The 72089-nt window shown below is 44.5% G+C and overlaps 1 protein-coding gene across 1 annotated transcript; it reads right to left on the reverse strand.

The window, feature by feature from the left end:
- Positions 1–4397: 4397 nt before the first annotated feature.
- On the reverse strand, positions 4398–21195 carry LOC143948724 (BTB/POZ domain-containing protein KCTD12-like). Its single transcript, XM_077465176.1, has 2 exons — positions 21012–21195; positions 4398–5694 (listed from the first exon to the last, which is right to left on the reverse strand). The coding sequence occupies exon 2, from the start codon at positions 5649–5651 to the stop codon at positions 4827–4829; it is 825 nt and encodes a 274-aa protein (XP_077321302.1). The 5' UTR covers positions 5652–5694; positions 21012–21195; the 3' UTR covers positions 4398–4826.
- Between the last annotated feature and the right edge of the window lie 50894 nt (positions 21196–72089).

Genomic DNA, 72089 nt, shown 5'->3' on the forward strand with positions numbered 1-72089 from the left:
ATGGTGTCAGTCGGTCCCCCTGATTGCCCTCTGGCCAATCGGCGTGCCCCCCCCCCCCCCACTATCTACTGCACAAAATGACGTACAGGTACGTTGTTTCGCACAATAGAGCCACCCTGCCGCCGTATATCTGCAGTAGTTAACCAAGCTGCATGAGCATTTAAGGCACCATAAAGTGTTCTTTAGGCACGCTACAGCGACCTTTCCGTCTATATAGTATCTGTGTAGCACCCCTCTGACAGCCCAAAGGCAGGATAACACCTCCAGAGGCCAGGGGCCGATTAGAAATGTCCATGGTTAAAATAGGAGGACCGAAAAAAACGATATTGGGCGGCAGTCACATTTGTCTTTTTAAAGTTCTATTGCGGAACGTTTAAGGAGGTGAGGGTTAGAGAGTTCCAGATAGAGCTTTACAGGGGTAAAACCTTTACGGCAACCTGGTGTGTTGCTTCCCTATCAGAGCGGCAATCTGCCTTGTTTACATAGGCAGAAGCAATCCTGCGCCTCTGAGGAATGGCCGGCGGCCATCTTGTCAGCCGGACCTGCTGATTGCCTCCCCCTCTGGACAATCGGCGCACGCCCCCACTATCTATTGCACAAAATGTGCACTAAGCACGTTCCCAAATTTCAGTGCGTGCTCCAAGTGAGTCACCAGGCCCTTCTGAGAGACCAGCCTTCTTCCTGGCTTTCTCCAGCAAGGGGACTTGCTCTTTGGCACAGCTTCCTCCAAACAGGGCAGGACAGCTTCAGCACACATTAGGCCCCAAAACACTTGGGCCTAAAAGCAGAACACTATCTAGTAACACCTTCCAAGGGCTCAGCCCAGGCAACGAGAGCAAGCACATTGCCTGTCCCACGTATTTATATTCTCCCCCCAGCATGCACCAGTGGTCTAAGCCTCCTACTGGATTGGCTAAAGAAAATATATAAATATTCATATCTTTGTGAAATCTCATACTGTGACCAGTGATACCAGTTTTATCTACTGGCCACAGTGAGAAATCACAAGCCAACAGGTGAAAAATTATACAGTCAGTTTGAGCTAACTACAGCCCAGCCAAAAACTACATTGACATAGTAGGACAAGGGGGCTACATGTGTGTGTGACCGCGGCCACTTGTGCCCATAAAGCTGCAGCCACTGTGCCCCCCGACCCCCCCCACTCATGGGGCTCGTGGCTCTGGCAGCACCCCCCCCCCCTTGCGCATGTCTCTGACATTGTGCCACTTACCACCAGACAGCAGCTCCTCAGTGCACCAGTGTGTGTCTCTGAGTCCTCTGCTCCTCTTCCTAAGCACCAGGCATCCAATAGGGTAGCCTGGCGCTTTAGCCAGTCAGGAAAAGGGTCTTACGCCCTGCCTCCTGATTTGCAGGGAGGAAGGTTAGTGTGAAAATAGCGAAAATGAATTTGCTATCGTCACACAATTGGGTAGAATCAGGGCACTCTGGCTCTAATCAGGTGCTTCAAAAAGTACCACCCCCTCCCGCCCCTGCCATAGGAATCCATGCATCCGGCATCCTGAAAGGGGCCAGGCGCATGGATGGGGGGCCACGCCCATGCGCCCACAGTGCAAGGGCCACCACCGATACACACAGTTTGATTGTTGGACGACCGAGCGTCTGATTTTTGTCAAGTGTGTGTGTGCAGGATTTTGTCTAGCATACTAACAATCTGCAAATTTTCGTTTGACAAACACGAACGTAGTGACATACTACGAGACTATAAAGAGGAAGTTAATTTCTCAAGCGCTACACTTTTGGGCCCCTTATGCTAATTTCATGTTAGTAGAAGTTTTTCGAATTTTGGCAAGCTTTGATTCGTGATTTTTAGATCGTACAAAACCAATTGCCTTTTAAAATATGTTTGGCATAACTCCATCAGTATCGCCAGCAAAGCAGCTTCATTATTATCCCATTAAAGAAGATGAGAGTGTGCGCTGCATTCCGACATTTCATCAATTTCCACGTCAGGAATGTTAATTCTAGATTACGAGCGTTAGTTTACAAGACCAAACTCTTCTGGCTCGTTCCTTGATTCCGATCATGCGTGTTTGTACTTTTGACTTTTGTGTGACGATTTCTGTACTGACTGTCCAAAAATCAGATGTTGAGTTCACATCCAACAAAAATGTTATAGCCTGCACATCCAGCTTTTGTCGGATGTAAAAGTCAAATCGATAAAATATAATCACAAACGTAGGTTGGACTTGATGGACTTGATGGACTTGTGTCTTTTATTTTTTTTTAACCTCACCTACTATGTCTGTCTGTGGAATGCACCATACTAACGATCTGAAAATCCGCAAACAGCTTGTCTTAAGATTTTTCTCTTCTGATTTTCGTACCATGTGTACGAGGCCTTAGACCAGTAATGGTGAACCGTGGCACCCCAGATGCTTTGGAACTACGTGTCCCATGATGCTTGTGCACTCTGCATTGTAGTTGAGCATCATGGGAAATGTAGTTCCAAAACATCTGGGGTGCCAAGGTTCACCATCACTGCCTTACATGATTTCAAATTGCGATAAAATAGTGGCAAAACGTGTGTAAAAATGTCTGTCTCAGGGCCAAAATTTGGTCCTTGAGCTTCTTTGCTGCAACAAAGGTGCATGTGTGCGTACCACGCGGGATCGTGTGAAAATTGCCCACACAAAATCACAAGTGGAAAGCCAAGTTGCCATTAAAAAAAGTGTGAATGGGGCCTAATATATCTCCAAAATGGCCAATCTTTGTGGAACCTGACTATCACGCCATCAAATGATTGAGTTTAGGCATTTCCAGGGAAGGGTACTGGTAATACAGCATACAAAGACGAGTTACACAATTGTGCTTTTCCAACCTTGTGGTAACCATTTGGGGAGGGCCCCCTTCTGTTCGGTGTCCCTATTAACAAAATCAGTTCCATAAACACATGATTTGGCGAGGTTGGGGTTGAGGAGCTTTGATATCCTACTGGGAACCCTGACCTCAACCCTATTGCACACCTTTTGAATAAGTTGCAATAATGATTGACAGTCAGGTCTTCTTATTTAACATCAATACCTGACCTCAACCCTACTGAACACCTTTGGGGTCAGATCTTCTCATTCAACATCAATGCCTGACCTCATCCTTACCGATCACTTTTTGGGATCAGGTCTTCTCACCCAACATGACCACCCTGACCTCAAACCTATTGAACCCCTTTGGGATGAGTTGGAATGGTGATAACCAGCCAGGTCTTCTCATCCAGCACCAGCACCTGACAAAGCAAATACTGTTTGGTTGAATGGACACATATTCTGGACACATATTCTCACAGACACCTTCCAAAATCTTGTAAAAGACTTCAAGAGGAGTGGAGGCTGTTACATCTGCAAGGGGTAGGGGGAAATACATATTATTGAGCATAGTTATGAAGTTGGATGTCCAAGTACTCATATAGGTGTGATGGCCCTTTACTTGGCTGTCAATAAGGAGAACCTTCCTGTATTTTTTTCCCTAAATAACCTTTGAAACCCATAAAACCTCCCTTTCGTAACCCTAATTCACACAAATTGGCAGTGGAACAGCTAGTGTGCTTATATCACTAGAGACCTAATTATAACATAAATGATAAATGGAGATAATAGAATGGAATGCACAGTCGCTAAAACATAGATATAGTAGTCAAATTTTAGAAATTGTTGATAAAGTAGTCAAAAGGCTACATGGAAAAGATGATCAACAGAAACCTAATAATGTTAATAAATAATGGGGTAAATGGCCAAAAGCTTTAAGGGTTACTTGGATAATAATGTCTATCAACCCATTTATGTCCCTACTAGAGTTTACAGACCAGAGTTACAATTCTTTGGTTGAACATTCATCTGAGGTTGTTCACACATTAGTTTCTTACCACTGGCTGATGAAGACTTTGAGGTTAGATTTTCCTCAGTTGTACACCTTGCCTTGCCAAACTGTGGCCCAGGGGCTAGATGTAGCCCTTTGCTTGGCTTTATCTGCCCCTTAGGACACTATTCCACCAACTTATACCAATGATGGGGCACCATCCCCTCTAATGACACTATCAATGAGGCACATCAATATCAACAAAGGGGCACTATCCCTCCCATTAAAACCAATGATGGGGCACTATACCTCCTACTGACACCAGCAATGGGGCATAATTCCTTTACTGACACCAATAATTAGACACTATTTCTCCCCCTAATACCAAAAGATAGGGCATTTTCTACTCCCACTGGCCACAACCCGGCCCCCCTAACGCCTGAAGTACAGTAAACTGGCCCTTTGCTTAGAACATTTGGAGACCCTTGATCTATTATTTATATAAAACATTTTTCTATTCCAATTAAGTGTCTGCTACTTTGTGGATACTAGCTCATCCTGTTTTATATACATTCTTGATTCCGGTGTATTGTATTAGTGTTTTATTTATCTATATTATATCGCTGTAGTGGAAGAACACAGTGAGGCTGGCTTTAGGTTTTCTCTGACAGTAAATTGCAAAGTCTCAAATAAATAACAGATATTCACAATACGACAAAAAGAAAAGACTTTGGAGAATGGCATGTTGAAGGGTTCAGGGTCTTCTTTTCATCAAAGCTTAGGAGAAAATCCATCGGCAAAATCAAAGGCTTTGGATCTAAAGGGTAACCGAGTAGGTGGAAAAATGACATCAGGATGGGAACATCGGGTGGAACTATTTGGCTGTGGCAAAGAGTTGGGAAATTAAGAAAAGGCTGGTGTAGAATCTAGACATGGTTCACTGCAGGAAAAAGGGGCAAGGGAGAGATGAGCAAGGACACAATTCTACTTTCGTTTCTTAAACTAATTGGTTTTCATCACTCACGGTAAAAAACGTATTCAGTGTAAGATGTCCAGATCTTGTCATCTGTTAGATCGTGCGTAAAGGAGCATGTTCCAGTAGAGTTACACGCCACCATATGAAATCCAGCATCTGCCAACCTATCAAATGCTTGTTCTAGGAAAGTAAATTTCAGGTAGTACCTAGAGGTATATCTTTCAGGGGGTCGATCTGGATCCCGACTCTCGTTTAGGGTATCTCCAAAGACTTCCTTAGCGAGTGATGTCTTGCCACATACCATTATTCTTGCTACCCTTCTGAATTTGGCATCTGTTTGACTGTCTCTTCCTAAGGTGTAGGTGCCACGGTAACCCAGCGTTATGAAACCCGACCTATGAAGGTCTGAAACGGATTGGTTTCCTGTTGCAAGGAGAGTATCAAAGGATGTTAGATTCCTGCCAATCTCAATACTCGGTGATTGGTCTTCTGAGTCACTCGGAAAGGCATCATCTCCGGCAGAGTTTTGCTTACTGATTTTTGGTGCCAAGATTTTGACTAATTCTGGGAGCTTGAAATACTCGGCCTCCCTCTGCAATCTACTTCGTTCAGGAAAATGTTCTGGAAGCACTAGTTGTTGGTCTCTCAAATAATCCAAGACATATCGGAAAAGAAATCCATCGCGATCTAAAAAATAACGACCTTTGCTATCCCTGGCCAGAAGGCGAACATTGTTTTGAGAAAACATTTCCCATAAGAGGGAACCAGGGATGCTGATCAAAGTGGGATAACGGGTTATGTAGACTTGACCACCAACATTTAATTCTATGATGTCTGGAAACGAGGTGTTATCTGGAAGAGCCATTTTGTTTTAATGTTAACCCTTTTGAAATCCAAAAAAAGGCAGACTGAAAAAGACAAAGAACAAATTAGATTATAAACATGAAACCTTAAGGTAGGTTTAAAGTCTAAATGTGTACTTTAAACATTCACCCCCCCCCCTTTTTTTTATATATTATTATTTTATTTTTTTACAATGTTTTTGCATCACAGTGCTGCTGATCTCTTGCAGCCTTTTTCTGCCACCTTCTGTATACATGTTCTTGCTCCATCATTGGTTGCACATCATTGCTCTGGACCGGCTTCCTGATAGTGACAACTATGGACCATGCTTATACAATGGGTGTTGGCACAACCTCCTGAAGTCTCCACCAAGGGAGCATGTGACAACATAACAGAGCAACTGAGGGACAGTTTTCACTTGATAACAGAAAGTACCTGAAAACTGCAGACTTAAAAATATTTTATACATGACATTCCCGACCTCCTGTGTTCTGTGCCTTCTGCAATCCTGACCTCTTTTGCTCTGTGCCTTCTGCACTCCCGACCTCTGTGCCTTCTGCACTTCCAACCCCTGTGCCTTCTGCACTCCCAAGCCCTGTGCCTTCTGCACTCCCAAGCCCTGTGCCTTCTGCACTCCCAACCCCTGTGCCTTTTGCACTCCAAACCCCCTGTGCTCTGTGCCTTCTGTACTCCCAACTTCCTGTGCTCTGTGCCTTCTGCACTCCTGAGCACTGTGCTCTGGGCCTTCTGCACTACCGATCTCTGTGCCTTCTGCACTCTCAACCCATGGGCCTTCTGCACTCCCAACCCCTGGGCCTTCTGCACTCCTGACCCCTGGGCCTTTTGCACTCCCAATCCCTGGGCCTTCTGCACTCCCGACCCCCGGGCCTTCTGCACTCCCAACCCCTGGGCCTTCTGCACTCCCGACCCCTGGACCTTCTGCACTCCCGATCTCTGTGCTCTGTGCCTTCTGCACTCCCGACCCATGGGCCTTCTGCACTCCCAACCCCTGGGCCTTCTGCCCTCCGGGCCCCTGGGCCTTCTGCACTCCGGGCCCCTGGGCCTTCTGCACTCCCGGCCCCTGGGCCTTCTGCACTCCCGGCCCCTGGGCCTTCTGCACTTCCGGCCCCTGGGCCTTCTGTACTCCCTACCCCTGGGCCTTCGGCACTCCCCACCTCTGTGCTCTTTAAGTAAATTTCCTATTTCCCTCTGGCTGGAGGGGGTTTGGGTAAGGTAACCCCCCCCCCCCCCCCCCATTACAGATTACAATAAACAAAGCTGTTTATTGAAGCTATATAAACAAAGCTGTTTTGGTACAGTAGAGAGAAGTATGCAAGCAGCAAGGCCATACTGCTGCTTATTTATATGGATACACAAATCTCGATCCCTCCAACTAGTGTATCATCACAGCACTCAAATTACCCACACTCTAAACCTCAGCTGCTACTTAAACAAAAATATTAAACAAAATATAGGTGCATCAACATTTGTTTCTAATGATAAACAAATAAATAATACCCCGTAGCGCTATTTCTGTGTAAATGTCCCCTTCGTCCAGCACCACCATCCACCACCGTGTATGCAAGCTTAATATCTCAGTGTTATTCGCCAGATAGCCACACCCCCGACATGTTTCGTCATACCAGACTTAATCATGCCTGAATCCCATGACGAAGGGGATGGTACAAGTAAGCTAAGGCGCCCTATTCAAATTAGAGACCTGCTGTGTGGGACCAGGCAGGAGATGTGAGGAAGGGTGAGAGAGAGCGATCCAGTTCCCTGTTAAAGAGGTCCGCTGTGACCACCAATGCCCCGGCGTATTTGAAGTACTTATTGGAGTTGGAGTGTGAAGTGATTTGATCTTTTTGAAGTGGCTTATTCTTTTATTGTTCATGTGAGTGCATAAAGAGTGAATTTTTAAGATTAAAGTGTGTTTACGGTATTACACTATTGGAGGCTTCCTCTGTGATTTCTTTTGAGGCACACACATAGAAATTCCTGAGCGGAGAATATTCAGTGCTATGGGATACTATATTGAAATCATCTCCTGAGAGGATTTAAAGCTCTACTAGCCTACCACGCGAGTGTAAGGCTTAACAGCTGGTGAGTGCACTCACGAAGGGGGATTCACAATCACGGATGGTGTGGTGAAGGAGCTAAGAAAACTATTTTGGACACTGAAGATTTGTTTTGCATTTATAGAAGGACTATTGCTAGAGTGTTTAATTATAATCACTTTTGGGTGATGGACTAATTTACTCTCTTTTGGAGGGTGCTTTATTACACTATTCACGGCTTTTATTATAGAAGTGAATACATATTGCCATATTCACTTAAAGTGGGTGATATTATATGTGATTCATACTGCTGCTTAACCACTTGCCGCCCGCCCTATAGGCAAAGGACGGCTGCAAAGTGGTTTCAAAATCCTGACCAGACGTCATAGGACGTCCTCAGGATTTTGAGCTGCTGCGTGCCCCCGCAACTATGATCTTGGTAAAGAGTCTCCGACTGAGACTCTTTACCACGTGATCAGCCGTGTCCAATCATGGCTGATCACAGTGTAAATAGGAAGAGCCGGTGATCGGCTTTTCCTCACTCGCGTCTGTCAGATAGAGAACCGATCGGCTGCTCCTCTGACAGGGGGGGGGAATCTGTGCTGATCGATTATCAGCACAGCCCCCCCCCCCCCCCCGAGGATGCCCACACTGGACCACCAGGGATGCCACCAGACCACCAGGGATGCTCAGCACCAGGTATGCCACCAGGGATGCCAGTCAGTGCCCACAATGGATGCCAATCAGTGCCCACAATGGATGTCAATCAGTGCCCACAATGGGCATCACTGATTGCCATGCATTATTGTTTGGCACTGATTGGCATCCATCAATACAAAACAATACAATACAATGTCGCTTATCAGTGCCCATCCGTGCCACGTATCAGTGCCCATCTGTGCCACCTATTAGTGCCCATCCATGCCCATCTGTGCCATCTATCTATGCCCATCTGTGCTGCCTATCCATGCCCATTCATGTCGCCTATCCATGCCAATCCATGCCAGTTATCAGTGCCAATTTGTGCCACCTATCAGTGCTGCCTATCAGTGCCACATATCAGTGCCCATCAATGCCACCTCATCGGTGCCACTTCATTGGTGCCACCTCATCAGTGCCCATCAGTGCCACCTTAGTGCCCGTCAGTGCAGCCCTATCAGTGCCCATCAGTGAAGGAGAAAACTTACTTATTTACAAAGTTTTGCAACTGAAACAAAAAATAAAAATATTTTTTCTAAATTTTCGGTCTTTTTTTATTTGTTTAGCAAAAAATAAAAACCGTAGAGGTGCTGAAATGCCACCAAAATAAAGCTCTATTTGTGGGGAAAAAAATGATAAATTTTCATTTGGGTACAGTGTAGCATGACCTCGCAATTGTCATTCAAAGTGCAACAGTGCTGAAAGCTCAAAATTGGTCTGGGCAGGACGGTGTTTAAGTGCCTGGTATTGAGGTGGTTAATAACTGGACCCCTTCATTTTGTAGATTGCTGTAAACAAAATGGGATCATGTTGTGTGTTTTTTCTTTTGTGTGTTTTTTTTTGTTTTATATTTAGAAAAAAAAATGTTTTCCCTTTTTTTTTTCTTGTATTCTCTTCTTGCACTGTGCACACCCCGTAGACCCATTTTATGACCATCCTGTGGATGGGTGCATGCTCCAGAAGCAGTATAAGCAAGGCTGCTGTTAGAAGCCATGGGGCTCCATACAGCCAACCTAACATGCCCCCTCTCCACCCATTTATACACAGTTTACTATGCTTCAGTTATGACCCCTGGGCCTTCTGCACTGCCATCCCCAGGTCATTCTGCACTCCCGACCCCAGGCCATTCTGCACTCCAGACCCCTGGGCCTTCTGCAGTCCCGACCCATGGGCCTTCTGCACTCCCGACCCCTGGGCCTTCTGCACTCCCGACCCCTGAGCCTTCTGCACTCCCAACCCCCTGTGCTCTGTGCCTTCTGTACTCCCAACTTCCTGTGCTCTGTGTCTTCTGTACTCCCGACCATTGTGCTCTGGGCCTTCTGCACTCCCGATTTCTGTGCTCTGTGCCTTCTGCAGTCTCAACCCGTGGGCCTTCTGCACTCCAGACCCCCTGGGCCTTCTGCACTCCCGACCCCTGGGCCTTCTGCACTCCCGGCCCCCGGGCCTTCTGCACTCCCGACCCCTGGGCCTTCTGCACTCCCGACCCCAGGTCATTCCGCACTCCCGACCCCAGGTCATTCCGCACTCCCGACCCCAGGTCATTCCGCACTCCCGACCCCAGGTCATTCCACCCTTTTATACACAGTTTACTATGCTTCAGTTATGACCCCTGGGCCTTCTGCACTGCCGACCCCAGGTCATTCTGCACTCCCGACCCCAGGTCATTCTGCACTCCCGACCCCAGGTCATTCTGCACTCCCGACCCCTGGGCCTTCTGCACTCCCGACCCCTGGGCTTTCTGCACTCCCGACCCCTGGGCCTTCTGCCCTCCCAACCCCCTGTGCTCTGGGCCTTCTGCACTCCTGATCTCTGTGCTCTGTGCCTTCTGCACTCTCAACCCGTGGGCCTTCTGCACTCCCGGCCCCCGGGCCTTCTGCACTCCCGACCCCTGGGCCTTCTGCACTCCCGACCCCAGGTCATTCCGCACTCCCGACCCCAGGTCATTCCGCACTCCCGACCCCAGGTCATTCCGCACTCCCGACCCCAGGTCATTCCACCCTTTTATACACAGTTTACTATGCTTCAGTTATGAACCCTGGGCCTTCTGCACTGCCGACCCCAGGTCATTCTGCACTCCCGACCCCAGGTCATTCTGCACTCCCGACCCCAGGTCATTCTGCACTCCCGACCCCTGGGCCTTCTGCACTCCCGACCCCTGGGCCTTCTGCATTCCCGGCCCCTGGGCCTTCTGCACTCCCGAACCCTGGGCCTTCTGCGTTTCTGACCCCTGGGTCTTCTGCGCTCCCGACCCCAGGTCATTCCACACTCCCGACCCCTGGACCTTCTGCACTCCTGACCCTTGGGCCTTCTGCACTCCCGACCCCAGGCCATTCTGCACTCCCGGCCCCTGGGCCTTCTGCACTCCCGGGCCCTGGGCCTTCTGCACTCTCAACCCTTGGGCCTTCTGCACTCCCGACCCCAGGTCATTCCGCACTCCCGACCCCTGGGCCTTCTGCACTCCTGACCCCAGGTCATTCTGCACTCCCGACCCCAGGTCATTCTCCACTCTCGGCCCCTGGGCCTTCTGCACTCCCGGCCCCTGTGCCTTCTGCACTCTCAACCCATGGGCCTTCTGCACTCCCGACCCCTGGGCCTTCTGCACTCCCGACCCCCGGGCCTTCTGCATTCCTGGCCCCTGGGCCTTCCGCATTCCCGGCCCCTGGGCCTTCTGCACTCCCGGCCCCTGGGCCTTCTGCACTCCCGACCCCTGGGTCTTCTGCGCTCCCGACCCCAGGTCATTCCGCACTCCCGACCCCTGGGCCTTCTGCACTCCTGACCCCTGGGCCTTCTGCACTCCTGACCCCAGGTCATTCTGTACTCCCGACCCCAGGTCATTCTGCACTACCGGCCCCTGGGCCTTCTGCACTCCCGGCCCCTGGGCCTCATGCACTTCCGACCCCTTGGGCCTTCTGCACTCACGACACCTGGGCCTTCTGCACTCCCCACCCCTGGGCCTTCTGCATTCCCGGCCCCTGGGCCTTCTCCACTCCCGGCCCCTGGGCCTTCTGCACTCCTGACCCCTGGGTCTTCAGCGCTCCCGACCCCAGGTCATTCCGCACTCCCGACCCCTGGGCCTTCTGCACTCCTGACCCCTGGGCCTTCTGCACTCCTGACCCCAGGTCATTCTGTACTCCCGACCCCAGGTCATTCTACACTACCGGCCCCTGGGCCTTCTGCACTCCCGGCCCCTGGGCCTCATGCACTCCCGACCCCTTGGGCCTTCTGCACTCACGACACCTGGGCCTTCTGCACTCCCCACCCCTGGGCCTTCTGCACTCCCCACCCCTGGGCCTTCTGCACTCCCCACCCCTGTGCTCTCTAAGTAAATTTCCTATTTCCCTCTGGCTGCTCAGGGGCTTTGGGTGAGGTAATCCCCCCTCCCCCAATTACAGATTACAAAAATGGTTTTGGGATTGGCTAAGGCAATAGACAAGGACATAAACAAAGCTGTTTTGGTACAGTAGAGAGAAGTATGCGAGCAGCAAGGCCATACTGCTGCTTAATAACTAGACTCCTTCATTTTGTAGATTGCTGTAAACAAAATGGGATCATGTTGTGTGTTGTTTGTTTTTGGTGTGTTTTTTTGTTTGTTTTGTATTTAAATGTAAATCCCTTTTTTTTCTTTCTTGTTTTCTCTTCTTGCAATGTGCACACCTCTTTAGACCCATTATATGACCATCCTGTGGATGGGTGCATACTCCAGAGGCAGTATAAGCAGGGCTTCTGTTAGAAGCCATGGGGCTCCATACAGCCAACCTAACATGCCCCCTCTCCACCCATTTATACACAGTTTACTATGCTTCAGTTATGAATGAACACAGTGAGTGACCTGTACTGATCACTCATTGTGTTCAATCAGGAATGGAAGGGGCTGGTAAATATGACATATATATGACAGGCTCAACTACTTATCCCTGCTTTCTAGTGGGTTGGAAGAGGCAGACCCTTAAATATTTGTGTTCTCAGCCAATCCCTGGGGATCCCTGCCCAGTAGGTGGCTGAGGAGGGTTCTTGGTCAGGAGAGATCCCAGTCTGAGGGGTTGCTGCCCTTCTGGGCAGTGTAGCTGAAGTTTGCTGGAGTTCACCGAGGTCCCAGCTCATTGAGGGGGAGCCAAATCAAGGAGATTTACTCAGCATCTGTCCTGGAGATTCACAGAAGTGTCTGACTGATATTAGATGGAGGTATCAAGTATATGGGGACATTGTGAGTGTAGTATCCTACAACTGTTTGTTGCTTTAACCCAGGGGTCTTCAAACTATGGCCCTCCAGTTGTTCAGAAACTACAATTCCCATCATGCCTAATCATGTCTGTGAATGTCAGTTTTACAATGCCTCATGGGATTCCTAGTTCTGCAGCAGCTGGAGGGCCATAGCTTGAGGATCCCTGCTTTAACCCTTTAAGCATCTGCTCCAGTGCTGGTGATTTGGGACCTTTCCTTTCCTTAAGAGAGGCTGGTGGGCCTTATGTTTGACATATGTCCTATTTTATGCCCAGAGGGGAATTATCTTCAAGAGTGTAGACAAGGCAAAGTGTGTCCTTTCTTGTGCACTCAATTCCAGAAGTTCACCCTGCACCCCAGCCAAAATGACATTCCTTGCCTGGTCATTGAGTTGTGAAACTGTCCAAGTTATTGAGTGCCTGGCTGCTTGTACACCCATTTGGGAAGAGAATCTGGGGAAAATCAGCGGGGCCCATCAGGGGTCTGTGCTACACAAGAAAAGGGGGATAACGGCTCAACTGAATGAAGTAAGGAATTCCTTCTTAAAAAAGCAGCGCGCTTGCTGTTATGAAAGTGTGCCTACCCACTCCAGTTCTGTAGCTTTATATCTGCAGTGTGAGATCTAAGGCAATGCTGCCCCTGGCTGGTAGTCTCAGGTGATTTGGTGATTTCACCACTGTAGTTCACTTTTTTTCTTTCTGAAAGCTCTAACTTCAACAAATCCCTTCCTCTACCAAGATGGCCACCTCTACACAAAGACACCGTGCAGAACAAGGCAAGGTAAGCCAGTAACTGGGAAAATATCAACTTTAGAGCCCCCAGGCAATACTGATGCCTTGTCCTTTTTAACTCTGGGTGCTATCCTCCCCCCCCCCCAAAAAAAACAATGCAGAGGACAAACTCTTTTTTATTCTGATTTGGTTCTATGGATTACCAAACCTTTGTTGCTCTTGGAGTGTGGTATTGTTCAGTGGGTGTTGGCACCATTGTGAATTACTGTATAAAACAGGTACTTATTCAACATTATCATTACAAATGTACCCCTACCATTTCACAAAAAAAGTGTCAAAATGGTACAAAAGACAAGACACAGCTTGTGACAAGTCCTTCATTAAAAAATAAAAAATAAAAATGTCCCATGAAGTCCATTCATCTTCTCTCGATCCACCGCCGGACCGAAAAAGAAAAAAAAAACGTTTACATAACCGGGTGGCCCTGCCTCCTCTAATGCCCCGGGAAAGCGATGGGGAAGTCCCCATGCATCAGAGGGGACGGGTTCACCCGGGAACGTCACCGTGTGGCCCCGCCCTCAGTTATATAAGAACTGTCAAAGCGAAGATGCATCATACGGTGGGTGCCTCCCATGGTGGTGGGTCGGTTGCGGCTTTTTTTTTTTCTTTTTCAGTCCGTCGGCGGAGCGAGAGAAGATGAATGAACTCCGTGGGACATTTTTATTTTTTAATAAAGGACTTGTCCCAAGCTGTGTCTTGGCTTTTGTACCATTTTGACACTTTTGTGAAATGGTACGGGTACATTTGGGGGGGAGGCCGGGATCTGGGGGTCCTCTTGTTAAAGGGGTCTTCCAGATTCCGATAAGCCCCCTGACCACAGACCCCCACAACCCTTGCCCAGTGGTTGTGGGGGTCTGTGGTCGGGGGGCTTATCGGAATCAACATAGGGACAAGGTGCTTTGGGGGCTACCTCAAAGCACCATCCCCATGTTGAGGGCATGTGGCCTGGTACAGTTCAGGGAGGGCGCTCTCTCGTCCCCTTCTCTTTCCCTGCAGCCTGCCAGGTTGCGTGCTCGGATAAGGGTCTTGTATGGATTTTTTGGGGGACCCCATGCAATTTTTTTTTTTTGAATTTTGGTGCGGGGTTCCCCTTAATATCCATACTAGACCTGAATGGCCTGGTGTGGAATTTGGAGGGACCACCGCGCAATTTATTTTTATTTATTTAATTTTGGTTCGGGGATCCCATGCCGTATTTTTCAATCACTTTTTTTTATCTGTATTGCCAGGATCGACAATTCTTTATAGCCGCGAGTACTTTTAAATTACTTTTTTCCTTTTAGAAAAGTCATTTTGTGCAGGGACTGTTCTAAACATGGGAAACATGCGCCACTTTACAGGCATACTATAGACAACCCCCAGGTACGAAATCTAAAGGAATATTTCACTTTTATTGTTTCACTTTAAGCATTATTAAAATCACTGCTCCCGAAAAAACTGCCATTTTAAAAACTTTTTTCGGATTGATACATGTCCCCTGGGGTAGGACCCGGGTCCCCAAACACTTTTTATAACAATAACTTGCATATAAGCCTTTAAAATTAGAACTTTTGATTATTCATGTTCGTGTCCCATAGACTTTAATGGTGTTCATGTATTCTGCCAAATTTTTTGCCTGTTCGGTATGTTCTGGTGCGAACCGAACCGGGGAGGGGGGGTGTTTAGCCCATCCCTAGCTCTGATAGCTTATTCAACTTCTTTATTGGATGAGCAGTGATGTCCATGAAGGTCTTCTTTCCATTTGGGATGGAAGACCCAAAACACCCAACCTGGCCTGCATGGTGGAGGCAATAGTGTGACAAGGAAGGATGAGCTTCAGATTCGGGTCCACGAGGAGTTCGACCTGAACCCAGCTTGTTCACAGTTCAGTGAACAGGTTAGCATTGCCAGATTTGTCCAGTTCACCGGCTCAGCTAACCCTCCAGCAGGTGCAGCCGAAAGTCGTCATTTAGTGGTGGTACCACCATTTAATGACCGCTTCCACCTGCAAGCATATTTTACATTGGAAACAAGCCAGGGGAATCCCGGGAATGTCCTTGACCATGTATGATCAATGATGTCAGCTAGCATCCCAGGTCAGCATCTGGCTGGGAAGCTGTCATTTGCATGGGGAGTGGGGTCAGAAAAGATCGCCATGGGTCGTCATCGATTTTTGGATTTACATCACTGGATGATGTGATTGGTTTTACTACGGTGTATGTTTTACTATTTACATTTTTTTTGTGAATGAGCAACAAGGGTTAATATGTATCTGGTTCTCATTCACATGGAGTGAGGGGCAGATATCTGGTGGCCCCTTATTCTAAAGGGGGCTTCCAGATTCCAATAATTCTACCGCTCTGCAGTCCCCCACATCTACCGGCACAGGGATATAAGGATGAGGCCTATGTCCCCATCAACGTGGAGACAGCGTGCCTTTCCAGGGGGAAGGTTTTCCACAACTCCCCAGAAAGATACCCCACCAATGTTGAGGGCATTTGGCCTGGCTTGGTTCAGGAGAAATGAAGGGGAGTATGCTCGCTGCCCCTCCTTACCTAGCTAGCCAGACTGCCTGGATAAGGGTCTGAAATAGATTTTCAGGGTTTTTTGTTTATGCTTGGGGTGCCCCTCAAAATTCATACCAGACCCTTATTAAAGGATAAGCTTTAAGCATAACAATGTAATGTTGCATTGCTGCAGGTTGCATCCAATGAACAGCACTGTCAGTGCATAGTGGCAAAACAGAGTGTGGTAATGCAGAAAAATACAATATATGACCTAAAGACCTAAAGATAAAGAACCAATTGTTTCAGAATTTATTACAATAGTTCTCATCCAGTCATAAGAAACAGACATGGAGGCATTATTTTTGTATACTACATGACCAATAGTATGTGGACACCCTTGTTTTCAGGCTTTGGGCTGAGCCCCTTGGTTCCTTGTGAAGGATACTAGTAACATCACACAAAGATATTTTAGGAGATTGTGGTGCTCTTCCAACCTTGTAGTATGTTTGGTGAAGGCCATTTTCTGTTCAAGCGTGACTATGCCCCTATGTACAAAACCAACTCTATAAACACATGGCTTTATGAGTTTAATGAGAAGGAACTTGAGTATCTGCACAGAGCCCTGACCTCAACCCTAGTTTGGGAAGACCACTGGGATCAGGTCTTTCTATCCAACATCAGGACCTGACCTCAACCTTACTAAACACCTTTTGGGATCAGGTTTTCTCATCCAACATCAATACCTTTGTCCGGGAAGTACCAGATATAGGTGCAAGTGATTCTCCGAGGTGCACTCAAATGCGCTGGCATGGTCCGGCAGGTGCCCGTCTTGCGGTGCACAGGCGCACGCATATGTCCATTAGCTAATTCTGGCGCCAAGTGGCCTAGATAAGCGCAGCAGCTGCACTAGTGAATCGCTGACTGATCTACAGCTATTACCCGTGACCCTGCATGTGTTCTTGTGTTTAACTGCTGTTATCGACCCAGCTTTCCCTGACCTTGCTTAAACGCTACCTGCCCTGACCTTGGCCTGTCACTGGATTTGCTCTGTCACCTGCTCATCTGCCTGATTCTACCTTGCCGACCTCTGCTTGTATGCCTGCCGTCCATGCCTGTATCAAACTGTTCCTGACCTGGATCATCTGACCTTGCATCCAGTTATCCACCTGTCCTGCATGCTACCTGGTCCCTACTGGTCCTTCACCAGTTTTTCCGCACCTGACAGTTGTCTGTCAAGCACCTGCCGCCTGTTGTTTGCCCTATCGTAGGTCTGCTGTCTCTGCTGCCATCTGCTGTTCCAGTGATCTGACCCGTCTCTGGCGAAGCATCTGCTACCCCCTACCATAGCTGATGGAACATCTTACAAGCACTCATACCTCACTGCACTGTCCCAACATCAGTGATCCCAGAGTCGGGGCTGTACAAGAAGCCTCCCTCTACATGTCAGGCTCTGTATGTGACAACCTGACCTCAACCCTACTGATCACTGTTGGGATTGGGTTGTCTCATTTGACATCAGTACCTGACCTCAACCTTACTCCCCACCTTTGGATTAGGTCTTCTTAGCTAACATAAGTACCTGACCTTATCCGTACTAAACACCTTTGGATTAGGTCTTCTCATTCAACTTCAGTGCCTAACCTCAACCCTACTGAACATCTTTGGGATCAGATCTTCTCATCCAACATTATTGCCTAACCTCAACCCCAATAAACACCTTTTGGGAATCAGATCTTCTCATCTATCATTATTACCTGACCTCAACCCCACTAAACACCTTTTGGGATCAGATCTTCTCATCCAACTTTAGTAATTGATCTCAAAAATACTCTTTTGGGCTGAATAGACACAAATTCCAACAGACAGCCTCCAAAAATTTGTGGAAAATCTTCCCAAGAGAACGGAGGATGTTCTAGACTCAAAAGTAGCCAACTCCATCATAATAATGTCCATGTTTTTTGAAATGGGATGTCCTTCAAACTCTTATAGTTGTGAAAGTTGTACATATATTTTTCCTGTTGAACTATAAACTTAGAAAAATAGTGATTTTTGGACTCTCATCTGCGTAATGTACAACCTAAACGGTTTTACCAGTCTGGTTTTCTTACCCCCTCATAGTAATGTCGAGGGAATTAGTAGCTGTGGCTTACACCGTGAGCACTGGCGATTAGCAGAATTGCTTTCCCTGTAATCCGTTTTGAGAGCCTCTAACGAGGTCTATAAATAGTTAAACAGGCAGAAGGGGATCAGGAAAACAGTGGGATAAGAAGAGGGGACGCAATGTACAGGAAGGAATAAAGGAGTCATTAAAGGGACAAAGGCTGCAAGCATAGTATGGAGCAGGCCATGATGGGTATGTGTCCTAGCAAGAGGACAACAGAACACATTACAATAAAGGAGTATCTGTCACGAAGCATCACATTCACAAAGTACCAGGAGGACATCATTTTACAAGGCCAGTTGTTTGAAGCAGGAAGAGTTGTGGCTTCAATGGAATAAAGCACATTTTTAGAGAATTTTGTCTTTATGCTCTTTAGGGTCACCTCTTGCCCAAGAAAGACTTCAGAAGGTGATCTCCCGACGTCATTCAACTTTACTGTATTTAAAAAGGTGTTAAATTAAATTTTTTTAACATTTATTTAGATAATCCTTATTTTAGGTCAATTTAAAATTGCCTCTTTGAGAAGATTGCAGTACAAACGACTCTGTCTCTATATATTAATAAAATATTATATTACAGAATAAAATTATTTTAATTTCACTTCTTATCAAAATATAAAGCAAGAATTCAGAAAGTGATCTGATAGTTTCATTTGACTTTTATTAATTTTTTTAAAACAGTCTAAAAATCTAATTAGGATTTTTTTTTTTTTTTTTATTTGTCTTATTTTTTAACAGTCAGCAACTTATTATGTATTATAATTTATAATTTATTATGTAGTATAATTATTATTAGCAGTAGTAGTAGTAATTATTTTATTGTCTTTTTTTATTTTTGGAAGACTACTTTAAATATTTTAAACCTTCAAATATAAAACATTTATTATGCAATATGGAATGTGTTAATAATAGTTGCAGTAGAAGTAGTAGTAATAGCAATAACAATGGCAATAATAATAGTAATATCAATAATAATACTGTTATTAATATTGTTAGATGATCTAATCTAATTTTATATAAAAATGACTTCTGTATATGTATGCAATATGTCATGTATTGATAGAAGTAATAATAGCAATAATAATAATAGTAATATTAATAGCAAGATTATAGTAATTATAGAAATAATAATAATAGTAATATTAATAGTAATATTAATAGCAATAATACTGTTAATATTGTTAATCTAAATACATAGTCCTAAAATATATATATATATATATTATTAAAAAAAAATATTATTGCTATCATATATTGATAGTAGTAATTATAATAGCATTAATAATAATAGTAATATTAATAGTAATATTAATGACAATAATACTGTTAATACTGTTAATATTATTAATAGCATTATTTAATTGCATTATTATTGCTAATAATATTACTATTATTATTATTGCTATCATATATTGATAGTAGTAATTATAATAGCAATAATAATAATAGTGATATTAATAACATTAATAATACTGCTAATTGTTAATCTAAATACATAATCCTAAAAAAATAAAAATAAATTTAAATATACTAACAGTATTATTATTGCTATCAATATTACTATTATTGCTATTGATATTACTATTAATATTACTATTATTATTGCTATTATAATTACTACTACTATCAATACATGACATATTGCATAAATATACTGAAGTAATTTTTGTATAAAATTAGATTAGATAATATAAATACAAATATATATATATATATATATATAGTAATAATAATGATAGTAATATTAATAGCAATAATAATACTGTTAATATTGTTACTCTAAAAAAATAACAATATTAACAGTATTATTATTGCTATTAATATTACTATTATTGATATTAATATTACTATTATTATTATTGCTATTATAATTACTACTACTATCAATACATGACATATTGCATAAATATACAGAAGTAATTTTTATATAAAACTAGATTAGATAATCTAAATACATAGTCCTAAAAAAAAAATGATCTAATCTAATTTTATATAAAAATTACTTCTGTATATTTATGCAATATGTTATGTATTGATAGTAGTAGTAGTAGTTATAATAGCAATAGTATTAGTAATATTAAAAGTACTAATAATACTGTTATTAATATTGTTAATAATTTTTACGAGTATGTATTTAGATTATCTAATTTTATATAAAAAGTACTTCTATATATTTATGCAATATGTTATGTATTAATAGTAGTAGTAGTAGTAGTTATAATAGCAATAATAATAGTAATATTAATAGTAATAATAATAATAATAATGTTATTAATATTGTTAATAAAAAACAAAAAACAAATTCAGTATATTATGCAACATGTAATGTATTAAAAAGTATAATAGTAGTAGTAATTATAATAGCAATATTATTAATAGCATTATAATACGGTTATTAATATTGTTAACCATTTTTAGCAGTATGTATTTAAAGTATCTAATTTTATTTCATTTAAAATTTATTTCCATATATTAAATTTATTATAAATTATTTTATTATTAATAATAATGAGGAATAATCTTAAAATTATATATTTTTATAACCGTCTAACAATTTAAATTATGATTATTATTTATTTTTTAAATGCATTTAGATAATTTAATCGTGCATCATCTAAAAACCTCCTTTATGTATTTTCCAGAAGATAAAAAAAAAAAAAAAACACCAATCCCTCTGGCCTACAACGTCTCACGCTTGGCCAGATTTTACGTGGTCCACTGTTGTTATTATTTACAAAACTTATCTTGCAAAGTACGACAAAAAAAAGGGATTCGCTATACGTTCTAGAAATTAATAATTCTGCAGTGGCTGCTGTTTGTTATTTTCTCCTTCAGTAAAACAAATGATTTCCACTAACCGCTGAGCACATCCCTCTGAAGGTTCTCCCCATCACACAACAACATATCCCCAGGAGGCAGCAAACCCTCGTTACATGGAGGATGAAAATATCCCCATAACAAGATCTACCTGTCTTATCCGCGTTGTGTGGTCAGAAATCCCAAGGATTGTGCGTTTTTTTGTTTTTTTTTATTAGTCCAACATTCTCCGTCTCCTTCCCTTTTCTTTGGCAGCAATAAAGGAGCTTTAATTTTGTCGAGCACAGAGCAGGGAGACCCTCCCCTTCTAGTGAACGTGTGTGTGTGTGTGTGTGTGTGTGTGTGTGTGTGCGCGCGCTTGTGTGGTGAATGTCATTGGAATTGCGTGTTTGCTTTAAGGAAGTAAGTCTGCAGCAAATGCTTTTGATTGAACGTTCTATTCTGGAGATGTATGACAAACTCTGCAATGCAGGATTAGTGCCATAGATGGGGAAAAATTGACAATTTAGATTTATGTTGTTGCTGATGTCAGGACCCGAGAGTTCCTCAACCATTGTGAGTCTATGTATTTCCACCAAATTTGCAAGAGTACCCAGACATCTTCTCTCTACTGTGTGATTGAACCTTTACATGGCCTTTATATATCTATATATTGGCAGTTTATGTCAACACTAAGAGAGCTTATTCAGCTAGTAGGAGGTTGGACATCTGTAAGGTAGAGTAAGGATGGGACAGAGAGAGATCACTTCTACGCAGTTGGCTAGAGAGGGATCACCTTGACACAGTTGGCCAGAGCAAGATCACTTTGATCCCTCTGGAACACTTTGAGACAGTTGGCCAGAGAGGAATCACTTTGACTCAGTTGGCCAGAAAGGAATCACTTTGACTCAGTTGGCCAGAGAGGAATCACTTTGACTCAGTTGGCCAGAGAGGAATCACTTTGATTCAGTTGGCCAGAGAGGAATCACTTCTACACAGTTGGCCAGAGAGGTATTACCTTGACTAATGCCGTCAAAGTTATCCCTCTCTGGTCAACTGCATCAAAGTGATCCCTCTCTGGCCAACTGCGTCAAAGTGAAACCTCTCTGGACAACGGCATCAAACTGATCCTTCTCTGGCCAACTGCGTCAAACTGCCCCCTCTCTGGCCAACTGTGTCAAAGTGTGCTCTCTCTGGCCAACTGCATTAAAGTTATCCTTCTCTGGCCAACTGCATCAAAGTGATCCCTCTCTGGCCAACTGCATCAAAGTGATCCCTCTGTGGCCAACTGCATCAAAGTGATACCTCTCTGGCCTACTGCGTCAAAGTGACCCCTCTCCGGACAACTGTGTCAAAGTCGCGCCTCTCTCCAACTGCATCAAAGTACCGTCTCTCTGGCAAACTGTGTCAAAGTGCCGTCTCTCTGGCCAACTGCGTCAAAGTGCCGTCTCTCTGGCCAACTGCGTCAAAGTGCCGTCTCTCTGGCCAACTGCGTCAAAGTGCCGAATCTCTGGCCAACTGCGTCAAAGTGACGCCTCTCTGGCCAACTGCATTAAAAGTGATCCCTCTCTGGCCAACTGCGTCAAAAGTGATCCCTCTCTTGACAATTGCTCCAAAGCGATCCCTCTCTGGCCAATTGTGTCAAAGTAATCCCTCCCTGGCCAACTGCATCAGAGCATGATCACAGTTGGCCAGAGATGGATTCACTTGCAGTTGGCCAGTTTGAACAAATATTGCAAGATAAATTTGCAAACTAAGAATCTGTTCTTTTTTTTTGTGATCACAATTTTATTCTTGTACGCAGATTTTTAGAAATAAATTACCATTTTTGAACTACACTATGTGGAAGCATTTTCTTTTTCCACATATCCCGATGAGAGTGGCTCCAGTGTCCTGTTGATTGGAGGTCCTTTTGGTGGTTTTCCATCTTTTCCCTGGATTCCATCTCGGAAGTCCTGGACCCTTTGGAGTTGCATACATCGGCCATTTGTGGCATTATTTCTGTATGACTCCATGTCACTGACATTGGAGTCCATCTGTTCCAGTAAGGGCACACGCACTTCTTTTCAATGTTGATGATGTACCATCTCTGATGCTTTCTACACCGGACAGTGTTCAGCATTTGCCTTTCCTGATCCTCCATTATCCTGTGTTGGATGCTTAGACTCTTGTTTCCATATAGTTACATAGTTAGCCAGGTTGAAAAAAGACACAAGTCCATCCAGTTCAACCTTAAAAACAAATAAATAAAATAAAAAATAATCGTACAATCCAGATACCCAATTTTATGCCCACAATTGATCCAGAGGAAGGCGAAAAAAAAACCCCAGCAGAGCATGCTCCAATTTACTACAGCAGGGGAAAAAAATTCCTTCCTGATCCCCCAATAGGCGATCGGATTTTCCCTGGATCAACTTTACCTATGTTAGTACCTAGTTATATTATGTACCATCAGGAAAGTATCCAAGCCTTTCTTAAAGCAATCTACTGAACTGGCCAGAACCACCTCTGGTGGGAGTCTATTCCACATTTTCACTGCTCTAACTGTGAAGAAACCTTTCCGTACTTGAAGCTGAAATCTCTTTTCCTCTAGACGTAAAGAGTGCCCCCGTGTCCTCTGGGTTGACCGTACAGAGAACAACTCAACACCAAGTTCACTATATGGACCCCTAATATATTTGAACATGTTAATCATATCCCCCCTTAATCTCCTCTTCTCAAGAGTGAATAAATTTAGTTCCTCTAATCTCTCCTCATAGCTGAGTTCCTCCATGCCTCTTATCAGTTTGGTTGCCCTTCTCTGCACTTTCTCCAGTTCCCCGATATCCTTTTTGAGAACTGGTGCCCAAAACTGAACGGCATATTCCAGGTGAGGTCTTACTAATGATTTGAACAGGGGCAAAATTATATCTCTTTCTCTGGAGTCCATACCTCTCTTAATACAAGAAAGGACTTTGCTCGCTTTGCAAACAGCAGCTTGGCATTGCATGTTGTTATTGAGCTTATGGTCTACCAAAACCCCCAGATCCTTCTCCACTATGGATTCCCCCAGTTGTACTCCCCCTAGCATGTATGATGCATGCATATTCTTAGGCCCCAAGTGCATAACTTTACATTTATCAACATTAAACCTCATCTGCCACATAGTCGCCCAATTAGACAGTGTATTGAGGTCGGCTTGTAAATTGGAGACATCCTGTAAAGACGTTATTCCACTGCATATCTTGGTGTCATCTGCAAAGACAGAAATATTACTTTTGATGCCAGACCCAATATCATTTATAAAGATGTTAAAAAGTAAGGGTCCCAACACTGAACCTTGGGGTACACCACTGATAACCTTAGACCATTCAGAGTAAGAGTCATTAACCACGACTCTTTGAATTCTGTCTTCTAGCCAATTTTCTATCCATTTACAAACTGATATTTCCAAACCTGTAGACTTTACCTTACACATGAGCCGTGTGTGCGGAACTGTATCGAATGCTTTTGCAAAATCCAAGTATACCACGTCCACCGCCACCCCTCTGTCCAAGGTTTTACTTACCTCCTCATAAAAAGAAATCAGATTTGTCTGACAACTTCTGTCTTTCATGAATCCATGCTGTCTGTTGCTTAAAGTGTTATTGTTCAGCAAGAACTCGTCGATGTGGTCTTTTATTAAACGCTCCAGTATCTTCCCAGCTATAGAAGTTAAGCTAACAGGTCTATAGTTACTTGGTAAAGACTTTGATCCCTTTTTAAATATAGGCACCACGTTCGCCCTGCGCCAATCCAGTGGGACTATTCCCGTCATTAATGAGTCCCTAAAAATTAGATACAATGGCTCTGAAATTACAGAGCTCAATTCTTTTAGGATCCGTGGGTGGATGCCATCAGGTCCAGGTGCTTTATCCACCTTTATTCTGTCTAAGTATTTCTGGACCATATCCCTTTTGAGCCATTGTGGATCATTTGGGGCTGTGTCACTACCACCCCCATTATGGACATGAGCTCCCCCATGCTCTTTTGTGTACACAGAGCTGAAGAAAGTGTTTAATAAATTAGCCTTCTCTTTGTCCCCAGTCACCAACTCTAGATTGTTTTGTAAAGGGCCTACATGCTCAGACTTGACCTTTTTACTATTAATATATTTGAAGAATTTTTTGGGGTTTGTCCTACTATCTTTTGCAATCTGTCGTTCGTTTTGAATTTTTGCATCCTTGATTTCCTTTTTACATATACTGTTAATTTCTTTGTAACATTTAAATGACACTAGTGATCCTTCATTTTTATATTTTTTAAAAGCTCTTCTCTTACAGTTTATAGCTTTTTTAACTTTGGCCGTGAGCCACATAGGTTTTGTTTTTAGCCTTTTAAACTTATTGCCCATGGGAATATACTTTGCAGTGAGGTTCATCATTGTTTATGTTGGACAACACTATATATATCAGGCTTTCTCAACCTTTTAACCCTAGAGGAACCCCCAGAAAGAATTTTCAGGTTTTGAGGAACCCTTACTAAAACCAATTCATTAGGGGTCAATAGGAACAATGCTTCTTATACTGGTGGTCCATAGGAAGAATGTTCCCCTTAAAGTGGTGCTTCAGAATAGCACCCTTAAAGACAGATAAAAATATATTTGTGTTTATCTTTCCTCCTGGCTTTGTTAAGTTATGTTGAACCTTGAACTCTGTAGGCACCATCAAAAAAGGTGGTTCACCAGCCACAGCTCAAGGAACCCCTAGAAACCTCTGGAGGAACCACAGACCCCTGGTTGAGAGTGACTGCTATATATATTCTTGCACTGGTTTGATTTACATTATCCAGCAGTTTGGGTTTATCCCACTTTATTATATATCATCTTTCACAGATCGGACATTTCACATGCTATATATATATATATATTTGGGGTTAGCGCAGTAATACCCACTCTCCATTTGCAAAACTAAGAATCTCTTTTTTTCTTTTTTTTCTTTTTTTTTAAAGGCTAAGTCAAATAAATCAATGCAAATATGATTGTCCATCAGTGCCACCTATCAGTGTCCATCAGTGCCACCTATCAGTGTCCATCAGTGCTGCATATGAGTGGCTATCAGTGAAGGAGAAGACTTATTTACAAAATTTTATAACAGAAACAAAGAAACTTATATTTATTTATTTTTTCAAAACTTTCAAAAATTTTGCAAAAAAAAAAGTGGTTATCAAATACAACCAAAAGAAAGATCTATTTGTGGTGAAAAGATAAAAATTTTGTTTGGGTACAATGTTGTACGACCGCGCAATTGTCATTCAAAATGCAACAGCGCTAAAGGCTGAAAATTCACCTGGGCAGGAAGGGGTGAAAATGCCATGTATTGCCCTGTATTGAAGTGGGCACTCCAGTCTTAGTCCGTAGGGTTCAATATTTAGTTGGTCCACCCAACGCTGTATCCTGGCCTAGGCCGATAAGGCCCAGGCCTAGGGCAGCACTTTGCAGGGGGGGGGGGGGGGGGCAGCACGGAAAGATTCCCCACCGGCTTGCTCTACACTGTTAGTGTCAGCTTTATGGGGTGGACTCTGTTAAGAGGCAAATTAGTCTAGCACTCCCATAAAGCGTCTGCACTGCTTCCGGTATGCGGGCGACTGGCATTACGCTACTGTGGAGGGGGGGGCGCCTTTTCTAATTTTGACTGTCCTTTCATCCTGGACCACAAACCTTCCTCACTGTGCTCCATGTTTTCTGCTGCACCATTGGCATGGTTATATATTCTTAGTCCTCTCCATAAAATTATCAGAAATTTGTGCTTAAAGTAGAATTATAGGTAACACTTTTTTTTTGTTTTCAGGGTTATAGCCCCTGTCAGTTTATTTTTTACCATCCCTGTCCCATTGCAGAGATTTCCCTTCACTTCCTGCCCCATAACCATACAGAAAGTGAGAGGAATTCTATGCGAATTAAGGGAATCCATCCCCCCCCCCCCCCCCACCAGGCCCTCAGAACTAGTGTCCCCACTCAAGCTAGTGAACTAGTGAACTAGTGTCCCCACAAAAAAAAAAACTTGAAAACGGCAAGGGGTGTCGCCTTGACAAGAAGGGGTTGGCCATATTTAAATTAGGGGGTCACGTGTTTAGTCAGGCCTAGGGCAGCACTAAACCTAAATACACCCTTTTGAAGCTATAACAGCCCTGGTGTGTCTATGTTGGGTATGTTTGACCATTCTTACAGAAGCGCATTTGTGAGGTCGGGCACTGATGTTGGACAAGAAGGCCTGGCTTGCAGTCTCCGCTCTCATTCATCGCAAAAGTGTCGTGTGAGGTCAGGGCTTTGTACAGGCCAGTCAAGTTCCTCCACCGACCCCCCCAAACTCCCTCATCTATGTCTTTATGGATCTTGCTTTGTGCACTGGTGCGCACTCATGTTGGAACAGGAAGGGGCCATCCCCAAACTGTTCCCACAAAGTTAGGAGCGTGAACTTGTCCAAAATGTCTTGGTATGCTGATGCCTTAAGAGTTCCCTTCACTGTAACGAAGGGGCCAAGCCCAACCCCTGAAAAACAACTCCTCACCATAATCCCCCCCCCCCCCCACCGAATAATTTGGACCAGTGCACAAAGCAAGGTCCATAAAGACATGGATAAGCGAGTTTGGGGTGGAGGAACTTGACTGAACATGCACAGAGTCCTGACTTCAACCCGACAGAACACCTGTGAGTTGAATTAGAGCGGAAACTGCGAGCCAGGCCTCGACCAACATCAGAGCCTGACCCCACAAATGCGCTTCTGGAAGAATGGTCAATGGAATGGATAGATGGATGGATACGTGGATATTATTTGTTTTACTTTTTATTTCACTTTTTTTCCCGACAGCCTGATCCAGATAGCTGCTGAATGGCATATATTACACACACCGACACTGCATGCTGATAAGGATTCCTGTAGAATGACTAGTGAGGAGGGGGTATGCTGCACATTGATCGGGAGTCATTAGGATGGATTATGCTGACTCAGGGTAAAGGAGGGGCTCTTGCCATCATGAAGGCCATTTGGACTATTTAGTTAAAAAGGACATCCACCTGCATACTGACACCTCTGCAGGTAGTTTTGTGGCACACTCACAGCTGGTAACTCCAACACTTGCTACACAAATCCTCACTTAAATTCCATATAAGCTTAATAGTTCTAACCTCTGGAGATATATCCCCAAACCCTGGGCCTCCATCATTTAACTGTACCCCATGCACCCATCACCCTTCACCCTCTGGCAGCAGTCGCAATCAACACAATTTAGTTCCCATTTCTATTCTTCCCAAGACCAGACTCCCTTTCTCTTGTGCCCTTTGGAACTCCTGCTCTGTCTGCAACAAACTCACCTCTCTCCATGACCTCTTTATCGCCAACTCATTTAACCTACTTGGCATTACCAAAACCTGGCTCTACTAACCCGACACTGCATCTTCTGCTGCCCTATCCCATGGTGGTCTTCTCTGGACTCACTCCATCAGATCCAGTGGATGTAAGGGAGGAGGTATCGGAATCCTTCTAGCCCCACATTGGGCCTTTCAAGTACTTCACCCACCTTCCTCTCTGTCACTCTCCTCTTTCGAAGCACATTGCATTTGTCTTTTCACTCCAGTTTCTCTAAGGATAGCTGTGATCTACAGGCCCCCTGGACCAGTATCAACCTTTCTTGATGACTTCTCTGCCTGGCTACCCTACTTTCTTTCTTCTGCAATCCCCACAATCAGTGGCGTAACTAGAACCTTCAGGACCCCGATGCAAGAAACCATGAAGGGCCCCCCTGAACCCCAGCCAGGGCCCTTCCCTCCGAGTCCGGTGGTGGAACTCCAGGGTGTGGTCAAAGGTATGACCTTTGTGAGCCCTGTAGTTCCACCACTGGCATCAGTAGTTTTTTTTTATTATTTTCTTTTTAATTTTTAAGTGCCCCATTGGGGGCGGTCCCTAGGCAGGATGGGGTCCCCGTCCCCAGAAGAGATGAGGTCCTTTTCTCCAGGGCAGATGAAGTTACTGCCCCCAGGTGAGAAGGGGTCCCTGTCCCCACAAGAGAAGGGGTCCCTGTCCCCAGGGGGAGATGGAGGGGGTATGTAATGGTGTGTGGGGGATGGGGTCCTCTCACTCACCATGACCAAGCTGTAGGCCGCGCACTCATCCATGTTGGCCTGGGCTCTATCCAGTGTGCTAGACGGGCGATCAGCATATTTCCCAGAAAGACCTTTCATCATCTGTGTATGACGGGGGAGGAGGAGGGCTGGCAGACAAGCCTGCAGTGTCCTCCGGCGAGCCGGTTCTCATAGGTTCTCATAGGGCTGCACTGCATCTGTGTGCTTAAAGTTTGTTTACCCGGGAGAAGTATGCAGTGCAGAGTGGGCCGGACTCGGGGGGGGCGGGACTCTGACTGGGGAGAACAGACATCGGACTGAGCGGCAATGCATGGAGCAGGAGAGGGGTACTCTGAGGAGCCAGCCGAGGACACAGGTCATGCGGGGGAATGAACAACTAAAGAGCAGCCAGTGCGATAGTCGAGCATGGAGCTCTGCTAGTCACCCTCCAGCCACCCATGTGCATGGTGCACTGGTACCCCTAGCTGCCTATGCTGCTGCCGGCCATATGTAGGGGGGGCTGCATGGGCCCCCTGCATCACAGGGCCCGGTTGCGGTCGCGACTGCTGCACCCCCTATAGTTACGCCCCTGCCCACAATCATTCTCTGGGACGTCAACATCCCTTTTAATACTAACACTCCTGCGACTTCCAAACTTAGCCTAACCCTCTCCTTTGACCTGAAGTGGTGATACACGCTCTTACTCACTCCGAAGGCAATACCCTTGACCTTGTTTTCTCTCACCTTTACATTCCATGCAACCTCTCTAATTATCCATTCCCTTTCTCTGATCACCACCTTATTAGTTTCACTCTCTCACTTTCCTCCACCTCCTCTTCCTCCAACCGCCTAAAAGTCACCCGCAGAAACCTACGTCATCTTAATCCTTCTCTTCTCTACTCTATCGACAACCTCCACGACAAAATCTCACCCCTATCCTGCACCAACCTAGCCACTTCTGTCTACAATGCTTCACTTCTAGCCTCACTGGACTCACTGGCCCCCCTCACTACACACAGAATCAGGCCCCGACCCCTTCAACCATGGCAAACAGATAATACTAGAAGTCTGAGAGAGATTTCAAACAATATAAATCTGCTCTCCAAAAATACAATCTCAGCCTCCTTACTGCCAAGCAGACCTATTTCATCACTCTCATTAGCAACTTATCCCATCCTCGTCAACTCTTCTCTAACTTCAACTCTCTACTTCGTCCTCCACCCGCCAACTCGCTCACTGCCCATCGACAATCACTTTGATTCACGAAGATTGATACAATGCGTGAGGAGATCTCTATTGTTCAGATACCCTCCACACTTTACACTTTATACCCACAGGTGCAATCATTACTTACCTCTTTCAACCCCACCACTATAGACAAGGTTGCTAAACTACTTGCTAATGTCCACCTTACCACCGGCCCTCTGGATCCTGTTCCCTCGTAAATGCTATGTTCAACCTCTGGCTCTATGCTACACTCTCTAACCCACATCTTCAATCTCTCCCTCTCTTCTAGCATCTTCCCCAACTCTCTAAAACATGCACTTGTCAGACCCATTCTTTAAAAGCCCTTACTGGAACCATCCAATCTTAACAACCTATGCCCCATCTTCTTGCTCCCCTTCTTATCCAAACTCCTTGAACATCTGATCTACAACCTACTGAGCATCCACCTCGCTGATAATAGCCTTCTTGATCCCCTTCAGTCTGGATTTCGTCCTCAACACTCCACAGAAACTGCTCTCTTAAAACTAACAAACGATCTACTAATGGCCAAAACCAATCAACACTATTCTGTACTCCTACTCCTGGACCTCTCTGCTGCCTTTTATACGGTTGACCACCCCCTCCTCCTCAAAAAGCTCCACGCCTTTGGTCTCTGTGACTGTACTCTTCGTTGGTTCCCCTCCTACTTATCCAACCGAACCTTTAGTGTTTCTTACAACTCTACTTCCTCCTCTCCTCTTCCTTTCTCGGTTGGGGTCCCCCAAGGTTCTGTTCTTGAACCTCTCCTATTTTCAATCTACACCTCCTCCCTGGGTCAACTGATGGCCTCCCATGGCTTCCAATAGCATCTCTAGGCTGACGTCTCCTCATGTATCACTAATTTACTATCAGATATATCAGTCTGGATGTCGCACCACTTCCTCAAACTCAAACTATCCAAAACCAAACTTATAATTTTTCCTCCCCCATATGCCCCTTCCCCTGATCTCTCTGTCAAAATTGATGGCACAACTATAAGCCCATCCCCATATGCCAAGGTTCTAGATGTAGTCCTGGACTCTGAACTCTCCTTTAAGCACCACATCCAATCACTGTCGAAATCTTGCCACCTCAACCTCCACAACATCTCCAAAATATGCCCCTTTATAACCAATGACACAACAAAGCTCTTAATTCACTCGCAGGTCATCTCCCTCCTCATTGGCTTACCTCTATATAGTCTATCACCTCTATAATCTATCATGAACTACTTACAAAGTCATCCACAATTTAGCCCCCAACTACATCACTAGCCTAGTCTCTAAATACCAACCTAATCATTCTCTTCATTCCTCTCAAGACCTCCTGCTCTCTAGCTCCCTCCTCACCTCCTCCCATGCTCGCCTCCAGCACTTTTTCAGAGCCTCTCCAATCCTATGGAATGCCCTACACCAATCTGGCGGCTTATCTCCTACTTTATTAGCTTTTAGACGATCCCTGAAAACCCTTCTCTTCAGAGAAGCCTACCCTACCCACACCTAACAACTGTATTTTAATATTCTCCATCAGCTCACCCCCCACAGTTATTTCCCTTTGTTTCCACTTGCCCCTCGCTTCTAAATTGTAAGCTCCAACGAGCAGGGCCATCCGATCCCTCCTGTATTGATTTGTATTGTAAGTGTACTGTCTGCCCTCGTGTTGTAAAGCGATGCAAAACTGTTGCCGCTATATAAATCCTGTTTAATAATAATAATAGTTAAACTCTAGGCAGATATAACAGACACAAACTGCAGCTCTGTAATCCATAAAACATCATGATGTATTTTTTAAATACAGCTTGTTGCAGTCCCTGTACAGCAGGGCTGGAGTATGAAAAGAAGAAGCAGCGCAAGGATCCATTTAGTTCATGTGCTGACTACAAGTATGCTAATAGGAGGAGAGAGCCGAGTGACAGTGAAATTAGCTCAACACTGCGCTGCTGCTTTTTTCACTGGCCAGTCACAGGCAGCGGGCGGGTTCAGGACGACCTGGGCTTAGAGGAAGTGGGTTGAATGAAGATGGCCATCAGACTGAGGACATCTTGTGGCAGAAAAGACATGCTGCAGGAGAAGGCTCAGAATTAAAAGTGAATTTAGCTTAGTTTAGTTTCAGATTTAATAACCTAAAAAATGATAAAATTGAAATTAGATTTTAGTGATTGGGATCACATCAATATATTGTAGGTCATGTCTTCAAAGCTTGTAGTCTGTTGGCTCATCGGTTTGCCAGTTGTAGAACCTTCAGTGGATTTATGGCCCAGGGGCCACAGTTTGGCAATTACTATGTGGCCCTCGGGACCCCCAAAGATAGTGGCCTGTTTTGGTGCTTAATTAAACCAGTGAAGGGAAATCTACTAGATTCTAGTAGTTGATGGTTTGCTTTATTTTATTTTATTTTTTCACCCCAGATGATATTTTCGGTGCTCTCCTTTCCTTTTTCTTGTTTTATGTCTGTTTTTCCTCTGATCCTTCATATTGGATATTGCTAAGAAAGATAGCAAATGTGGCACAAATAAATTTCAAGGGGGGCGTAGGGAGGACTGTAGTGGAAATATTGACTTGTAAATGGGCTGTATTAGTAACGATCTCTAGTAGTCCCATATAACGTGTCTCCACTCTATGGCGTTCTCCAGTTTATGGCTTTCTCCTGAAACATGTCCCTAGTCTCGAACATCTCTTATAGCATGTCCCCAGTCTAAAACATCTCTTATTATTATTATTATACAGGATTTATATAGAGCCGACAGTTTACGCAGCACTTTACAACATTGGGGTAGACATTACAATACAATACAATTCAAGGCAAGGGGAATCAGAGGGCCCTGCTTGTTAGAGCTTACAATCTAGGAGGGAGGGTCAAGTTATACAAAAGGGTAATAGCTGTGGGGGATGAGCTAATGGAGACAATAGTGAAGTTGTTAGATGGAGGCAGGATAGGCTTCTCTGAAGAGGAAAGTTTTCAGTGATCGCCTAAAAGTGGATACATTTGGAGACAGTCTGACAGATTGGGGTAGTGAGTTCCAGAGGATGGGCGAGGCTCAGGAGAAGTCCTGTAGGCGGATATGGGAGGAGATGATGAGGGAGCTAGAGAGCAGGAGGTCTTGGGAGGAAGGAAGTGGGCGATTAGGTTGGTATTTTGAGACTAGGCTAGTGATGTACCTGGGGCAGAGTTGTGGATGGCTTTGTAAGTAAGTGTTAGTATTTTGAATTTAATTCATTGGGCAAGTGGCAGCCAATGGAGGGATTGGCAGAGAGGGGTAGCAGACACTGTGCAGTTTGTAAGGTGTATGAGTCTGGCAGCAGTATTCATGATGGACTGAAGGGGGGATAGTCTATTTAAAGGTGAACCAATGAGGAGGGAGTTGCAGTAGTCAAGGCGAGAGATAACCAGAGAGTGAATCAGGAGCTTTGTGGTTTCATTGGTTAGAAAGGGACGTAGTTTAGAGATGTTGCGGAGGTTGAGGCGGCAAGCTTTGGAAAGTGATTGAATGTGGGACTGAAAGGAGAGTTCAGAGTCCAGGATAACACCTAGCACCCTGACATGTGGGGATGGGTGGATGGTTGTGCCATTACTCTTGACAGAGAAGTCAGGAGAAGAGGCGCGTGGGGGAGGAAATATTATAAGTTTGGTTTTGGACAAGTTGAGTTTAAGGAAGTGTTGTGACATCCATACAGATATGTCTGTTAGTAAGTTGGTGATGCGTGAGGAGACTGATTGAGTGAATTGAGGGGTGGAGAGATAGATTTGTGTGTTGTCAGTGTACAAATGATATTGAAAGCCGAGAGAGGCTATCAGCTGACCCAGGGAAGAGGTGTAGATTGAAAATAAAAGAGGTCCAAGAACAGAACCTTGGGGGACTCCGACAGAGAAGGGAAGAGGAGTGGAGGAAGTAGAATTGTAAGTGACACTGAAGGTGGTGCGTTAGGATAGATAGGATGAGAGCCACTGAAGAGCATAGTCACGGAGACCAAGGGAGTAAAGTTTTTTGAGGAGGAGAGGGTGGTCAACCGTGTCAAAGGCAGCTGAAAGGTCCAGAAGTAGGAGTACAGAATAGTGTCCGTTGGTTTTTGCAGTTAGTAGGTCATTTGTGAGTTTTAAAAGAGCAGTTTCTGTTGAGTGTTGAGGGTGAAATCCAGATTGAAGGGGATCAAGAAAGTTGTTTTTAATGAGGTAGTCACTCAGTCGGTTGTAAACCAGGCGCTCAAGGAGTTTAGAGGAAAATGGGAGCAAGGAGATAGGGTGTAGGTTGTTAGGATTGGTAGGGTCCAAGGATGGCTTTTTAAGTATGGGGGTGACCAGTGCATGTTTTAGAGCATTGGGGAAAATGCCAGAGGTGAGGGAGAGATTGAAGATGTGGGTTAGAGAGTGTAGTATAGAGTCAGATGGCGACCGTAGTGTTTGAGAGGGAATAGGATCCAGGGGGCAGGTGGTTAGGTGGGCGTTAGAAAGGAGTTTAGCAACTTCGTCTGTAGTAGCAGTTTTGAATAGGGGGAGTGTTGAGAGTACCCTTTGTAGTGGGTTCTTAACTGGGGGAGATACCTGTAGAGTGGAGATTTCATCACGGATTGTATCAATCTTGTTTTTGAAGTGATTAGCAATCTCCTGGGCAGTGAGTGAGTCAGTGGGTGGAGGCGGCGGAGGACGGAGTAGAGAATTGAACGTAGAGAAAAGTTTACAGGGACTGGACGAGAAGGTGTTAATAAGAGTTGTAAAGTAGGTCTGCTTGGCAGTGTGGAGGAAAGAGTAGTATTTTTGGAGGGAGGATTTGTATTGGTTGAAGTCTTTGAGAGACTTGGTCTTGTGCCACAGACGCTCAAGAGCACGAGTACGTTTTTTGAGAATTCTAGTGTCATCTGTTTGCCAGGGTTGTAGGGGTCGAGGTCTGATTCTGCGTGTAGTGATAAGAGCGAGCTTGTCCAGGGTGGAGGACAGGGTTTTATTGTAGATGGAAGTGGCTTGGTTGGGGCAGGACAGGGGAGAGATTTTGTCATAGAGGTGGTCAGCAGTCAGCAGCAGAATAGAGGAGAGAAGAGTTGAAGTTGCGAAAGTTTCTACGGGTGATGGTTAGGCGATTGGAGGGAAAGGTGTTGGAAGACAGGGAGAGAGAGAAATTAATTAGGTGATGGTCGCAAAGAGGAGAAGGAATATTTGAGAAGTTGCATGGAGTGCAAAGGTAGGAGAATACAAGGTCAAGGGTGTTGCCATCAGAATGAGTAGAAGCCTGTACCCATTGCTTCAGGTCAAATGAAGAGGTTAGACTAAGAAGTTTAGAAGTAGCAGGAGTGTTTGTATTAGCAGGGATGTTGAAATCACCAAGAAAGAGTGTGGGAATTTCTGAAGACAGAAAGTAGGGTAGCCAGGCAGAGAACTCATCAAGGAAAGTTGATAATGGTCCAGGGGGCCGGTAGATCACAGCAATTCTTAGGGAAGTAGGAGAGAATAGACGAATACAGTGAGCTTCAAATGATGAGAGGGAAAGAAAGGGAGGGGAGTGAATAACCTGGAAGGTGCATTGGGGGGATAGGAGGAGTCCCACTCCACCTCCCTTGCGTCCATTAGCCTAGGGGAGTGAGTCCAGTGAAGGCCAACCTGGGAGAGGGAAGCAGGAGAAGGGTTATCAGATTCGTGGTGCCAGGTTTCTGTGAGAGCAAGTAGATTAAAGGAATTAGTGACAAAGAGGTCATGAACAGCCGTGAGTTTGTTGCAGACAGAGCGAGCATTCCAGAGGGCGCAGGAGAGGGGGAAGCTGGTTTTGGGAAGAAGAGGAATCGAGACTAAATTGCATAGATTGCGACTGCCAGAGGGTGTAGGGTGATGGGTGTGTTGGGTACAGTTAAATAAGGGAGGCCCAGGGTTAGGGGAAATATCTCCAGCGTATAATATCTTATAGCGTGTCCCCGGTCTAGAACATCTCTTATAGCATACCCCAGTCTCCAACATCTCATACAGCGGATCCCCAGTCTCCATCATCTCATACAGCATGTCCCCAGTCTCCAACATCTCATACACTGTGTCCGCAGTCTCCAACATCTCTTATAGCATGTCCCCAGTCCTCAACATCTCTTACAGCGTGTGCCCAGTCTCCAAAATCTTACAGCGTGTCCCCAGTCTCCAAAATCTCTTATAGCATGTCCCCAGTCTCCAACATCTCTTATAGCGTGCCCCCAGTCTCCAACATCTCTAATAGCAAGTCCTCAGTCTCCAACATCTCTTACAGCATGTCCCCAGTCTCCATCATCTCTTACAGCGTGTCTCCAGTCTCCAACATCTGTTATAGCATGATTCCAGTCTTCAATAACCTCTACAGCATATCCTCCAACAACTCCTTTAGCATGTCTCAGTCTCCAACTACTACTATAGCATGTCATCGGTCTCCAGCATCTCCTATAGCATGTCCCTAGACTTCAAAAATCTCCATGAGTAGGCAACCTTTGTAAGGCGGAGATCTATTTGGACAACATGGAAGAGCTCAAAGATCCCCACGCCCCCAATAAAACAATGGCCCAAAAAAACTGTGTGTCCTATAGCATGTCCCCAGTCTCCAACAATTCCTATAGCATGTCCCCAGTCTCCAACAATTCCTATAGCATGTCCCCAGTCTCCAGCAACTCCTATAGCATGTCTCCAGTCTCCAACACCCCTTATGGTATGCCTCCAGTCTTCAACAAACGCTACAGCATGTCCGCAGTCTTTAACAACGTCCATAGCATGCCTGCATTTTCTGACCATCTCCTGTTGCAGGAGGCCTCCTATATCCAATACCTTGACTACCACTGATTCATAGTGTCACCTCCCACTTCTCCTTCATTTGTCTATATGATGATACAAGATATTATGGATGCCGAGAATGTTCCTCATGTAGACCTGAGAGATGAGGCAGATCTGACATTGATGTCTACAGGTCAGATTAGCCCATTTGTACAGTGCATTTTGTAAGTAATCCTCCTTTTCCTTTTCAAGCCTCCAGGCCACAATCAATTACTATATTATTCTGCTTTTCATCTGCCTGGAATTTTCAGATTCATTCCTTGCAGCCAACTCTCTGGAGTTAATCGTATTGTTAGTAATCCCTGGTTTAGGGGCACTAGATTGGATGACATAGAAGATAAATTGCTGGCTAGCGGTTATCTGAGAAATGTTGTTACGTAAAGGAATGCAAAGAACGATCTTTGACTTGCCAGATTGTTTACAACACATCGTACAGATGTATTCATATGCATTCCAACTCCACCCATATTTACTAAGGTTTTCTATTAAGGAAAATAAAATATGTTAAATATTTCTATCAAGGAAATGTATTATATGATGACAGTGCCACCTTAACATCATCATGGGCCACTGGGCAAAGTAATGCACTGGGCCCCCTACCGTGCTACGCATACCATGGCAAACTGTGTGGCCAAATTATGGTACATTTTGGGCGTGACTTTACAGTCTGATTAGAAAATGTTTTAGTTTTTTTTTTTCTTTTTTTCTTTTTACCATTTTTAATTTTAATAGTGTTTTTAAATTTTTTTTTTTACAATGTCATTGGGTTGTCTGTGGTCAGGGGTCTAAATTATTACTTTTAAGGCAGAGAAAGGGACTGAGGAATGCATTCCTCAATTACTTTCTGTATCCTCAGCTGCACTGCAGAAGAATGAACAGGAAACGGAGGCGCCTTTTCATTCATAAAGCGAAGCATAGAAAATACAGTTTACTATGCTTCAAATATGAATGTATGCATTGAGAATTTGGTACTGATCACTCGCTGTTTTCACTTAGAAAAGGAAGGGGCCAGGAAATTACATATTTACCAGCCCTTCCCCACTCTCCATCCTGAAGATTCCCCTGGTTACCTGCAGCTGCTGCCTGTGGAAGAGGAGAGAAGGGATGCTGGCGGCAAGGATGGGGGGGGGGTTATATAGGGGGGGCCCAGGCAGTGAGGAAAATCTGATGATCCGGTGTTAAGTGGTGTGGAAAATTACTGGAACTGATCTTTTTGTGGCTCACCCTGCAGCAGCTTAAAGCTGGCATGAAGAAATGCTGGCTTTCAGCTGCTGACTTTCCAGTTATTTCCCCCACCTGCCGCACTGATCGCTCACTCTATCCACATTTGATATCCCCTGCTGGGGGGGATGACTGCAGGGGCCCCCCCTGTGCATCTGGGGCCTCTGGGAAGTGCCCATGCAAAAAGATTGCCCTCCATGGTGACGGTTTCCATACAGTTTTTTAGGCATGATGGCACAACAGAAGACAAGTCATCCAAGCCAATTTTTTTTTTTGTTAGTGTGTACTCAAACCATGACATGTGAAGGACCTAATCCACAGTCGGTTAAGCCACCCGTTACACATAATATCCAAACCTTCCAAACCCCCGCACAAATGACATGACAAGATTTTTGGAGTAAATGGCCTTGACGGCCTTTTATTAACAATTACTTTAGACTTAAACAAATAACATTTTAAATAAATCTTAACCCAACTTATGTCCTCTTGGGGTACACACATCACTGGTCACTGCGACAAACTTCTTTTAACTTTAGGCCTCCAGTCGCAAGCCCCCCAGTCCCAGAGACGGTACTCAACTTTCGCAGTGACCTACCTTTTACCCCTTCCAGGTTAACCCCTCATTAACCGGAAGGTACCTGATAACCCCATCCACAGATGGGTACCACCATGTTAATCCCATACCACAAATGGGTACCAACCATGTTAACCCCATACTACAAGATGGGTACCAACCATGTTAACCCCATACCACATATGGGTACCAACCATGTTAACCCCATCCACAGATGGGTACCAACCATGTTAACCCCATACCACAGATGGGTACCAACCATGTTAACCCCATACCACAGATGGGTACCAACCATGTTATATATGCATATAACATCCATATTCTCCTCCTCCAAAGACCCAACCACTGCCACAGGCTTTCCTTACCGCCCCTACTATAATGAACCATACTCGGGAGGGTGGATGGGAATCTTCTCCACCGTCGCTCACTGCTGATGTCACTCCACCTTCTTCCTCCTAGCTTCCTAACCCAAGTGACTCCCCTGCTCCGGCCACTCCCCTTCTCTTAAAGGGGACACATTTTCTTTCCCAATAGCATGACTGTGCTGTCCACACCTGTCATGCCGTCCCTGCGCTAATTCTTTTCTCTCCTTCTGCTCCGGGACTCTCTTGACATGTGAAGGACCTAATCCACAGTCGGTTAAGCCACCCGTTACACATAATATCCAAACCTTCCAAACCCCCTCACAAATGACATGACAAGATTTTTGGAGTAAATGGTCTTGACAGCCTTTTATTAACAATTACTTTAGACTTAAACAAATAACATTTTAAATAAATCCTAACCCAACTTATGTCCTCTTGGGGTATTCGAGGGTAACACACATCACTGGTCACTGCGACAAACTTCTTTTAACTTTAGGCCTCCAGTCGCAAGCCCCCCGGACCCGGAGACAGTACTCAACTTTCGCAGTGACCTACCTTTTACCCCTTCCAGGTTAACCCCTCATTAACCGGAAGGTACCTGATAACCCCATCCACAAATGGGTACCAACCATGTTAACCCCCTACCACAGATGGGTACCAACCATGTTAGCCCCATACTACAAGATGGGTACCAACCATGTTAACCCCATACCACATATGGGTACCAACCATGTTAACCCCATCCACAGATGGGTACCAACCATGTTAACCCCATACCACAGATGGGTACCAACCATGTTAACCCCATACCACAGATGGGTACCAACCTTGTTATATATGCATAGAACATCCATATTCTCCTCCTCCAAAGACCCAACCACTGCCACAGCACGAAAGGGGTAAAACCTTACCCTTGCGTGCGCCTCCACACCCTCCTTGCTCGCTGTACGCTTTCCTGCAAACCTAGAGTCCAAAGATTGTTTCCCACTTCATTAAAGTGCACCCCATCGCTCCTAAGATACCTCCCTCTAACCACCTATAGCTCTCCATGACGTATAATCCCACCCCTGTTCCTAATCACAAACTTACTCACTTCCGTGTTTTCATCCACTCGGGTTCCATCAACCTTTTTAGCTGGACAAGACGTACTGCCCGCCATATCTGACCAACCAATAACCATCCCGGCTGAGCTTCCTGACTGGGGATGCCCCACTGCCTACTGTTCGGCTGAACATAAGCTCTTCTGGCCCACCCCAGGAAACATATGAGTGACCCAGGATCCACTGGGCCAACTTCTGCACCCAAAAACAATAAAATGACAGACCATCCAGCAATTTCCCCCATACTCAACACCAAAATAAAGCCGGAAAAACACATCTTTAAACCAATTCTGCCACAAATGTGGGAGACCATACAACTCAAATCTGTCCAAGTCCCACATACCAAGTCGCTCCGTGTCCGCCCCAGTCCTGAAAGACTGGGAGGCATACATTTTTAGGATCATAGCCGCCGCTGTCAACCATTTTCAAAACCTGGCTATGAACTGTAGCCTTGGCAAGGACGACCCATCGCTATATATCCGCACAGAGCCTGTGAACCCATGCCGCATGTCCCCCAAAGATCATGCTCCTCTTACTGGACAAATGTGGGACTCCGTAGTCGGGAACCTTCCAGTCGCATGTACTTACCGGTCCCACCGATTATCTGTTCTTTGACCGCCTTACCCACCTACTGACCGAATCTTGCAAATACCCACAGCCCTCCGTCAGCTGTCCCCCTGGAGACCGTTTTAAAGGGGGTTGACTAACTGGCTTATCCACAACATCCCAAAGAAAATCAGTGTGAAGGCCGAGCGGAATACGGCACATTTTTGCTCTGAGCTACCAATGTTGAACAGCCCAGAAATTAGGATGCATAGCATGGCAATGGAAACTGGTTGCCTCATACTTTGAAAAGAAAGGCCAATTCTGCCCATTTCCGATCAAAGGCAGCTGCCGCTATACCTCTCTCAAATCCTATTTGAAGAAAAATTTGAGACCTGCGTGGCCTGCCTATCAACCCTCAGAGGCGGTGCCGCGCCTGTATCAGCCTACTCCACATAACTGCCCTGCCATGGAATAGCCCCCCCCCCAAGTTGTCGCAACCACAGGGAATCTAATCCCCTGTGATGCGATCCCCAAGGCAATGCTCCACCTAAGTCAGAACAGCTGACCCGTGTTGTTCCACGGCTGGTGCCAACTCCCAGCACCTGACCTGCTGAAAACAAAACAAAGCTGCCGCCAAGATGTTATCAATACCTGGCAGGTATACCACGTAATCGAAAGCCTTCCGTTTGCAAGCAGCACAATGCCCAATGTCCCAACCACCGGACCACTGGCCTGGACGCTGCCGACAAGCCCTTACGACCCGGCCCCCCCAGGTCGCCACAAATGAAATACACCTTTAAGTTCCAGCAGGATTCCCCCCACGTTTCCATCACTATCATAATTGGAAACAGTTCCAGGAATACAAAGTTCCTCAAGAACAAGGCCTACCCCCCCCCCCCCCCACGCCGGGGGGCAAACGGTAGCGCTACGTTTTTTACGACAGAAGGCCCGATAGCTCGTGGAGCATGAAGCGTAAGTGAACAATCTAACTTGTCATAGCTAGTGGGACCAGGCCTCCGTAAAGCGTGCCCATTAACGACTCCAGGAATTCCCGCACCCCCGCAAGAGCCCTCTGTGCTTACAGTTGAGCTCACAAAGTACATCGGGGGCATTGACTACAGCAGACGCTGCCGACAGTTGGCGGTCAAAACCTACCTATGGGAATTATATGGCAAGCAAAAGTTTGCTTCCCCACAGCAATTGTAACTGACGCTGCTGTACTCACGCCTAGTAAAGGTCCCACGACTCCTGCCTTGAGATTTTCTGCTCGTCCGTCGACAATCGGCATTCCATTCCACGAATCCCCTGCAATCCCCAGGAAAACAATGGTAGACGTGGGGATTTGCTAGCGGGACCCCAAATGTACCACTATATGTTGCAATGTCCCCCCACCGATGCCTATGTTGTAACCTGGTTGAAAAACGCATATGAAGTCACCCATATAAGGAATGACTGAGTTGATCCCGGGGACGTCCCGTACTACCCAATTTATGAAGAAAGCGCCTGATGTGGAGCCTCTCCTTGGGAGACAACGATTCACGTAGTACGCCACCTTCCAAGTACAGCCTGGCAGATGGCAATTGTCTGGACGAACTGGCAAAGGCCGTAAAGCTGAGTCAATATCCGCTTTCAAACCGTGACCCCTACCCATAACGACGAACCCAAGATATTGCTGCACCAAACAAGTCTATGATACCACCCAACCCTCTGGAGCAATCTAATAATCAACCAACCCCCTAAGGAAGGTAAGGTGGTGAATCAAGCAGAGCTTATTTGACTTCGGTCAGATGTAGTTGGGCCAAAACGTAAAACCCGACGCTAATGAGCATTTTATTTTTGAAACCGCTCGAGAAACCCGATTCCAACACCTGAGCCGCTTTTTGGCCGGGGCACTTACTGAGAAAAAGAAAGTGTCCGATCCCTCCACCGGCGTTGTCCCTCCTCATCTGAATCACCTACCAGTGCATCGGAACCCCGCGACCAGAAGGCGTGCGATTGGAGCGACAGCTAACCCCAAACTTACCTTTTCCAGTCGATTGTCCAGAGGCTGTGGTACCTCCGACCCCTCCTGAAATTGATCAGGAGCCCGCTCCGCTGTCCTAAGCTTCATACACAGGCGAATATCCACGTAATCTCCATCGGCGTAGCTATAGGACGGCCCCATCGTTGTCAAAATTGTTCGCTGCACCGCAGCCATGCCCTAACACCCTTCATCAGACGTGTCTCGCCAATGGCCTCCAGGTACACTAACAACCCCAAGAAGGCGAACGCCTGTAACCAAGTTGAAAAAAGGTATGAGGAATAGCAGATCACTGCGTTTCACTCACCAGAGCGAACTGCTCTATCGGCACTAATGTCAAGCCCTCCACCTATTCCCCCCTTTAGACTTCCATTCCCTGACGAACTACCCTCAATCGGGGACCCTGCTGTCCACCCTGATCCAAATTTTTATTTATTTTTTGTTAATAAAGAAGAAACAGGTAAGGAAGAATTGCACTCACCGGGCTGTCCAGGACAGGGCCCACCAGCCGCCACTCTGGAAACCGCCGCTCCCGGATGTCCCTGGTCCTCGACCCTCTCTGACCCGGACAGTTCTCCCTTCGATCCGTCGTTGTTATCCCCTGGATGAACGACCCCTGGCTACACCCCAGAGGGTCCTGCGCTGGTTGCCGGGGGTCTGCATTGCTGTTATCGTTCTTCTCTCCGTTCTGATGCACCAGACTAGCTCGTGCCCGCCTAGCGGGGCTCCTGGTCCCACTCCCGGCCTAGGCATTTGTTGCTCGACCTCTGACCTCGCTCCCGCCTTCACAGCGCTCCTCCCGTCCTCCCATTGGTCACATGGGACAGCGGGCCTACCCAGCCGCCTGACCCGCATCACGACTCTCCCTTGCAGGGCCATCTGGCTGCTCCGACCTTCTCCTGTAACCCTGGCCTCCCAGTCCCGGGGGGGGGGGGGTGTGGGGGTGTGGAGCCGAGCCATGTGTTGAGCTGTGCTCCCCCACCCTTGTGCTCCTGTCCCAGCACTGTGCAAGTCTCGATCGCCTTTCATGGATCCCTGGGGCTGCTGTTCACTGTGTTAGGTGTGACTATCAATGGGTCACATTAATGAGTTTATATTGCTTTTTCCTAATTATTTTGCTCTTATCTTAGAAATAAGACACAGAGAGACCGTTCTCTGTATATCAGCTTCGAGCCTGAAGTCCCGTGCCAAGTTAGGTTTTTATTCAGGTATTTATACACAAACAAAGACAGGTCAGCAAGATAACAGTTATCATACGATTTCCATATAAGGTAATACTTGGTTACACAAGTGATCAGGCGATGTGACCCATGGGGGGCGGATGCCGTAGCTACTCCCATATTGCATCAAACACTAATTTCTGAAAAACAAGTAAAGAACAACTCTAGCTTTTAGAACAACCTGATCTTCTCAGCTCCCCCTTTGACATCATCCCTCTCTCTCCCCCTGGGTCCTCATGAACAAGTTCTAGTTAGTTTTTCCCCAGGGTACTCTCCCTGACCGCGGGTTGTCAGAGGGGAATGGCTCCTAGCCCCCCAGGTATTACCAACATCTTAAATTCTGAAGAGGAGTTTGTGGGAGAAGGGTGATGTCAATCCAACAGTTTAATATCTTCTCTCCATCCGCTTTACCTTCTTTTGAATTTTCCTATATACACATATATTTATGATTGTGAGTACTACTAGTAAAGAAATTACAATTAGCATAGGACTGTATAACCAATTGAATATGCTAGTTGCCATGGAAGACATACCATTAAAAATATCATACCAATGTGGAGAAGTATCCTGTTGTATCTGTGAGGATAAATGCACAAGTCTGCCTTTGTCTATTACTGCAGATATAAGATTATTTTGTAAAGTGTGTTCTAGTGTTTCTATATATTGTCTGAGCAGCTCTGACTGTTCCAGGATCTGCCTTAGTGGGTCTAGGGAAATGATGAAGGGTGTAGTATCGGTGAGATTAGATATTTGATAGACAGAAGAAAATATCTTTTCTGCATCTGGTTCAAAGAGATATGTATCATTACCCCATTTTAATATTTTTATGTCTTTAACACATCCCGAAAAAGGGGCAGATCTATTTAATGCTATCATGGTGTTACTATTATTTGTGATTATACATATATGTTGAGGTCCTATTTCGATGAATCTATTACTTTCATTAACAGGTGACCTCTGAAACTTACATATACTAGTCTGATGTTTCAACAGACAAGGTTCATATACAGGGGAACTTCTCCCACATACTATTCCTTTATTTGTCTTTTCACATAAACTAAGGTCGTGTGTTCTATTCTTATTGTCCACATATTTCCCATATATTTCAGGATACCAAAATTCATTTTTTATAATAAGAGGCATTACCACCATTTTACACATTTTCACTATCTCTTCTATTTTTATAGGCCTCAAACTTGCCCGTACACCACCTTTATTCACATTCTATCTCATTCCCTTTTACCTCGAACCATATGCCATTATCGTTCAACCCCCTGAAATATTTCATCCAAGTATGATAATTTCCTAACTGCAACTCCACTCTGGTTCTGTTTATCTGTATGTGGTATGATAAGATATCTAGGGAACACTGGGTGAAATTTATGAACTGTTGACTCTGATTCCACAATATGTTATCTGTTATTACCGTATGATTTATTAATTCACCTATATATCGTAACAGGGGTATTTCCTGGAGTTGAGTCTCAAAGGTGGTCGGTAACCACTTACTTGTAATCATCAGGTTATCAGCCACATGTCCTCCTGCATGTCTCCATCTGTTATTCATTTCTTCTATTTCTACTGAGTTCAAGACCCCCATTCCAGTGCTTGCTAATCCCAATACAGTGTCATACCAGGCACGTTTGTATCTACATTTTGGTGTTTCTGGAAAGGTTATGTTAAACTTAATCTTGGTTTTCTGTTGTGATACTGACACATTGATACAAGTGCTAGGTATTGGTGATAGCATGGACGACTCAAATACAGGGACCACTTCCTCCCTGATCTGTATATTAAACCCGTAGGACTGTGCATTCCAATACCACCCATCTATTCTTTCCTCTCTCCACCAGGAGGCACAGAGAAAAGTACTGGACTGATTAATTGCTACAATATTTGTTAGGGTGAACATGTCAGTTGACATGTTTCCTCCTTCGGATACTATTACCAGAACGTTATACATCTGTTCCCAAATTCGTTTCTGTGCCTGTTTCCATGTATGTGAGGGTCCTAACTGATGACATCTATGCTTCTTAGTGTTATTAAAAGGCCATCCCATGCTTGTGTTTAGCTGGAATGTTATATTTATTTCTGCCGGTGGTTCTGCCCTTATCCATACTATGTTTCGATCTATGTGCAATGGTCCTTTGTGCCCCTCAACCGTGAAATTCCCTACCGTGATATATTCATCCATAGCATACCCTGAATCATTGGCTACCTTTTGATCATCTACAACCCAAAATATCCCTGTTGTGTCGTAAACTTCAGTCACATTAATACCAGGAGTCCAGGCATATAACTGTAAAATAGCAAGCTTAAACAAACAGTAGACAAGTAATAATGTTGTTTTCCCAGGTTCCTTCTTGCAATGTGAGGCGTGTATCCAAGTGGGTTTTCCCTCCAATTTCACTGAAGTAGGAGTGGTTAACAATACTTGGAATGGTCCTTCAAAACGGGGTTCTAGGGTTTTCCTGGTGTGTTTCTTTACATATACATAATCTCCTGGTTGCAGTGTGTGTGTTCCTGCTATTGAGTTAGGGTCTGGAAGAGAAGAATACACACTTTTGTGGATCTTAGTTAGACGTTGTTGTAATTGTATCACATATGCAGTCAAACTATCACATTGCAATTGCATACTCTGGGGAAAGTATAAACCTAGTCTGGGTGCACTCCCAAAAAGTATTTCATACGGAGATAACCCTGTTTTCCCTGTTGGGGTGTACTTTATAGAGAACAAAGCTAAGGGTAGGCACTCAGGCCATGGTTTATTTAACTCCTGCATGGCTTTTTGTATTTTTAACTTTATTGTCCCATTTACTCTTTCTACTGATCCTGAACTCTGTGGGTGGTAAGGGGTGTGAAAACTCTGTTGACTCCCTAACATAGCCATTACATTCTGCATGATTTCTCGTGTAAAGTGTGTCCCCCATCTGATTCTTCGGTTTCAGGAAGACCAAACCTAGGTATTAGCTCAGTGATCAGTTTCTTGGCTGTGGCTTTTGCTGTAGCTGATTTCAGGAGATAGCCCTCTGGCCAGCCTGAAAATAAATCGATGCACACGAGAACGAATTCAAAAGGGCCGCTCTTAGGCATTTGTATATAATCAATTTGCAGTCTCTGGAAGGGGTATTGGGCCCGGACCTGGTGTTTTCGTGGGGTTTTTACTTTCTGCCCTGGGTTATTCAGGAGACAGATTTGGCTGGCTGCACAGTAGTTTCTCGCAGTACTACTGAATCCAGGGGCGAGCCATCCTTGGTTCACAATCCTATACATGGAATTGGAACTGACGTGTGTGGGTAGGTGAACTGCCGCCGCCATTGCTGGGTATAGAGAGGCAGGTAGGCATACTTTGCCCCCTTCCCTCCAAACATTTGCAAGGTCTGGTGCAGCTCCCATCCTGACCCACCTATCCTTCTCGCTCTCCCCTGCTTGTTCCTATAATTTGCTCAGCTGCTGCCATGTTGGGTCTGGGATACTTACCTCTATGGCTGCTAAGGTCTCAGGGCCTCCTTCCCCTAGAGCTGCCTGTTTTGCAGTCAAATCTGCAAATGCATTTCCTTTTGCCTCAATTGTTTTTGCGCTCGTGTGTGCCGCTATCTTCATGATGGCCACTCGTCTAACCTTTTGAAGATTGTTCAGGACTCTCTTAATCCCTTCTCCATGTTTTACAGGTGTACCTGCTGCTGTTAGGTAACCTCTAGCCTTCCATATATGGCCATAATCGTGCGCTACACCATAAGCGTAGGCAGAGTCAGTGTAAATATTCCCTTCTTGTCCTTCTAAGTATTCTAGGGCCTTTTCCAAAGCTGTTAATTCCGCTTCTTGTGCGGACATGTGGACTGGTAAGGACCGTGCTTCAATTACCTGTGTGTCAGTTACTACAGCATATCCTGTGTGATATCTCCCCTTATCATCAGCAAACCTGCTGCCATCTATGTACAAGGTATGCTCAGCATTTAAAATTGGTGTATCTGTAACATGTGGGAATCCCATTGTTTCTTGTTCCATGAGCTGAAAACAATCGTGTTCATCTATCTCCTGAAACAAAAGAGTGTCAGTTTCCTCATTACCTTCCTTATTAGCTTTATTAGCTCCAATTATTCCCCCTTGCCAAATCTGGTGACTGAAGAGGCAAAAAGGTGGCCAAATTTAAAGTTGTACAGCGCTGAAAAGTGACATTTGGAGGTAAGAGTAAAGTACACTGTAACCTTAGTTGTCGAGCCATGGAAATGTGTTTGGGCTGTACCTGAGACAAGATTGCATGTATATTGTGTGTGGTGTGCACTACAACTGGATTGTCTAGAACAATTTCTGATGACTTATCTATGATAATTGACACTGCAGCTACCGCCCGTACACAGGACGGTGAACCTCTGGATACTGGATCTAGTGCTGCTGAGAAGTATGCAACGGGTCTTTGTTTTATATGTGACTGTGTCAAAACCCCTGTGGCGTGTCCAGTGATCTCAGCAATGTACAGATGAAATGTCTTGGTGTAATCTGGTATACCGATAGCCGGTGCAGAAATCAACAACTCTTTCAGTGTGACAAACGACTCATAAGCTACTTCCGTAAGCATATATGGCACAATTTTCAAACAATCGTATAATGGCTGCATCAAAGAGCTAGCGTGTGGTATCCATTGTCTACAATATGACACCATACCTAAAAACATACGCAATTGTTTGAAATTTCGTGGGGGTAACATTCCCTTTATCACTTGAATCCTTTCCTCAGTGAGATGTCTTATACCTTGTGATATACAATGTCCTAAGAAAACAACCTTTTTCTGACATACTTGTAACTTTGTCCTGTTAACCTTACAACCTTTTTCTGCCAAAAATCGCAACAGTGCAAGGGTGGTATCTAAACAAGTTTCCTTGTCAGGACAGCATAACAATAAATCATCCACGTATTGTAACAATACACAGGAATCAGGTGGTACCCATTCCTCCAATACCTTTTGCAAGGCCTGGGAATACAAAGTAGGTGAATGCGCCATACCCTGAGGTAGGCGTGTCCAGGTTAGTTGTCTATTTTTGAAGGAAAATTCGAACCAAAGTTGGCATTCTTCCGCAAGTGGGACGGAAAAGAAAGCGTTGGCCAAATCTATAACCGTAAAGTACATACTGGTTGATGGTATTTGTGACAGTAATGTATGTGGATTGGGTACTAAAGGTGTCATCGGGGCTAGTATTTTGTTGACCGCTCTAAGGTCTTGGACCATTCTGTACTTAACCACTTGCTTACTGGGCACTTAAACCCCCCTCAGTCCCAGACCAATTTTCAGCTTTCAGCGCTGATGCACTTTGAGTGACAATTACGCGGTCATACAACACTGTACCCAAATTAAATTTTTATCATTTTTTTCCCACAAATAGAGCTTTCTTTTGGTGGTATTTAGTTACAGCTCGGAGTTTTATTTTTTGCTAAACAAACAAAAAAAGATGCAAAAAAATAAAATAAAAAAATCATGTTTTAATAGTTTGTTATAAAATTTTGCAAACGGGTCATTTTTCTCCTTCATTGAAGTGCGCTGATTAGGCGGCACTGATAGGCTGCATTGGTGGGCACTGATGGGCTGCATTGGTGGGCACTGATGGGCTGCATTGGTGGGCACTGATAGGCTGCACTGGTGGGCACTGATAGGCATAGTTAAGGCGGCACTAATAGGCACAGATAAGGCGGCACCGATGGGCACAGATAAGGCGGCACTGATGGGCAAAGATGGGCACAGATAAGATGGCACGGATGGGTGGCACGGATAAGTGGCACGGATGGGTGGCACGGATGGGCACTGATAGGTACCACAGATAGATGGGACTGATGGGCACTGATAGGTGGCACTGATAGGTGGCTCTGATAGGTGGCACTGCTGGGCACTGATGGGCGGCACTGCTGGGCACAGATGGGCAGCACTGCTGGGCACTGATGGGCGGCACTGGGGTGCAGCACCTTTGAGGCAGATTGGGTGGCACTGTGGGTGGCACTGTGGGTGGCACTGTGGGGTGGCACTGTGGGTGTCACTGTGGGTGGCACTGTGGGTGGCACTGTGGGCACTATGGGCACTGACGGGGGGCACTGACGGGGGGCACTTACTTTTGCTTTTATTTTACTTCAGGATGGCACTGCGGGAGGCAGGTGGGCACAGGCAGGTGGCAGGTGGTCCCTTGTATTGATGGCCGTGATCGGGACTGATGTCCCGATCACGGCCGCCGGCGATCGGCTTTTTTTTTTCTCTCCTCGCGCTGTCAGCGCGAGGAGGAATAATAGCCGATTACCGGCTCCGTTCTATCACATGATCAGCTGTCATTGGCTGACAGCTGATCACGTGATAAGGGGTCGGGATCGACCCCTTACACGGATCGGTGATCAGGCGAGTCTCACGGACTCGCCGATCACAGAGCGCGCCGCGCGCGCCCCTCAGGGGGCGCGCAGGCCGCTCGTAACCGGGACGACGTCAATAGACGTAGTCCCGGAAATGTAGGTCCGCGCTAATGCCGTCATTTGGCAATAGCGCGGATCTGTAGTGGTTAACCGGACTACCGGGTACTGATTTCTTTTTAACCGGGTACAAAGGAGTATTAGCCGGTGATTTTACCTCTTTTAGCGCTCCACTTTTTAACAAGGATTGGACCTGCATTTCTATGGCCGCTTCTTGGGGTGCACTGAGTGGATACTGTTTTTTTTGGGGAAGCACTGCTCCTGGAACCAGCTGTAGGGTAACCGGAGGTATGGGCAAAAGTCCAACATCAGCTGGATGTTTCTCCCATAGTCCTTTTGGAAGGGACGACAAAATCTGATCTAAGTCTGAAGGAGATGGACCGGATAGTTCCGATTCCTCCTCTAGGTATTGTATCAGGTTACACATCTTCATGTGTTCTTGATCATCCCCTATAGCTAAGGTGACCGTGCCATCTGGGTGATAGGTAATGTTAGCTCCTATTTTCTGCAAAATGTCAGCTCCTAGCAAATTAGTGTGGGCTCCTCTAGATACCAGAAAGCGTGAAAGGAACATGTGGTTCCCTATTTTAACTTTTAGAGGTTTTGTCAGCGGGGCGTCGGCTAAAATGCCATGATATCCAGTTATTAATACTGTTTCAGTGGACTCCTGGCCGGGCCGTATCACCGAGTCTGAGAGCAGGCTACGCGAAGCTCCACTGTCCACTAAACATGAGATCTTTTTATTGCCTATTTGTATTGGAATGTGCAACATTTTTGTATGCGATTTTCCTAAGACAGGAGCGAGTCATGCCCTCGGACCATCTCTTTGTCCCCTATTATCGTCATTGCGTCTGTCCCTGATCTGATCCTTACCAGCACCTTCCTCCTCCTCATCCCTCATTCTCTTCCTACAGTTTCGTTTAATGTGACCAACCTTGTTACAATAATAACAAGTGAGGGGCTTGCGGGAGGAGCTCCTATTTTGCTCTTGTGGACCTGTAACTACATTAATTACATGCTGTCTTCTCCCTTTGGTTTCTGCCAAATCCACCTCTATGCCTTGCGCCTTCTGTAGTAACGCCCCTCTATCTCTAATTGCCCTCCATTCCGGAGTACAGGCCTTCAACCTCTCACTTATTTGTGGAATTAAGCCTTCCATAAATTGTCTATTGAAAGCTCGGATCGTGACTGGTAGAGCCAAATCTAGTCCTTCATCTGCCATCATACTTTCCATGTTTAAGTAAAATTCTGATACAGTCTGTCCTGGTGATTGTTTCATGGGTGATATGGACCCCCTCTCCTGTTGTTTTGCCTGACAAAATGCTTCTAGTCTAGCAATAAAGGGGGCTCTGGAGTCTAGGTGTCTGACATGCCCTGCCTCCAGATTGCCATCCGCACCCATTCGATCTGGAGGCCGATGAGGACCTATTTCGGTCATAAACTGGTTAAATAGGGTTAGTGTCATTTTGTGTCTACACAAATCCTCCCCATCCTGCCAAGGTTGCTTCATGCGTATTCATCAGCTGCGTCACGAATCTACAGAAAGCAGCTGGTTTTGCAACAGGATCTGGGGCGCTCTGTATTAATGCCATAAGGGTGTCTGCTGACCATGGTGCCCATGTCCTTATCTGCATCCTACGAGTAACAGTAGGTGGGGCGTCTGGATGGGCTGCTCCGAAGTCTGGATTGTTTACCTGTACAATGTGTGTATCTGTGCGTACGGGGGCTACAGTTTCTGAATGAGGTTTTTGTGCCCCACAATGCACACATTCTATTGCCCATTCTGGGTTTTGTGCTCCACAGACCTCACAAACCCACCCTCTTCCCTCAAGGGTAGGATATACTTTTTGTGGCCTATTTCCTGTATCCGTATATGGGGATGGGATGCCCGCTTTAAGGGCGATCGGAGTCTTATCATTTTCCTTTCTTCTATCTTTCATATCCCAACCATTACAATCTGGATCATATTTCCATCCTTCTTCTTTTGCCCTATTTGAGACCTTAATTAAACATTGGACCTGATACATCCATTGTTTCTCCAACACCTCTCCTTGTCTGTCCCTTCTTATTTCACTCCATACCTCTGGGTCTAAGCCTGCTGCTCCTTTTATTTTAAATTTACGGAGAACCTTCCCTATATCTTGAGCTTCATCCTTCCCATAAATGTTCTTAATTATCTGTGGTACAGTGTAATGCACCACAGTTTCTTGACGGGGTTTTGTGCACTGCTGGCCCATTCTAACAATCTGTGCCTAGGTAGCGTGTGGGATACTGTAAACTTCTACTACAACAGCTCCTCGTTGCCCTCCCCCTAGGGTGCTAGAATGCTAAAAACCTCTCCTGGATGAGATTTCTGAAATCGAATTACTTTATATGCTAGCCAACTGACAAATATTATGACCAGACTGACGGCTACAACATATACAAGCATTCCTTTTGGTGGCCAGGTATCTGACTAGATCTCCGGATTTTGTGGAGACCTTATTCCCCCCCGTATCTGGGGTACCCCTCTCGTACACTCTTATCCCTGCTTTATGGAGCAGACAGGGCTTATACTCTCAACCCGCCTATGGTTTATGAATTAGATGTGAGGTTAAGCATAAGCGTCAGACCCCCCCCCCCCCCGAAAGGGCGCATTCCGTTGCTTAGTTCGGCAATCCCCTTCCAACTCATACCATCCTTGACAAGGCTCATTCACTTTTTCAACAAGACAGACAAACAACAATCAACAAATAATTCCAGCAATATAAACCAAATATACAGTAATTCTAGACTCACCACTACAGAGGCTGGTATTTTACCTGGAGAACCGTAACTGACAGAACGGGTAGGCACAAATCAGGGGAGCACAGAATATATAAGAAAAATAAAGCTTTTTCTTACCTGCGCAGGTTTTTATCTGTGGTTCCCGGAATGCCTGATCCTTTTGTTCCGTCGGTCCCGTTCGTCCACCTCTTGTAGTCTGCCGCTGGCGAGTCCCCGTTCGGGCGCCAGAAATTGTTAGGTGTGACTATCAATGGGTCACATTAATGAGTTTATATTGCTTTTTCCTAATTATTATGCTCTTATCTTAGAAATAAGACACAGAGAGACCGTTCTCTGTATATCAGCTCCGAGCCTGAAGGCCCGTGCCAAGTTAGGTTTTTATTCAGGTATTTATACACAAACAAAGACAGGTCAGCAAGATAACAGTTATCATACGATTTCCATATAAGGTAATACTTGGTTACACAAGTGATCAGGCGATGTGACCCATGGGGGGCGGATGCCGTAGCTACTCCCATATTGCATCAAACACTAATTTCCGAAAAACAAGTAAAGAACAACTCTAGCTTTTAGAACATCCTGATCTTCTCAACTGGAGGGGGGAGGGGTGGAGTTCTCTCCCTCTCCTTGGCTGTGATTGCCAGCCACCGCTCCCCTGGCGAGGTATCGTGCTGAAGTGCTCCAGCGGTAATGACCGCTGAGCACGTGAAATCACTGGTCCCCCCCTCCTCCGTTTGACGCTGCTCTCTCTCCACAAAACTGGCCCCCTCACCCGTGCCAGCCACAGTCCATCCCCCTGTGCCGCTGCCGCTACTCACAGTCGCTTTGGAAGGCCTCCTCCGCCGCTATTACTGTAGTTCATAGGATGTGGAGAACGAGCGGTGAGAGCATGTGTAATCCTCTCCACCGCCGCTCTCTACTCTCAGCACAGACTGGCCCCTCACCCGTGCTTGTCACAGGCTGTCCCCCTGTGCCGCTGCTCTTGGTCGCACTGGGATGCCTCCTCCGCCGCCATTACTGCAGCTTATAGGATGGGGAGAACGAGCGGTGAGAGTGTGTGTAATCTTCTCCACCGTCGCTCACTGCTGATGTCACTCCACCTCCTTCCTCCTAGCTTCCTAACCCAAGTGACTCCCCTGCTCCGGCCACTCCCCTTCTCTTAAAGGGGACACATTTTCTTTCCCAATAGCATGACTGTGCTGTCCACACCTGTCATGCCGTCCCTGCGCTAATTCTTTTCTCACCTTCTGCTTCCGGGACTCTTTGGCCTGTTGCTCAATGCGGTTTAAATGCATAGACAAGGCAATTTTCTTTATTTCGATCAAGGAAATATATTATATGGTGATGGTTTCCATACCGGTGCTTATACAGTCTTCCAGACATGGTGGCACAGTAGACACATCATCAAAGCCAATATTTGTTAGGGCACACTCAAACCATGCCCGTTGCCCAATGCATAGGCAAGCCACTTTTCTTTACTTCGATCAAGGAAATGTATTATACGGTGATGGTTTCCATGTAGTTGCCTATACAGTCTTCCAAACACAGTGGCATAGTAGAAGACAAGTCATCAAAGCCAATTTTTTTTAGGGCGCACTCAAACCTGTCCCATTGCTCAATGCGGTTCCAATGCATAGACAAGGAAGTTTTCTTTATTTCGATCAAGGAAATGTATTATATGGTGATGGTTTCCATACCGATGCCTATACAGTCTTTCAAACAGGGTGGCACTGTAAAGGTCATCAAAGCCAATTTTTTTTAGGAAGCACTCAAACCAGGTCCGCTTCCCAATGTGTTCCCAGTGTATAGACAAGGCAATTTTCTTCATTATGATCAAGGAAATGTATTATATGGTGGTTTTGATGCAGTTGCCTATACAGTCTTCCAGACATAGTGGCACCATAGAAGACAAAAGCCAGTTTTTTGAGGGGGGCACTCAAACCAGTCCCATTGCCCAATGCGGTCCCAATGCATAGACAAGGCAATTTTCATTATTTAGATCAAGGAAATGTATTTGTAGCAGGGGCCTCGATCCCTAGAGGCCTAATGATGACATGAAGTATTCTGGAGAGATGACATCCTTCCTTGTAAAGTGAGTTACCAGGCATGGTGGGTGTAATTCAAGATGAAATGATGGGCGCCAGTCACTTTTTGATTGTGAACAAGAGATTTATTGTCTCTTAACAAGAACTCTGGGAGAGCGGGTTAGGGCCAGGGCACTGTTGGGTAGATGCAATGTTGGCAGACCTCAAGACTCTATAGGTAGACCGCTATACAAGGGAAAGGCCTCCAGCCAGAAGCCACGTCTGTATAGGTAGGACCGCTGTCTCCTATGGCACTGAACTTGTAACAGTCACTAAAGGTAGTTGTACATGACTCTTGGTAACACAGAACAGTCCGTTTCTTATCTCACAGTATCCCACTGTAGGTCTTCAATCACTGAGATCCCAGTCTCTCACTAGACTTCCAGATCCCTGTCGTCACTGGATCTCCTGAGCTCTTCCACAGCTATCCTGCTGTATACTTCTCAAGCATCACCCCCGCTAACCTGCTGGATCCCTATATTGGCAGTTTCTAAATCTTTCCCACTTCTTCACCCTCCCCAGCTGGTGAGAAGACTGCTCTGGTACTTGCTCAAGCTTACTCACTGTAGTCTCTGGCAATAAGGTGGATGGTCCCTTAGTGGCGACTGCTTCCCCTTTACCTCTGACCACAACTGGTTCCCCGTCCGGCTGAACCTTCACAACTTGGTTGGGTTCCAGTCCTGTAGTCCCAACCCTATGCTGCTTCTCCTGCTCCTGGCTAGGCCTCAGGCAGCCTAGCAGCCCGGTGTCTCTGGGATAGTCCTCAAGATTCTGGCCTAGCAGCCTGGGGTGACATAACACACGTCCACCTGGACAGCCATCCACCTGGCACAGAATTCTGATCACCTGACTACACTTCCCAGCAGGCCAAGGGACTAAAGAGACCCCTGCCAATTGGCTGAGACACCCATTCATTCATGTTCTGTCCTTGCTATGCCCTTGTCGATCTAATGTCATTAGCCACAATGTCACCTGGTGACAGAAGCAAAAAGTGCAGCAATTCCAGAATTAGGGGAAAGTCACTGGATCTCCTAACAATTAGCCAGGACAATTACTACCTGGCAAACTAAATTTGTTAGCAACCCTGCCTAAACACCAGGGTGATGCACCCTATATGGTGATGGTTTCCATGTAGTTGCCTATATAGTCTTCCAGAAATGGTGACACTGTAGAAGACAAGTCACCAAAGCCAATTTTTTTTTTTTAAGGGCTCGTTCAAACCAGACCCATTGTCCAACGCATAGGCAAGGCAATTTGCTTTGTCCTTCTTTTTTTTCCCCCACACCAACGCATATCAGTGTGTCATAAAAAATATATAAAAAGTAGGATATGTTGCATTTTTACGCACTGCAGTGCATTCTGACACATTATGGCACAGTCGCACCACAGCCCATAGAGTTAATGAGGAACTTCACTTCTTGGGTCATTTTTTTGAATCCCTTCCTAATTCTTCTGCTGGTTTATCTCCAACAAACACATGCGTGTGCCCAGTGAATCCAGAGTTGATTTAATATATATATATATATATATATATATATATATATATATATATATATATATATTTTTTTTTTTTTTTTTTTACTTTTTTAAACCTAGCAGTTCACTGCCCACTACAGCTGGCACCAGTCTTCTCTTCTCCGCAAAGAAACCTTTTTTTTTTCCTCCAGTCTACTTCACAACTTATATATATATATATATATATATATATAGAGAGAGAGAGAGAGAGAGAGAGAGAGAGAGAGAGAGAAGACCTGTACACGTCACTGAACTCCATCAAAATCATGTCTCTCACCCTGCCAGACTGGGCGGTGGTGTGTGGCAGAGCGGTGTAAATGTAAATGTAAAAGGACTGGACAGAAATACAAATCTTTTGGCAGGTATATTCCACTGTTTTGCATATGCAGTACAGGCCTAGAGAACGGATTTTAACCACTTGGTCTCCAGAAGATTTACACCCCATTCCCCCCCGACCAGGCCATTTTTTTGCGATACGGCACTGCGTTACTTTAACTGGCAATTGCGCTGTCTCCAAATAAAATGTATGTCCTTTTTTTCCCACAAATAAAGCTTTCTTTTGGTGTTATTTGATCACCGCTGTGGTTTTTATTTTTTGCGCTATAAACAAAAAAAGACAGACAATTTTGAAAAATTTACAATATTTTTTACTTTCTGCCATAAAACATATCAAAATCATATCAATAAAATTATTGAAAAAAATCTAATTTCTTTATAAATTTAGGCCAATATGTGTCATGCTACATATTTTAGGTAACAAAAAAATCCCAATAAGCGTATATAAGCGTATATTGATGTTTTGCATAAAAGTTATAGCGTCTACAGACTATGGGATATTTATATTTATTTATACTAGCAGTTGTGGCGATCGGCGACTTATAGGGGGACTGTGATATTGCAGCGGACAGTCTAACACTTTTGGGAACCAGTGCTAAAAATATGCACTGTCACTGCACTAATGACACTGGAAGAGAAGGGGAAGGCATACCATCGGGGGCGATTAAAGGGTTAACTGTGTGCCTAGCTAGTGTTTATGTGAGCTGTGGGAGGTGCTTTTACTAAGGGAAGACCTGGATCCTAGTTCCTTGCTTGGCAGAGACATAAATTCCATCCCTTCCCTCCTGTCAGAACGGCAATCTGCCTTGTTGCTCGCCGGGTACCGACGGACGACGAGTCTGCGGTAACCACCGATCAGCTCCGGCTGTGTGTAAACAAAGCGCGAGGGAGTCGGCGGGCGGTGTGCATGCCTGCCCCCTAGTGAGAAGAGTCAAGTACAGTAGGGAAAATAATGATTTGAACCCTTGCAGATTTTATAAGTTTGCCCTCTTACAAAGAAATGAAGGGCCTACGACTCAAAAACACATGATACATATGTTATAAATTGAGTTGCAGTTCAGCGAGTAAAATAAGTATTTGATCCCCTGCCAACCAACAATAATTCTGCCTCCCACAGACTTGTTCCAGTAGGTGCTTATGTGGTACACAGATTAGTCATGTCAATTTAAGAAGGTGTTCCTAACGACAACTCATTATTTGTATAAAAGACACCTGTCCACAGAATCTTTCTTCCATTCAAACTTCACAATCATGGGCAAGACCAAAGAGCTGTCCAAGGATGTCAGGGACACAAGGCTAGAATGGGCTACAAGACCATCAGAAAGAAGCTTGGTGAGAAGGAGACAACTGTTGGAATGATTATTTGCAAATGGAAGAAATACAAAATAACCATCAATCTCCCTCGGTCTGGAGCTCCATGCCAGATTTTGCCTCATGGGGTAAGGATGATCATAAGAAAAGTTAGGGATCAGCCCAGAACTACAAAGGAGGAGCTTGTAAATGATCTCAAGGCAGCTGGGACCACAGTCACCAAACAAACCTTCGGTAACCGCGTCCACAAGGTCCCCCGCCTTAAGAAGGCACATGTACAAGCCAGTCTGAAGTTTGCCAATGAACATCTAGATGATTCAAAGAAGGATTGGGAGAAAGTGCTGTGGTCAGATGAGACCAAAATTGAGCTCTTTGGCATTAACTCGACTTTCCGTGTTTGAAAGAAGAAAAATAATGACTATGACCCCCAAGAACACCATCCCTACAGTCAAGTACAGAGGTGGAAACATTATGCTTTGGGGCTGTTTCTCTGTTAAAGGTACAGGCCAACTTTGCCGTATTGAGGGGCCATGCATTGTAAAATCTTGGATGAGAACCTTCTTCCCTCAGCCACAACACTGAAGATCTTGAAGATCTTCCAGCATGACAATGACCCAAAACATACAGCCAAAGCAACAAAGGAGTGGCTCAAGAAGAAGCTTATTAAGGTCATGGAGTGGCCCAGTCAGTCTCCAGACCTTAATCCTATAGAAAATGTATGGAGGGAGCTGAAACCTCTAGTTGCTAAGCAACAGCCAAGAAACCGTAAGGGCCGGTTCACACTGCAGGCGAGGCGAGGCGACACCGACTTGCCTCGCCGCGACCTGCCGCGACCTCAGCGGCAACTTGCAGATGACTTCTGTATAGAAGTCAATGCAAGTCGCCCCGAGGTCGCCCAGAAGTAGTACAGGAACCTTTTTTCTGAGTCGGAGCGACTCGAGTCGCTCCTCTCAGAACGGTTCCATTGTACAGAACGGGGGCGACTTGTCACACTGCGGCGAGGCGAGTCGTGTCGCCTCGCATCGCCCGCAGTGTGAACCGGCCCTAAGTATTTAGAGAAGATCTATAAAGAGTGGCCCGAAATCCCTCCTGAGATTTGTGCAAACCTGGTAACCACCTACAAGAAACGTCTTACCTGTGTGCTTGCCAAGAAGGGTTTCTCCACCAAGTACCAAGTCACGTTTTGCTTGGGGATCAAATACTTATTTGGCTCACTGAACTGCAACATTTGTTTTATGTGTTTTTTCTGGATTTTGTTTGATATTCTGTCTCTGTCATTTAAAATACACCTATGATAAACATTATAGACCCTTCCTTTCTTTGCAAGCGGTCAAACTTGCAAAATCTGCATGGGATCAAATAATTATTTTCCATACCATATGTATACACGTGATCTGCCGCAGATGTGCCGCCCTGTAGCAGTAAAACTGCTATAGGGCAGACATTAAGTGGTTAACTGAGATTTCAGGGAAATTAAAATGATTTTGAATATCCCCAACGATAAGTTAGACCCAGAACCATAACTTATTTTACAGTCATACCTTCAGAATGGGTTACATCCCACAACTGCAGAAAAGGGCAATTTACAGAAATGTAATCTGGTTATCCTAATTCCTTGGGATTTGTAACTCACTTAGCATCTGCATGTCTGTTATCAATCCCATAAAAGGTTTACACTATCAAAGTGTAGCTGTCATAAGATGGCACCTGTGGGTTTTGTCACATATATGTGGCTTAAATCTGACTTCCTGCCTTCCCTTCAGTCTTGCACAGTTGTACCGGCTCCTCTCCTGGACTGAAAAAGCTTACTGTGATTTCACTGCATGCTGTGAGCTTCTTATAGTGTGCATCAAGCCGCGTACACACGTAGCCGTCTGTCTGACGTACTTAGTCTGGCGGACGTCCGCCAGACTGTACGTCGGAATTTCCGAACGGGCTACTTGCCCACACACGGCACTTTTTCAGCGGACTAATACGGCGTACTAAGTCCGCCGTACTAAGTCCGCTGTACTTTCGAAATGAACGGACTCGCCCACACACGCAGAGGAAAGTCCGCTCATTTCGAGCGCGTCTCCAGGTAGACGGGGCCCGCGAAGGAGACGTCGCTGGCCCCGCCGCCTGGTATGGACTTAAAGGGGAACCCCCAACGCCGAAAAAATCAGCGTGGGGGTCCCCCCCAAGTCCACAGCAGACCCTTGTCCGAGCACGCTACCCGGCCGGCCAGGAAAGGGGGGTGAGCGAGCGCCCCCCCCCCCCTCCTGAGCCGTACCAGGCCGCGTGCCCTCAAGGTCAATGGGAGTGGCCCTGGGAGAGGGTATTTAAGATGCGGACATCACGTGATTCTGGGGTTTCGGTCCAGTACGATGTGCTGACTACTTGGTCCTGGTCCTCCTGACCAGCCCCAAGGAAGGCTATGGCATGGGGTGCGGATCCACCCGACTTTGATGCCTCAGGGCTGGCTAGCCCAGGTCAAGGAAACTAAAGGAGGATTCTGAGGTGGTTGGATGCCGTCTCCGGTTTGGGAGAGACCCATTGTACTTCAATCATTCCAGGGGAGGACTCTTTAGAAGAACACCACGTACGGGTTGGTTTTCTTAACAAGAGCCTGGAAGGGCTGAAGTTACCGAAAGAATCCAGTCTTGTGGATATCGCCAAGAAGGCTGAAAGGTATCCTACAAGTGTTCTACAGCTTAGTTTCCCTACGTGTTCTGCAACAACGTCTGTGACAAAGACTTTGTTCCTGAGTTAGCACCTTGTTGGCTGCTAGGCCTTGTGAGAGAAGCACTGTCCAACCTGAGTGTTCATCCAGCTGTGAATGACTATTCTCTGGATGCAGTCAAGGTAAGCAAGTTCTTTAACGTTTTTGGACTTTTACATTGAGAGTACCTGAACTACCTTTTCCAACCCTCTGATCCCAAGTTGAAAGACTGTTCAATGGTTTGAGTTTTTGCAAATAAAATCCATTCAAGCGGATCTATTGTCAGTCTCAAGTTACTGGGTCATCTACCACGGGACATCCCCTAGACGTGTCACAAGGAGAACAGAAGGTAACAGTAAGCCCAAAAATAACCAGCAGCTCCTTAGGGGGCTAGTGCTACACTGCTAATGTCCAGTTAAAATACGTATAAATAATAAGTAAATAATAAAATATCCACAATTTATTTTCACTACCAGGCCAAAAGCATGTGGACATCTGACCAGCATACCAACACTCTTTTACCAAATGAGTTCAGGTGTTTCCAGGGAAGGGCTCTGTTAATGCCACACTATACGAAGACATTTTAGAGCAAAATATATTTTTATTACGTTTTAACCACTTCAGCCCGGACCATTTTGCTGGCCAAAGACCAGACCACTTTTTGTGATTCGGGACTGCGTCGCTTTAACTGACAGTTGCGCGGTCATGCGACATGGCTTCCTAACAAAATCGATGTCCTTTTTTTCCCACAAATAGAGCTTTCTTTTGGTGGTATTTGATCACCCCTGCGGTTTTTATTTTTTGCGCTATAAACAAAAATAGAGTGACAATTTTGAAAAAAACGCATTATTTTTTACTTTTTGTTATAATAAATATCCTCCAAAAATATATAAAAAAAACATTTTTTTCCCTCAGTTTAGGCCGATACGTATTCTTCTACATATTTTTGGTAAAAAAAATTGCAATAAGCGATTATTGATTGGTTTGCACAAAAGTTATAGTGTTTACAAAATAGGGGATAGTTTTATGGCATTTTTATTTTATTTTATTAATAATTATTTTTTACTAGTAATGGCGGCGATCAATTTTTATTGTGACTGCGACATTATGGCGGACACATTGGACATTTTTGACACATTTTTTGGGACCATTGTCATTTATACAGCAATAACTGCTATATTAATGCAGTGATTCCTGTGTAAATGACACTGGCAGTGAAGGGGTTAACCAGTGGGTGGCAGTGTAGGGGTTAAGTGTTCCTAGGGGTGTGTTACTAACTGTTGGGGGCTGGGCTTTCATTTAGTGAACACTAATCTCTGCTCCAATCACATGGAGCAGAGATCAGTGTCACTAGTTGCTAGGCAGAACGGGGAGCCGCCCCATGAGACGATCGTGGGTATGCCCACGGCGATCGAGTACGCGGGACCCGCACGGCACGGTTCCGACCAGCACGCGAGCGCGCCGCCAGCAGGGCGGCAAATTTAAAGGGACGTATAGGTACGCCCATTTGCCTGCCCGTGCCATTCTGCCGACGTACATCAACGTGCGCTGGTCGGGAACCGGTTAACAGGGTGGTACATTACCAAACGTATTGCATCTGTATGTTCAGAACAGTAGGTATATACAAATCATTCCTCTTAATAGATGTAGTTCGGGTAGAAACAAACATGTTTCAGGTATGCATTTGCATATTAATGTGGGTCAATTTATACATGGGGTGTTGTAAGATATTTAGTGGAAAGTACAAATAGAATCACCTGTTCTGAGACTTTATTACAGACATCTGAGGAGGGAAGAGAGGAAGAAGATAGAAAGCGGTAGAAGTTGGGAAGAAGGGGAAGTAAGGGAGGTAGAGGGAGTGAGCAAACCCTGGTGCAGCATGTCGGAGGGTCAGAGAGGTTAGACCGAGTTAGTTTAGCCTGGGGATGTTAACAAGGCTTTTAAAGCATCTGAGGTAGAGTAATCAATCCAGATTAGCCAAAGAGTTGTGAATTAGTCAAATGTATCATTATCCAAGGCTATCATCTCTTCCATTCGCATGATGTCATTGACCACTGAAACCCAGGAGGATAGGGGAGGGGTGGTGGTGGTTTTCCAGAAGAGGGATATGAGTTGTCTGGTAGCCGATAGGAAAAATTGGAGTAGGGTGCGTTTTTGCGAGGGTATGGAACCCGGAAGCATAGACAGTAGGGCTATCTCTGGTGTGGGTGTCATAGGTCGATCGTAGAGGCTGTTGTATATGGCGAAAACCTGTGACCAAAGGGGTTGTATGTCCCCGCACTCCCAACATATGTGGAGATAGCTTCCATCTGTGTCTCCACATCTCCAACATGAAGCGGGTATGGATGGAAAGATTCTATGGGGTGATTGAGGGTCCCTGTATAGGAGCTTAAAGTTCTTCTCATGTGTATAACAGGAGATGGAGGATTTATGCGTGAAGTGGAATGACTTTTATCAGTCAACCAGTGAAAGGTCCCTGCCCAGGTCTGTGGTCCACCTCCTGGTGTAAGACTGGAGTTGATCATGGATCAGTGAATTTTGTAATTTGTATGAAGTGGATAGTAGGTGTTTGGGCATTTCTGAGAGGGAGCGCAGCTGTTCGTAGCCTGTCAAGGGTCTGTGTATTTGGGTGGAGGAGAATAGGTCCGAAAGAGCCAGATAGAGCGGAGATATGGGCCTACCAGGTTGGATCCCATGCCCTGGGGGAGGTCAGGGTGGTCAAAAAGTGAAGTGAGAGGTGAGGTGTCTGAAGACAGCAGTGAGGACAGTCCTTTTTGTACCATAGATGTAGTGCTGTAATTGTTAATGGGGAGGAGTTGGATAGAAGGGACAATTTTTGTCCCTATCCCCATAGAAAGGCCCGGAGATCGGGGATGGAGAGATCCTGTTCTATCATGGTGGATGCCTTAGGGAATGGTCGGGGGAACCACTCTAGAATTCTGGAGAGTATGGCAGATTTATGGTACATTTCAAAGTCTGGCAGGCCCACTCTGCCTCGTATTTTTGAGTATGTTAACAACGTGTGACGCATACAGGACATCCCTTGCTGCCAAATGGAGCGTATGGACAAGGATCTTAAGGAGTTAAAAAAAACATTTGGGGACGCTTATAGGTATTGTTTGGAATAAGTAAAGTAATTTGGGAAGGGTGTCTATTTTGAGTGTGTTAATACGACCAAACCAGGGTAGAGGAGACCTGTTCCATTTATCCAATTCCTTACGGATACGGGATAACAGGGGTAAATTGTTGAGGTTGTAAAGCTCTGATAAGTTGGATGGGATTGTGATCCCAAGGTAGGAAATGTCCTTTGATCCCCATTGGAAGGAGAAATTTATCTGTACTTGAGTAAGTGTAGAGGGTGGCAGGGATATATTAAGGGCGCCCGTCTTGGACATGTTAAGTTTGAAATTACTGAGTTCCCCAAATCTGTGGAATTCCTGCATTAGAGAAGGTAGGGATGTGTGGGGCTGTTGGACGTAAACGAGGAGGTCATCTGCGTAGAGCGAAAGTTTGTATTCGGATGATGGTGTCCGTATCCCCGATATGTTGCTGTTTTGTCTGATAGCTGTGGCCAGGTCACCAATACGAAAAGTAGAGGGGATAGAGGGCAACCCTGGCGGGTTCCGTTTGAGATTGGAAATGTGGTAGCCATTTACCAGGACAGAGGCTGAGGGATGGGAATATAGCGCCATCGCTCTGGATACGAACGAGGGACCAAGGCCTATCTGTTCCAGGGAAAGGCGTAAAAACTGCCGGTTAACCCGGTCAAATGGTGATCCTTGTGTGCGAAGACATTTTAGACAATTGTGGTAACGGTTTAGGGAAGGCCTTTTTCTGTTCTAGTATGCCACTGTGTACATAGCTCCATAAATATATGGTTTGACCAGTTTGGTGTGGAGGAACTTGAGTGTCCTACACAGAGCTCTGACCTCAACCCTACTGAACATCTTTGGATTTAATTGCGTCTTCTCAGCTAGCATCTCCATAAAGACTTGGTTTAAACAGTTTGTGCAGGACACTCAAATTTCTCCATACTACAGTCCTGATCTCAACCCTACCCTACTAAAAACCTTTGGAATGAATTTGAAGGTTATTGGTGAGCCAGGTCTTCTCATCCAACATCAGTACCTGCCCTCACAAAAGTTTTCTGGCTGAACGGGCACAAAATTTCCAGACCCACTCCTTCCCAGAAGGACTATATTGAACACCATTGGGAATTGGGTCTTCTTATCAAACATCAGTACCTGACCCAACAAATTGGCGCAAATTTCCAGACACACTCCAAGTTCATGTAGAAAGCCTTCCTAGAAGAGTGGAGGTTGTTAAATCTGCAAAGAAGGGGCAACTTCATATTAATGGACATGGTTTTGTAATGGGACCTACAACAAACTTATACAGGTGCCATAGTCGGGTGTCCAAAAACTTTGGACCGCACTTTTGTCGGGCAGCTTTGTCTAAGGGAAATCTAGATGTGAAGATGACTGGTGTAAACTTTATCTTTTATATATTGTGTGTATGTATGTGTATATCTCCAAAAGTATTGGGACGTCTGTCTTTACACTCACATGAACTTTAATGGTATCTCAGGCTTAGTCTGTAGGGCTCAATATTGAGTTGATCCACACTTTGCATCTATAACTCATCTGGGAAGGCTGTCCACAAGCTTTTGGAGAGTGTCTATGTTAATGTTTTACCACTCTTTCAGAAGCGCATTTGTGAGGTCAGGCACTGATGTTGGATGAGAAGGCCTGGCTCGCAGTGTCTGCTCTAATTCATCCCAAAGGTGTTCTATCAGATTGAGGTCAGGACTCTATGCAGGCAAGTCAAGTTCCTCCACCCTAAAATCGCTGATCCGTGTCTTTATGGACCTTGCTTTGTGCACTGGTGCCCAGTCATGCTGGAACAGGAAGGGGCCCTTCCCAAACTGTTCACACAAATTTTGGAGCATGAAATTGTCCAAAATGCTCACTCATCCATGTCTTTATTGACCTTGCTTTGTGCACTGGTCCAAATCATTTGGTGGAAGGGGGATTATGATGTGGGGTTGTTTTTTCAGGTTTGGGCTTGGCCCTTTTGTTCCAGTGAAGGGAACTCTTAAGGCGTCACCATACTAAGACATTTTGGACAATTTCATGCTCCCAACTTTGTGGGAACAGTTTGGAGATGGCCCCTTCCTGTTCCAACATGACTGCCCACCAGTGCACAAAGCAAGGTTCATAAAGATATGGATGAGCGAGTTTGGAGTGGAGGAACTTGACTGTCTTGACCTCAACCCGAAAGAGACAGGTCTTCTTGTCCAACATCCATGCCTGACCTCACAAATGCTCTACTGGAAGAATGGTTAAACATTCCCATAGACACACTCCTAAACCTTGTGGACGGCCTTCCCAGAAGAGTTAAATCCATTATAGCTGCAAAGGGTGGGCCAACTCAATATTGAACCCTACGGACTAAGACTGGGATGCATAAGTTCATTGGCGTCCCAATATTTTTGGTAATAAATTGTGTGTGTGTGTGTGTGTGTGTGTGTATATATATATATATATATATATATATATATATATAAAATTATGGGTACATGAAGCCATATCTAGTTACTATATATATATATATATATATGCAGATTTTGCTTTCTAAATAGACATGCACCTTGCGGATTGTGCTTCCGCAATTCATACAGATCTGTCAGTCTATTTTAAGAAGTGCTTCTCACTTCACCAAAATTTTATAAAAAAATTAGATATCAGGGCTTAATGAGCTTTAAATCGCTTCCAAATGCTTATGTTTTATTTATTTTTTTACAGTTTTTTTTTGTGTGTGCGGTTGATCACATTTTTTTTTATTGTACTATTTTTGTTACCATAACAATAATATTCAAGTTTTTTTGGGGAGAACCCAAATAAAGGAAGGAAATGGGACTTTAACAGTGCAATATTTTTTGGTTTAACAAAATAATTTAGCCTTAATGATGACGACCAGCATTACGCACTACATTAATAGCAAATAAATGTGTGCAAGGGAGATGTATGGCTAGAGTATTATAAGCGATTACCGAGCAAAACACCCACCTGATGGAAACACTCGTTATGCGACCAAGCCACAGATACTGTCAAAAAAATGTAGTGTGTAATGTTGGTCGTCATCATTAAGGCACTATGGGAAATGTAGTTCCGCTCCCCTCCTCTGCCTCCGGCGCATGCGCAGTGTTGTCAATGGTGTCCGCATCGAGCCGGTGACATCAGACGCCGCCTCGATGGACGGGGGCTTTATAGTCGGACACAATTGCGCTCGGCTCAGTCACGGAGGAGCCACGCCCAGGAGATAGACAGGTATATATACGGCCAGTAAGTGTAGGATAATATGGTTTACTATGAGCTTTCCTAAAAAACGTCTAAAATCTTTGAGATAATAATTAGAGTTACTTTCTTTCTTCCTTCATATACTTTAGACACGTGTGAATCAAGCTGGATAGCTTGTGGGTGCAATTACACAGCACTGTGTTCCTTTTGTCCTCAATTGGCTGTATGGTACTTTGTATATTTTCATTGACTTGAGTGGAAGAAAGGATATAATGCTAAGTTTTGTAACTAAGTATTTAGAATATTATTAATCCACTTTTAAAAGTATTTCTAACTTCTATAAGTCAATTACGGTTTAAATACTTACAATCTAATTATTAATAAAGATGGAAGAACCGCGCTATTCAGCACCAGGAGTGGGTAAACACAAGCCTAAACCGGCTAGATATAAATCCTATATGTATCTTGTATACCTGTATGTGAATGATTCTAGGTTGCTGCCCCCCCACAAAAAGAGAATCCCCTTGCAAGGGTTTCTTTCAAGAGTGGAAACAATATAACAACTGGGGAAACTGGCGCTACCTATTTATCATGAACCAAAACAGGTACTCATTCCACCTAAAATAATAAATATAAATAACAACTAGGGTTTACACCCGAAAAGCCCTAAGATTTTCCTGCTCCTATTGCTATTGAGCCCAGGAAGAGATACAAAAAACAGCTCCGCCCAGAAGATATTAAATCACACAATTTGTATAGTATGTCTCCAAACCAACGCAAATTCTGTAAGAGAAGCTGAATATCAAGAAATAATAATGCTAACTGCGATTAATCGCAAAAACGCATCAGTGCTAAAGTTAGCCACCAAACTCCCCACTAGAATATAATGTGACAACCTTAATTTCAAAAAGAAACCATCCAGTGAAAACCAGAGAGAATTATCATAAAGGTACCAAGTGTAACAAGCTTAGTATGTGACTCAATGCGATTATAACTTAAAATCGCATATATGCAAAAATATAATTGTGCCAGTAAATAATTTTACCTATTTACCTAAAATCACATAGGTGCAATATTATAATTGTGCCAGTAATTAAATATATATTTAGTGACAAAAATATAGCCCAGTAACTAAATGTGAAAAAAATGTGCAAAAATGCTATTATAACTAAAAAAAGCATAAACAATACCAGGTGAAAAAAATGTATATATATATACGCAAAAGATTGTATATAATAATCAACCTGATCATATAGCACGACCCCTAGTGGTAAAAGTGCAAAAATACTCTAAATGATAAAATTAATAACACTCGTGAATATTTGAAAAATAAAAATAAAAAATAAAAATAAAAATAAAATGAACAATAAAAAATAACTGAAATAAAAAATGAAAAATCAAAATATATAATATTAATAAAAAAAAACGGAGTTACGCTGATTACGTCACTTCCGGATCGCCGACGGTGGTTGGAACGCAGGTGGAGCGCAAGCTGCGTATCCACCGTACGGCATCCGCGGGGATTTTGAAAATTACGCGATAAGGACTCTATCCCAAGGGGGAGTGCAGCATTAGAGCTACCACCTTCACAAGGGTAAATCCCGGTATGTTGCCCTGAAGGGAGGTTTCTATTCCATTCAGAGGTCTCTATTTGTAGGAGGTTTTTCTGGTTTCCCCGGGACAGAGAGCAAATTAGCGTTTTTTCTTTCATTTTGTCTAATCATATGTTGTTTTCTGGAGCAATACCGGAATATTCGGAGGAACTAATATATTAATCCCTTTGGTGGACTGCGTTTCCACAGTTTTTTCTCATTATATGAGAGTTGTGGTCATATATAGAACTTTTATCTTTTTGTTTTTTGTTTTTGTTTTTTGTTTTTTATGGCTGTTCTTATATGTTTTTTATCATTTTTGTGAAAATAAATTGATTTTTTATATGGATTACACTATGGAGACTCCAATTTTTTTCTTATGAGGATATATGGAATTCCCGTTTGGATACGTTCAGTCACCAATTACGGGGTAAAGAGCCGGACATCGGGAGATTGAGTCTGAAGGCGAACAACCCCTGCAGGGGTATTTTCTTTTGGTGAGTGGGGTTCCTGGTGGGAGAGCACGGAAGTCACGGTGAAGATTGCACAGGAAGCACTAAAGTCACTTGATGAACATTTTTTTGGATTTGCACTATTGAACATTTATTTTGGACTATATATATACTTTATTTTTATTTTTATTTTTTATTTTTATTTTTCAAATATTCACGAGTGTTATTAATTTTATCATTTAGAGTATTTTTGCACTTTTACCACTAGGGGTCGTGCTATATGATCAGGTTGCTTATTATATACAATCTTTTGCGTATATATATAAATTTTTTTCACCTGGTATTGTTTATGCTTTTTTTAGTTATAATAGCATTTGCACATTTTTTTCACATTTAGTTACTGGGCTATATTTTTGTCACTAAATATATATTTAATTACTGGCACAATTATAATATTGCACCTATGTGATTTTAGGTAAATAGGTAAAATTATTTACTGGCACAATTATATTTTTGCATATATGCGATTTTAAGTTATAATCGCATTGAGTCACATACTAAGCTTGTTACACTTGGTACCTTTATGATAATTCTCTCTGGTTTTCACTGGATGGTTTCTTTTTGAAATTAAGGTTGTCACATTATATTCTAGTGGGGAGTTTGGTGGCTAACTTTAGCACTGATGCGTTTTTGCGATTAATCGCAGTTAGCATTATTATTTCTTGATATTCAGCTTCTCTTACAGAATTTGCGTTGGTTTGGAGACATACTATACAAATTGTGTGATTTAATATCTTCTGGGCGGAGCTGTTTTTTGTATCTCTTCCTGGGCTCAATAGCAATAGGAGCAGGAAAATCTTAGGGCTTTTCGGGTGTAAACCCTAGTTGTTATTTATATTTATTATTTATTATTTTAGGTGGAATGAGTACCTGTTTTGGTTCATGATAAATAGGTAGCGCCAGTTTCCCCGGTTGTTATATTGTTTCCAATCTAATTATTAAAGTCCAGATAATAAAAAGAAAAAAATTCCCTTGGAGGCTTTTTTGCCCCTATTTTTAATTACATTTTTTTATTTTTGTTTAAATATAGAATTTATTGATCTGTAAGGAAATTGGTATATAGTTTTTTTTACTGTCCAGACTGGCCCCTGTCTATGTCCTCTTTGCTGCATGTCCGGCTGTCAGATACGGTGCTCATACACTTTTCTTTTTGTAACATCAAGATGGTCTTTTCCTGCAGGAAATAATAGTTGTGGAGTAAGGGTAAGCGCCCCTCTCTTTTTAAAGCTTTGGGCATACTGACTTACATTAATATTATTATTTTTTTGTTTCTTGGTTTGTTCCTTTATTTGAATGTATTGTGGTTACTAACTAATTTGTTTTAATGTTATTCTATTGCTAGCTTATATATCCCCTGAGGAAGTTGTTGCGAAACATGTCGGGATAAGCGGTTACAAGCACTTTAACTGAACTGTTATTCGGATCCGTTGTTATATGTAACATTTTTTGTATATTCAGCAATGCTGTTTTTTATTGAATTGCTAAAATAAACATATTTTTTATACTTTGGTAAAAAATTCTTTTGTTAAACCAAAAATATTGCACTGTGAAAGTCCCATTTCCTTCCTTTATTTGGGTTCTCCCAAAAAAAACTTGAATATCTCTAACTGGGATGAGGTGCCATGTATTTTTGGGTGTTGATGGAAGCTGGAAAAAACAAAACAAAAAAAAAAAACATAAACAATAATAGTCAAACAATAAAATTCACAAAAAAAGGTGAAGAAAAATACAATATGGGGCCCGTTTGTAATATTCTTTGCACAAATGTCAGAAGCATTCCTGCAAGCAAGGGATGAGCCGAACACCCCCCGGTTCGGTTCGCACCAGAACTTTCGAACGGACCCCAAATTCATACGAACTTTAGAACCCCATTGAAGTCTATGGGACTCGAACGTTCGAAATTAAAAGTGCTAATTTTAACGGCTAATATGCAAGATACTGTCCTAAAAAGGGTTTGGGGACCTGGCTCCTGCCCCAGGGGACATGGGTCAATGCCTAAAATGTTTTTAAAAATGGCCGTTTTGGCGGGAGTACTGATTTTAATGACGATTAAAGTGAAAAAAAAAAAAGTTAAATATTCCTTTAAATATGGTGCCTGGGGGGTGTCTGTAGTATGCCTGTGAAGTGCCACGTGTTTCCCGTGTTTAGAACAGTCCCTGCACAAAATGACATTAAACGGAAATAACATCATTGAAAACTGCTTGCGGTTTTAATGTTATATCTGGTTCCTGCAATATGGTTGAAAATCATTGAGAAAAATGGCATGGGTAGCCCTCCCTGCCCATTACCAGCCCCTTTGGGTCTTGTACGCATATTAAGGGGAACCCCGTACCCATATTAAAAAAAGGAAATGCGTGTGGCCCCCAGGCCCTATATACTCAGAACAGCAGTATACAGGCGGTGCAAACAAGACAGGGACTGTGTAGGTTTGTTGTGTTAAGTTGAATCTGTTTGTAATTTTCAACTGGTACATTTTTAAAGTGTAGCTCCAGTCAAAAAAACAATTTTTAAGCTTTTTGGAAAACATAGGGAAGGGTTATCACCCCTGTATAATTTG

The sequence above is a fragment of the Lithobates pipiens genome, unplaced genomic scaffold (assembly GCF_037356315.1).
Source record: "Lithobates pipiens isolate NorthernLeopardFrog02 unplaced genomic scaffold, aLitPip1_a1.2 Scaffold_1, whole genome shotgun sequence".
Lineage (NCBI taxonomy): Eukaryota > Metazoa > Chordata > Amphibia > Anura > Ranidae > Lithobates > Lithobates pipiens.

What these genes read in the sequence shown, in the direction of transcription:
- LOC143948724 (XM_077465176.1), bottom strand. Translation starts at nt 5,651, where the DNA reads ATGGCTCTTCCAGATAACACCTCGTTTCCAGACATCATAGAATTAAAT.